Here is a 72,089-nt window from a genome sequence, read left to right on the forward strand (position 1 = left end):
TCTCGATTGTTTTAGGAATTCTCCAACATTTGTACCTCACTCTGCTACAGTGGGATCATATTAGAATATGTGAAAACAAATATCTAAACATTTTAATTCCTTTGAATAGTGAGAGTATCTAGCTTACCAATCTTCTTTGGCCCTGTTATGGCATAAAAAATATAAAATCTATTTTGGTTCATGGACCATCTTCAGCTTTTGATTGTGACCTATGTCATGTTATAGGGTATGTTTCCAAAATGGCATGTCCCTTTGTTGAAATTCCATTCCATATTAGTATTATTCTGTCTTATCTTTAGCTTTAATCTTGTGACATCTAATTTATTGCTTTTTGATAGTCATGGTTACTCTTCAGTTTTCTTTGAACCCAAGAAAGAACAGAGTAAAGTTTCTTATTCCTTTGAATAGTGATAGTAACTTTCTAGGAACTTTCTCAATAGTCACTGTAAGGGAGGAGGAATATAATTGCTTTTCATGCAAGTTCCTAGGTTGATGTGATAGCCTCCTTGCACAAAATTCCTTTGTGCAGTCCCATCATTGCTTTGAGTGGTATCAAACATTTCCAAAAACCATTTTATACAATTGGTTTATAAAGGCTTGCCTTTACAAAAATCTAGCAAACCTTCTTAGGCCTTTCGTCCCTCCACCATAGTCTGATCTGAGGTTCAGGTCTCTTTTAGGGCTTGACCCTTTTCGGACTGCAAGTTGGCCTTTTCAATTTTGTTTTAATCCCATCCACCTGGCTAAGCATTAAACTTCCTTTGTGCAGTGCCATCATTGCTCTGAGTGGTCTCAAACATTTCCAAAAACCATTTTATGCAAAAACTGTTTTATGACCCGGATGCGGGTGTTTTCAAAGAGAATTAATGGGCTCACTTAGAAACACCGGCGCAAGGACCAGCCAGGTGATGAATTGGGCCCGGATCCAGGCTCACTGCAGTTGAAATCTGACCAGCATGCAGATGGAAATAAATGGCCCATCAGGCCGAGATATGGATACAGTAGATATCAGAATGGTGCCTCCTGTTCCCATTGTTCGTCCCCCGATTCGTAGCTATTGTCCGCTGTAGGCAAAGCTCGCAGGTAGCAGAACAGCTACATGAAAACGTTGTTGGCACCTTAGTTGCATCGATTTTGGAAATGACCACCATTTCTCCCACTCCATGCTTTTGCCCTGTAAATCCTGCTCAGAGGCCCTGTTTCTGTAATCAATCCCCCTCCCCAACTGAATATCCCGTTGATCTGCTCTCAGTCCTCACCAGGATGGTAAGGCATCGAATGAGGAGTCGATTTGGAGGTTCTCGGGGAGGCAGCGCATAGTTCGGCTCCCTCTTCCCCTCCTCAGGGCCAGGAAGATGAGCCTCAACCCATACCTCAGCTCAGACACTAGTCCTACATGCGCAGTAGGCGGGGGCGTGGGATGGAGTCAAGGGATCCGCTCAGAGATTTTGGGCTCCATTCTGTTATTTCCCAGCAGAGTCCTGGCTCTGCCTCTCACACTACCCATTTCAGGCTCCATAGCCGTCTAAATAAACCTACTATCACTGCTAAGGTGACCGTTGTCTTCACTGAAGAAGAAATGCTGGACAGTGATCAAGTGACAAGCTCTAAGGATCATTCTCAGGGGATGAGAGCCCAGGATATGAGAGGAGTCAGGAGAAAAATTCAAAGGATGATAGCGGGGGAATCAGGCATAGCAGAATGCATGGTGACAATGAGCATGTAGACGACTTTCAACGGGCGGGTGGCTGCTCTGCAACCGTGGCTTTAACGGTGGGGTGTGTTGGCAGATCAAGAGGCACCCAACAGATGGAGGGACCTACAAGCGATGCTGAGAAGAGCGATGTGGAGAAAAAGGAAGACGATTGGGAACAGTATGTGTTTCCCGTGGTCGAGGAAACTCCGAAGGAGTAGCAAAACAATTGATGTCCTCTGGCAAATGCAGCCACCCATGAACCAAATCGGCCTCAGGCAGATCACGGTTTGGTCCACTCGCTTGATATTTTTGCGTATGTTTAGCAGTTCAGTAGTTTTGTTGGTTTGCTGTCATGGCCAGTGTTGCTGAGTTGCACCTTTTTTCTGTGTCACAAGGTCGTATTATGGTGTCTGTTGATGTCAGTTCAGGGTTATATGGTAACTATTTTGCAATTTCATGCTGGTTTCCCCAATCTGGGGCAGTATCAACTGTTTCGATGAAAGCTAGAAACAGAGTTTGAGGCGGGGCCTCGGTGTAATTATATTTTTTCCTTTTTTAATTGAATTAGTCTTACTTAGAAAAAAAAACTGTTTTATGCATCCTATTTACTTTTCCAGCTATTGTATGATTGTTGCTATGGTCCGAAATTAATTTCTACATTAATTAAATTCAATAATTGATTTGTTTGATTGAGATCATAAGGGAAAGAATCACTTAGGGCTAGAATTTTATACAATTGGAACAATGCACAATGGGTTCATTATTGAACAATTAGAAGCTAAAATGCCAGAAATTTCACAATGGATTCATGATTGAAACCATTAACTTAAAACAAACATGCTAGTTTTTAATCACCTTGTCAATTTCGAATAGTCACAACTATGGAGCAATTTTAAGGTAACCTTTCATGAGGTGAATGCTCAATTTGAAAGAAGTTTCAACTTAGAATATGGTTGGTTATGCCGATATTAGTCAACAGTGTCAATTTTATAAATTGAGAAAGAGCCAAAGTGGACATGCTATTGCCAAATCTCCTTGCTCATGTAGAAAGGGAGTGGCATTACATGTGACAACTCCTTAGTTACCTCAAATATCATTTCTCAACTTTTACCTACATTGTATTTTTAATTAGTAGCATGTCGGATAACCTTTGAAGGAAAAAATCAATTATAACTGAATTGTGGAATGGTAATATTCAAACCTTCAAGTGAGCAGCTGCTTTCTTTTTGTCGATGAAGACACCTGTGGGTTCAACCACATACTCATTAGTTGACACAAATATAAGTTCCAGGCCTGTACAACATACTAAGTACCAGGGTAAGCTGTTCAGAGCTTTTAGATGTTCCAGAATGGTGCCAAAGGTGAAGTTATTTGGCTTAAAAACACCTCATTTCACCAAAAACATTTAGGGCCTCATGGCATTATCCAACACAGGCCTTGACAATGGTGCCAAAGCTGAAGTTGTTTGGCTTAGAAACACTCTCCTCATTTGACCAAAAACATTTAGGGCCTCATGGCATTACCCATTCTGTGCATATCATCAAATTACGGAACCTGAAACAATTGCACAACATCTCTCCACCATTATGTACAACATCGTTTTCTCTGGAAACAACAATACTCATGCAAAACCCAAATTCCACAATATGAATTTTCGCAATACAAAACCCACAACATAGCTCTAGTGTTGCTACTGCCCAATGCCCTAAAAAATGTATACATTATTTGGCATTAACTGCATTTTGCAATTTAGTATTTAAACATTAGCCGATGATGATAGTAATTGTTGTTAATCTTGAATAAATCTCTGTTTATAGTTATGACAAACTTTATTGGTCAGTTGGTTTAACCTTGTATGTCTAGCTAAGCCAACTTCAACTCAGTTTGGTGATTCTACAACTAGACCTTAGTTGATATCAACTCCACTACACATTTTTACATCAACTCAACCAAAGCTAACATGAACTTGGCTCATTCAGTGGACTCAATCAACAAAGACTTCAAGTAACGGGAAACTCAATCATCATGGCTTATTTGATTGTTTCTAACATGTGTAGGTTTCTGAAATTGTTAATTTACGGTTTTAACTATGTTTCAAAAAGAATAATCATATAGAAGTTGTTGTAATAAATATCTTTTTTATTATGTTTACGAGCTTAGATAACCACTCATTTAGAAACAAATTGAACATGCTTCTTGCCCTTTCTCCACACCCATTTACTCTAACAATGGACATAGAGCATGTATATTTATACCTGTGCGTTGGAAATACCATTTTATACTTTAATGTTTATTATTTTTGTTTTATTATTATTACTTGAATTTCTTCTTAACAAGTGGTTGTGTTTCTTTTCCTTTTAGTGAAAGTATGGGCTCCAATGTTGGCTCTCTTATTATGGAGTATAATTCATCTTTTAGAATTTTTCAATTATTAAATTAGGTTAGTCAATTGCTTAAACTATTAAATTTATTTCAAAAAGTTTTTGTTACTTTATAGGTTACACACTGGCTTGAAATATTAAACTTATTTCAAAATGTTTTTGTTACTTTATAGATAAGGCGTAGATTTCTTGGCTCTGTGATGAAAATAATGAAGGGAAAATACATGTTAATCTGTTACTTGTGCTCTTTGATGGAAGTTTTGTAATGCATGACTGAAAAATACATGGTGAGAAGAAAATGCATATTATGCTAATTGAGTAATTTTTTTGGCTTGTCAAACTTACAATATTGAATTTAACACACTAACATTTACAACAATGAACTAACAATATTCATGATGAAAATAGCAATATGGAAGATTTATCTGCATAATTAAAAAGACAATATGGGAGATTCCAATCACGTTCCAAGGCATTTTTTAAAATGTGAATGTGACAAAAGGTTGTTGTGGAAGGTGCTGTTTGTATATGGGAAATTTCTTGATCATTGTGTATAATCCTAATGTTGATAGATATGTCTACTAACTGGTTTCAGTTAATGGGGCATTGATTTGAGTGTTCAATATATTTTTATTCTTTATCAAAGTATTCTTTTGTTGTATTTGTGTTCTTCAATTTATGCCTTACTGCGTTTCCTTTGCAACATCTGGTGCAAATGCTAGTATGTAGATAAATTATATAGTATGATGTGTAATATTAATCATAGTTTAGTGTATATTAGGTATTTAATTATATATTAAATATGAGTTATTGTAATCATAGCATATATAATAATAAATAGATTTGTTTATATATAATTAAATAAAGTATGATGTAATAAATTAAACGTTGTATAAATAAATGTTGTGGGCTGTGATAAATTATATACAGGAGCAGCCACGTTGAATGCCAGCCATGTGAAGTTGACCCGGTGCGCGAACTCCAACAGCCGGCCACAACGCCAGCAACCAATGGATAAGCCAGCTACGTAACTCCAACGGATGCCACAAACAGCAATTCCATATTTTCTATTCGGAGGAAGGATGGCACCCAGCTACGTTGAACCGGTTCGGATCTTCCAAACGCCTGAACGGCCACTGAAAAGAGAAGTTGCAGTTTCGATGATGATTCCCAAGCCTGTCTGTTCTCATCCATTTACTAATTTGAAGAGGAAGCCAGCAATCTCCAGATTGATTCAACTGCTTCTCATTTTATTTAGCATGAGTGATTTATCTTGTGGAGAGATCCGTGGGATCAGATCCTTACCAATTCTGTAATGGCTGTGTTATAAAGCCTTCATCCAGAGACAGAGGGGAGGGGAGGATATTTGTAATTGGAAATATGTACTGGCTGTGAAATTCAATCCAGGCTTGGCTCTGCTATTTTAATGAAAGAATTGCTCGGGTTGCTTTGAACAGTCACAGTCTGAAAGAGATGCGTTGATTAATACTGTGTAGATCTTAATTCTCTAGCTTCTGTAAGTTTTCCCCTCTTCCAGTAGTGGCAGGGCCCGTCACCACTGGGAGACTTAGCTAGATTAAATCACAGCGCTGTAGATCATTTCAATTCTATAGCTGTAGAGTATCTCAATTCCGTCAATTTACATTTCCAGCATTTCAATTCTGTCAATTTTGCAAAGCGTGTGTTAATTTCATTGCAGATTGTTTAATTACAGCATGAGTGTGAGTTATTTTTGCACAGGGCGTGGATCAGACGTGAATTAGAGCGTGGATTTTATTTCCTTTTGTTTGCAGCATATCATGTGTTAACGCCAGATGCAATTTCAATATGCAGCGCACGTCATTTTTTACTGATACGTTGAGTTTCCCTGAAGAATATCACATGCTTCGAATTATATTTTAAACGATGTGTTTTAAAACCTCTGATTGGAATACGTTTCCAATTCATGTCAACGTGGGTGAATTTTATAAGTGTGTGAGTCTTCTGTTTCAATGGCGTGAGTTTTTAACATGGCTCCATTTGTTTTAATACGGAGCTTTGAATTAGGTTTTACGTGCATTTCATTTAGGAATTTTAGAATAATAGTGTAATATAACATATTTGTATATAATAATTTGTTTTTAAGACCAAAGTTTGGTTCTAGTGGATATTAACCACCACCATCATAGTAAATCAGCTTGCATACATTTTATATTTTCATATTTAGGTTTTTTTATATAATTTAATTCAATAATTCAATAATTTATTAATATCTGATTTAATATATATATATATATCTATATATATTATTTAGGTTTTTTTATATAATTTAATTCAATAATTTATTAATATCTGATTTAATATATATATCTATATATATAGTTTAGTTTAGTGTTAATATAGTATAATGTATTTTAAAGTATTAGTATATATATTATTCATTTAGTTTAATAATTATATTTTTTATTTAGTTTAATAATCATATTGTTTAGTATATATATATAATTGATTTGGTTTCATATTAGTAGATACATTATTTAATATATATATTAGGAAATTTAGTGTTGTATATATATTTAATTTATTTTAATGATTTTTAAAATAGCATGAGGATTATGCATATTCATGTGTGAATATTTTTTTATGGTTTTTAACGTGGTTTGCATAACTGTGGATATTATTCTTAGTGTGATTTGTATAGTGTGAACATTATTCTTAGTGTGATTTGCATAATGCGATTTTTATGTGATTACTGTTAGTTTGCAAAGTGTTTAAGTGCAGAAGCCGCGTAACCTATGTACAATAGTTTAGGATCTGATTTTGGTTATTTAGATTAATTTCTCTTCCATTATATAGACGTTTGATTTCAAAAGAGTTGCATTCTCATTTCAGTTTGTCAGTTTCATTTGCCATTTAATTTCAGTCAATTGAGTGGATTGATTTCAATGCTTTTAATTTGCTTATGAGATAGATGCTTAAAGTAGTTGTTTTTGTACTTAACGACAAGAAAGAAAACTTATAAACTCTCATCATTAAACTAAGCCAAAAGCGCAGTGAAACTCGTGTTTACGAGCCTCGAGTTGACAATTAAATATTAGGAGGATTAATCCAAACAATTAAATTTCCCAACAGGCTGCCGAGGAGGTTTCCTCAATTTCTCGGAACAACAATTGACTGCTTCCTAGATTTGCGCAAATTTTAGGTTGAGTAGCCCTGTTGGGGAAAATTGCACAATTCGTGCTGGGAGTATTGACTAGCAAGATTGTGCAATTTTGGAGCCCAGTAGCGCAATTTTTGGAGGGAAGGCCGGTCTCCCTCCAGAAATGCGCAATTTTCTTGGGGAAGCTATTAAGCATGCAGCTGGATTAAGTTCGGGTGGACATCGTGTGAGGGGAATGGATCAAGCTGCAATCGAAGGCTGCCTTTGTGCAACAAAAACACTGAAGCTTGAGTACTTGATGAAGGAAGACAAGGTGCTATGAAAGGTCGAGAGTCTCCAAAACAAGGCTAAGGAAAATTTTTGGAGGGTGGTTGTAGCCGCTACAACACTCTGATAGATTTTGTGGCCCAAAAATTAGCATAAAACATCACTGCTATTTGAATTTTTAAACAACTGAGCTGAGAACCTGCACACCATTATCCTTCACCATTGGGCATGGAGTCAATAATATATGAACTTTTTAATCAACAGAATCTCCATGGGACTTTCCTCTTGAATCTAAAATGTAAAAAATAAAAAGCTCTAACTCGAAATTAAATGCTCAGCTAGTGAGCTTATTTATGTACAATCCTACTTATGCTCGGTGCTCAATTCACCTAAGTGAGTTCAACCCTCCAATGGAGCCAGGCCAACATTAGACTGTTGGGCCTTATGCCTTCACATTGCTGAAAAACAAAAATTAAAATGAGCATGCACCATGAAAAATTTTCAAACATGGAACCTAATACATGCTCTAGACATAACCTCTATTGTTGGCTTAAAAATATGCTCATATATTCAGCCACAAGGTCATGGAATAGACAAGGAGTGCTTGCAGTTGTCTCTTTTTCACAGACAATTTGCTAACCAATGTCCTCTTGGCCAGGGCAACCACAAACATCTTTCAGCTCCTCAGCCTTAGATTCTCCAAGAGAAGCTTGTTGCTAGGAGTTGTTTCCCCACTTGCTGGCAAACAACTCCTTTTGAACTTTTGTGACCATCTCTTCCTCCTTTGAATAATTTGAATCACAAATGGGAGGAGGGTCTTGGTCTTGTTCTCTAGGCGAAAGATGATCATTGCAAATTGGAGGCTCTTCACTGACTTCCTGATGGGCTTCCACTTCTTGTGCAACTTCCCCTGACTCGAAGCGTTGTGGCTCTGCATCACTTGACTCTCCAGCAGAGTTGTATTCATCAGAGGAAGGAGACACATCCAGTTTGGCCAAATCATACCCCTGAGGGTTTGTTGGCAACTCAATGATGTTTCCTTCCTCTCTTTCTTTCTCATTGGGTGATGCCTCTTGATGCGAGTAGATGTTTTCTTGGAGAGGAGCCCCACAAATGTCTTCAACAGGGTCTTCAACCTCAGGAATGTCTTCATCATTAAAATGTACATAGAAATCTTAAAATAGATCATTCAGTGGATATAGTCTTCTGCAGTAGTGGTTGAATGCTATATGAAAAATTTTTAGGGAAGATATGCTACCAGTAGGTATTGTTCCGTACCAAATTCTAGCATCCTCCTCTAAAAAATACATGAACAACTTCATTTGTACATATTCAAGGAACATATCTTGTTGTTTCATGCATTCATGAAACTCTTCAAGGTGCTGGTCAGGCCTTCTTTTTGTGCTACCACTAAATCTAGGCAAATATCTATCCCACCCATGAATTGAAGGTACATGATTGGGAGCACCAACAATGGAAGAAACATCCAGTGGGGTGAATTTGTTGACTAGGAATGTAGGAAGGGACATCTTGAAAACCTCCATATACGAGTGATTTTAGCTTCAAAATCAGGAGATTTTTGCTGCTTGAAAGCCAAGATGATCAAATATAGATATGGACAGTAGAGTCGCGAGGATGTTTACCCATAGAATTGACAATGGAGTCGCCAAGTTGAAAGATCTTCAACCCACACTTGCCTAGCTCACCTAGCTCACCTAACAGGGGAAATGTAAAACTTTGCCGTACCCAGGGAAAAATATTCTAATTCATTCCTCGGAAACAACAAAAAAAAGATGTTGTGGCTAAATCTTGCACCAACAGCACAAGTGCAGTAAGAGGCAAGGAAATCTCCCTAGAGATAGCCTATGGGTTGATTGTAGACTAGTGCCTAGGACATCTTAAATAGAGGAGTGCTTGTAAGGTTATATTTGAGGGGTTGCAGCACTTCAATTGTCAAGTAAGTAAAAGAAAATAAAAGGATGGGCTTGGTTCAATAAGTCTTAAATGAGGTAGATTTAGGCCAACTCATGGATCGAAATGTTGGGGGTGTATTGGGGAAATCTCAAAGACAAATGACTTCTCCTTCTGGTGGCCGACACACAACAATGGGACAGCTTAAAATTGAAGTTGTAGTGATGGTGGAGAGGAGGAAAGGAAGGAGGGAAATAGATGCATAGGGCTATAACAAACAGAATCCTAGGAAACAATGTTCCAGTAGAAAGTGGAATTCGATGGATAGGGTTGTAAGCAACACAGAATCCTAAACAATGGTTTTTCGATGAAATGATAGAAATATAGGAGTGAAAAAGAAGGTCTTGGGCTAAACATGACATGGGTATCATTCTCTGCCAACAACTAAAGTAAATATGAGCTACCCCAGGTACTGTTCTCTATTTAGCAGCTAAGATAAATCCACAAATCAACAAGAAACCAACAACCTCATTACACTATTTCAGGAATGGGAAAACACAAATGAAGTGAGATTTACCAAGAGGAAACGTGTTGCACATTAATCAAGCTTGGAGTCAATAGGGAAACACCATTTATCTCAAAGGGTCCAATCCACACATTCAACATGATATCAGTGAAGTCCCATGAAAAACAAATTGAACCCAAGTGGCATCTCAAAATCCACACCCAGTGGGTGGGAAATTTTGGAACCTCTGTTATAGATTTCATCCACCTATTTATAAGAAGAGGGGGAGAGTTTTGAGTTACAATCAAAATATCTAAGCCCGAGACCAAGGTGTCATGCTAGACTAGTTGTCTCATCTCTATAAGGCTCTGCTACCACCTACCTAAAGATTACAATAGGGATCAAATCCCTTTCTTGGAAAAAATTGCAGAAATAAATGCACAGAGAAAGAAAATTGAGAGAGGAAAGAGGAGGTGTCCCCTTGCTTCTTCAGTGGAGGCCTTGGATAGAGCCACATCCCTATTGTCATCAGGCTTCTTTTCAGCTGCTTGAGGTGGTTCACTGCTACTCGACAAACTTCTGCCAATTTTGCCTTAACTGCCTAAGTGACCTGTTCGGTGGAATAGGGAGAGGAGTTGGAAAGGCATGTGCCCAAGCGGTCCTTTTCTGTGTATAGGGAGTGGAGCACCATGCCGTGCCATTAATTCTTCCCGAGTCCTCCCTATATTGATCTGCTACAACGCCATGCTCCATTAAAGTCCTTAGCTGTCGACCAGTCCACCCATTTAAATCTCTATGACAACGCTCACTACACAACACGGTCACAAGATTTCAATTCATTTAAAATAGTCGAACAGGTGGACGTTTAATTAACTCTTAGGCCCCCTTTATTATAACCCCTTTTATGAATTTCCTCATGGGGCCATAGGCGGAGACCAGGGGCTTATCTTAAAAGCACTTAAGGCCTTGACTTGCTATGGGGGGGACTTCTCCTTTATAATATGAAATTCCTTTGATTGCCCCTTACACCACATTGGTCGATATCCTAGACACGAAATCCCTATGGACCCTGCCATAATATTTTATTGCATTCAGGGAGGAGTGCCTGCATATTGCAATTGCCTGCTTGGAGGAGAAGACTCCTTACCCTTTTCTTTGGAGTGAGCCGACAGTCCAGACGCGGGGTCCTTATAGACCCTGCCATAATAATATATCGCATCCGGAAGGGAAGTCCCTCATATCGCAATTTCTCTGCACCAATGTCTTTAGCTCTTTTCCCCTTAACTGCTGCGATCACCGATCTGCAGGGTGACATCATCACTTCCACGTGTCACCCTGTTAGTGGTGACATGTGGCACTTGAAAATGACCCCATTTCACCCCTAAAAACACTGAAATCAGGTGACACGTGTCCTATGCCATGTCATCAACTGTACGGTCACATCACTGTTGACATCAGTTACCCTATCAGCTCTGAAGACCAATCGCATGCCGCCACGTGGCCCCCTGGAGGAGAGAGAAAAAGGCCTGCCCGACCCTATTTTGCAAGCCATTCCTTTGTTAATGAATTTCGGCCTTCCTCGATGATACAACACTTTATCACAAATCGGCCCCCACACAGTCTTTGGAGTTTAGAACACCGCCAATCTGCCAATCGCCAAATGTCGATACCGCCGTACTGCCATGTGGAGGAGAGAGAAGGGGGGTGACCCGCTCCTATTTTGCTCCTCTTTCCTTTGTATTTGGTTTTCTCGACCCCCCAACGATGCACTAATTTATCACATGGTCAGCGGTCTTATAGATCTTTAAGTTAAAATCCCGCCGATACACCGATCACCAATATCGCGGGACGGCGATATCGGCCTTCCCCGCCAAGAACCCTCAATAATCCTTAATTGGGAGGCCTTGGACTCCGCCGATGGTCGATTGCAATATATACTCCTACCGGACCCTCTGAATGCCGATATGCGACATCGATGATCGATGGATCATTGTTCCTTGCTCCATTAGTGCTCCTTACCTGCCTGAACACCGATATGCAATATGTGATGAGCCTCCCGGGTCTCGATTGCGATTTTTCCCTCATACTTAGCCATTTTTTTATTTTCTGAGCTTTCCAAGATAATCTTAAAACTGCTTTAACTTCTACTCCAGGATTCCATTTTTGGACTTCCATATATTGTTGGAAAGGTCTTTCTGAGAACTAAGCAATGGAGAGGGACCGATTAAGCTTTGATAGTTCCGTGGCACAAAAACTAGCATAAAAAATCACTGCTATTTGACTTTTTAAGCAATTGAAGACTAATGAAGCAGTGAGTGACAACAAATGATTTGAGGAATGCGATCGAAGCTAAGATAAATGGTTTTTTCTATGGAATGGAAGCTAAGATTGATGGTATAGAAGAAAAATTGAAAGGAAACATGGAAGATTTGAAGAAAGACAGGGAAGGTTTGAAGGAAGGTTGGAGTTGCTACAAGAAAGGTATCCTAATGACGAAAAGGTAGTAGAGGAAACTCATAATGAGAACAAAAGAAATGTTAATCATTATTTCATAGAATCTAACGTCAGATTGAAGACCCACCATATTCCAAATATCGATATGAGGAATTTTGATGGCAAGGATCTCGTAACATGGATACTATAGATGGAACAATATTTTGATCTCCATAATGTACAAAACACACAAAAGGTATGTATTGCAACTTTATATTTAGAACCCAATCAGTTTGTATGGTACCGATGGATTTTCTCTCATAAAATAATTGTCACTTGGTCAATTTTCACGCAGGAAATGATATCACATTATGAGGATACAAAGAGAAACAACTTCTTTATGTTAATATAGGTTTTCATTGATGTCAATATGGCATTGTCGAGATGGCAAATATTCTTGTGATACATAACCATAACCCTAGACTATGTTACCCTAACCTTAGCTTTACTAAACCCTAGCCTTTGTTGAAAGCAAACCCTAACCCTAATTTGATGAAAAGGTCTTGATGAAAAATCCTACAAAAATATGCCTTGACCTTTGAGGGATGGCCCAAAATAAAACCAAAAAAAAAAAAATAGAAATCACTCGACATATATATATACATGTATTTATATCAAATATATATGTTATATTTATATGATATAAAAAAACTTTATATTAAACTTAATCTCACATAAATAAAATGGTCAACCATATCTTGGCATGTTGGCTGTTCCCACATCCAACATTTTTTATGGTCCCCACGCAACGCACGTCAGCGATCATCCACCCTTACGAATTACATATCGAATTCACTGAAAAAAACATATGTTGGCTCCAACACCTAGTCGGCTCATAAAATATAAATCACAATTTCTAGTGCATATATATAAGATTTGTTTTTGGTGGAAGGAATATATTAAAAATACATGGAGAAGATTACAACACATGTAGAAAATTAAAAGAGATAAGCGGAAGACCTGTTCACATCTCGTGAACGTTTAAAGGATAAATAAACGTGAAGAAAATACTCTCTCGGGCAGTTACAATCCTTACATGGCACAGATCACGGTTTCTGAAGTTGACACAGTTCCGCAGTTTTTCTGAAGTTGACACAGTTCCACAGCTTTTATGAAGATGATACAATTCCACAGTCCTTGAAATAGACGCAGTTCCGCAGTCATCTCTTGGCACTGTTTCACAGTCATCTCTTGGCACTATTCCGCAGTGATTTCTTGGCACTGTTTCACAGTCATTTATTGGCACAGTTCTGCAGTTTTTTACTTGGCATAGTTCCGCAGTCATTTCTTGGCACAGGTCTGCAGAGTCACAGTAGCACTAAGGGTAGCTCCTCGTTTTCATAGGTGGTTGCTCCCCACAATGTTTTCGGTCTCCACAAAGTGACACTATCTCGGACAGTTGCTAAGCTTCTTAGGTCTCTGCAGTGGGATAGATTCACCTTCACAAAGAACTCTGATACAATGAGTGATAATTTGGATAGAGGCAGTGAGAAATAAGTAGTAACATGGGATACTCAAGGAGCTGGTTCTTACAGCAGTAATGGACAAAGAAAACAAATGAAGTACAGTTGATCTTGAAACAAGTGAAGAGCCCCTTCACAATCAAGTAAGTATATTTTACATTCTCTATACTAAACAATAGCAGGATTGGTGTCCTTTGAGTGGGTGCTCCTAAAATGAAGGTTGGTGCCTTGGATAGATAGGGTCGAAGCCCCCTAGAATTCGAAGCCTCATCAATACTAAGTTGGAGCTTGGAACACATTTATATTGTATTTATTATTTTACTCAATAAAATTATACTTATACATTTTTATGTTTAAATTGTGAAGAATCTAACTGGTGATAATAACAATTGAAAGAAAACACTGATTCACCCCTCTCTCATTATTTCCAACAATTGGTATCAGAGCCAACTTCTTCATAATCAACCTAACAGCTGGAAGAAGGATTCTTAGTCATAATCCAAAATCAAGAATTGTCATGAAGGCTTTCTTTGTTCGATGGCACAAATTTTGGTTTTTGGAAAAAGAATGTTCTACTACTTAATGTCCCTTGGACCTGAAGTTTGGCATTCAGTTTTGAATGGGTACATTTCTCCTTCCACTCTTCCAACTGATCAAGATGAAAGGAAATCTTACATTGCAAATGCAAAAGCCTTAAATTCCATCACTAGTGGAATCATTGATTATGAATTTACAAAAGTCATGAATTGTGACTAGTCTAAAGAAGTATGGGATAAGCTTGTTAGCTTATACAATGGGGACTCCAAAGTTAAGAAGGAAAAGCTTCAAACTCATAGCAGGCAATTCGAAAGTATGAAATTGGATGATGAAGAAGATATTGCATCATATTTTCTGTGAGTAGCTAAAGTGGTCAACTCTCTTAAAAGATTGGGAGAAAAGGTTGAAGAAAGCATTGTTGTTCAAAAGGTCTTAAGATCTCTCCCTAATAGATTTGAATTCAAAGTAAGTGCTATAGAAGAAATGAAGGACCTAGATACCCTCAATATGGATGAACTTCATGGAATCCTCATTTTCTATGAGATGAAAAAAGGACTTCCAAATTCCAAAGATGCAACATTTAAGGCCTCAAAATCAAACAAGGGGAAAGGATGGAATACTAGCAGTGATGACCTCTGATGTTGAATCTGAATTGGTGCAATTTGTACGAAGACTAGAGAAAAGATCCAAGCTAAAAGTTAAGTACCCTCTTATTTGTTTCAAATGTGGAAGAATAGGTCATTATGCAGCAAAATGTCCTCATAAGCATGATAGTGATGATGAGGAGGATTCTAAAAGGATGGTATACAAAAAGAAAGGGTTCAATAAGAAGAATTTCTTCTCCAAGCAAGATGAGTATGATGAAGATGAATTTTTAGTCATCAAAAATAAATCAACAAATCATTTCCCTCATCGCAAAGGAGGTAATAATGAATCAGATGAGGAAAATGACTATGATGGAAGCCAATAAGTCTTATTCATGGAATTCACAAATGATGATGATTCAGATCTAGAAGGAAATGTATATGAATTGTTAATGAGTGCCATTGAAGAAAATGAGAAATTATGAAATAAATTCATTTCTCTTAAGGTAGAAAAAGAGGAATCAAAAGGAAGGGAAGACCTCTTGAAAAATAAGCTAAAAGAAAAGGAAGAAATATGTGAAAATTGTCAAGCAGAAATAGTATCTCTAAGGAAGAAATTGGAGCAAGTAAAAAGAAGTTGGGAAAGCTCTCGAATACTTGACATTATCCTAAATGCTCAAAAACCTCAACATGACAAATCTGGGATATGTTTTAAAGGAAAATCATCAAGTACTAAGGATAATGCGAAAAGCTATGCCGACATACTTTCCATCAACCCAAAAGAAGAAAGATCATTTCATCAAAGGCCCATCTCTAATCCAAAGAATGAAGAGAGAGTAACTCCAAGGAATAATGTTGATTCAAATCATGGCTATTACAACAGGTACAAAACTATCTTTTTTGGGCATTGTTATTATTGTAAAAAATTTGGTCATCAAGCTAAACATTGCATGTCTCGTAAGAATGAAACACCAAAATTGAAGTATCAAACAAAAAAACCATATGGTCTCAAAGGGCAAGGACAAATCAAGACCTACAACTCTTTTGATCCCTTATCCAAATTTGATACAATTTTCTCATTATGTAATGATAATGGACATAATGGACAAAATTGCCCCTTCAAAAGAAGAGAAGAAAAATATGAGAATCCCAACACAGATAAATGTGGCATAGATCTATGTGCTCACGGTGATGAAAATCATTGGTTTGTGGATAGTGGGTGCTCCAGACATATGACAGGTGACAAAAGAAAGTTTGTCTATACTAGAACTCCGATGATGACTATACTAGAATGATGTGGGTAAATTTCATAAAATGTAAATCCAAAGCATTTGAATGTTTTAAGAATCTTAAAGCTCTTGGGGAAAATGAAAAGGATTCTAAGATTAAATGTCTTAGAACAGATAGAGGGGGAGAATTCACATCAAAAGAATTTGATGAATTCTGTAAAATACATGGAATCGAAAGAGAACTCTCTGCTGCTAGAAAAACCAAGCAAAATGAGGTAGTTGAAAGAATAAATCGAACTGTTCAAGAAATGGCAAGAACAATGTTACTAGCAACTAACTTGCAGCCAAAATTTTGGAGAGAAGCAGTCAGGACAACAGTTTATACCCTGAATCGAACTCAACTAAGACCAGATAATGAGAAGACTCCTTATGAATTATGGAAAGGAAGACCGACTTCAGTAAAATACTTTAGGATTTTTGGAAGCAAATGCTTCATAAAAATCAATAATGACTAACCAGGAAAATTTGATTCTCGGGTTGATTCTTGTCATGCTTACAAGAACCTCCCACTCCAAAGCTTAACAAATAAATGATCTAGCTTATGTATGACATTTGCATAATTAAATACTTGAAATTATGTTGTTTGTTTTTAACTGTTTAAGTGATATTTGTTTATGCTGATATTAAACACATATAACAGTCATATAATGCAACAAATAAAAAACCACAAATAACAACAAATTTAATCTAGGAGTTCACCTGAATATCATGGGCTACGTCTCCTTGAGCTTTTGTCAACTTGACTTGGCTCTTTGGGATTATGGCAATAGTTTCTTTTACAAGTTCCACACTTAACTCTAAAGGTTACTGAACTGAACCAATGGGCTTAGAATACCATCTATATCCCTGTCATGGTTGTCATTACTCTGCAAACAGATCTAAGCTTCCTTAGACTTTATTCCTTCAATTAGTAATTTGAGCTACCCTGAGTTTCTTGATGGCACTAACTCCTTCAAAATTCCTCATCTGTCTTTGAAACTTCCTCTACTATCTGCGGCACATATCAGACATCAAAACAGACTGATCATTTGATCATTTGTTGCCTGAAAATTCCCTGTAGCATCTTAGCCTTTAGAAGTCTCCAAATTCTTCTGCAAATCTCTCCAATGGATTCAGAAGGTTCATTACAATCAGGAATGACTATTGGTTCACTGAGAACGAGTACTGCTAGCTCCTACAACTGCCTTCAACCTCTGGTGGCTCTGAGCTCCACAATCAATCTTCCTGGATGAAATTCTCCATGAAGATGACTTCCTCGGCTTCTCTGGACTATTCCATCGACTTCAGAAGGCTCTAATTAGCTTAGTGAGCCTCTTGTTCCACTCTCACCGCTTCTCTAAGTTTCACTGTCTCTCCTCTATTCTTCTCTGTTTCCTGTCAAAAACTACTCTTGGAGTGCTTTTATGAAAATATCCTCTAGGGATACTCCACCAAAATTGGTTAACTGCACTTATCTTCAGCTAAACTTAGCATATCCGCCTAAGTTTATCCAATCTTCCAGGATGACCCTTGGAGGTAACTATTACCGTATCTGTTGGGCGCGTACATGAGGGATAAGACCTTATTGCGCGTATATCTGGCGGTTGTGATCAATCCTTCAACCGCGGTATTGATAAGCGAAGAGAGGTATCTCGCGTGGGTGAAAGGCTATAATATGTATTTTACAAATTCACACGATTAGCCTTAACAGTCGACACGTAGCACACCAAAATAGCTTTTCTCGCGTGCTCTCGGAGTATTAACCATCATGCATGAATCTGTGCAAGATTGCACGAAAACCGTTAGGTTGAGCGGAATACATCAACAGTTGAGATCGTCCGATTAGTTTGGCGAGTGGATGACGCGATATACGTTGGATCTGGAGAGGTCATATCATCGATGCAGATTGAAGAACTTTATAAAACAAACCTCCATTTGATACAAAACAAATATGCATCGCATTCATAATATGTTAAGAAACAACGTTTGGCCGAGGTGGTAAAGCGTTGTCCTGTTTTGGCAGAGGTCATGGGTTTGAGTCCATTGTACCCCATCAAATTTTACATAACCATTCTAGGGCCATGTGGTGGCCTCTGAGCTTGCCACATGTCGGCACCTGATTGATCCTTAAGGTCCTGGATCAATATCTGATCACTCATCCCCATTGGGAATCTTTTGGACCCCAAAAGACTGATATACATATCTGTGCAGTATATGAGAGTACAACACCCTCTTCTTTCAGCCTCCATACAATGCCTGCATGGCTAGTGCCTTTGAACCAAAACTCGAAGGTATTCAACACTTTCCTTCCTGGATGTGCTTGTCCTCCTGTTAAGAACTGCCTTCCTTGAACTCATTCAGAATTTACAGAAAGTAGCTGAACATCACTTCCTTGATCATCGATCCAAGGTGGCTCAAACAAATGTGAGATTACATCATGAATTCTCAACTGAAATTTGCATTTGTACCAATGAAAGTATGTTTTACTGACATATTGTCAAAAAAACAACATAAACTCTTGCTCCATCAAAAGAAACAAATTTCACATCATGTCTTTACATCTTGTATACAAAATATCGACTAAACCACAGGCTGAAAAAAACATGCCTTTTTCAAACAACTGACTCTTCAAGTCAAGCATGCACAAAAAGAACTTGACAATTCTTTTTCAAAGTAGAAAGAATTCCACCTCTTTTGAAACACTTCATCATTATCTCCCTTTTTCAATCTTGGAGACAAATCAACTTTTCTAAGTCGAAATGACAATGCATGCATGTTTAAACAAAACAATCGACCATTAAGTCAATTACACATACATGTTCAAATACAAGGAAATAATCAACATCCCCGTGTTCATACATCCCATTCTCATGTATGTATTCTATTCTTCAACTTTCTCGCAAGCACAATCAATAGTACAAGATCCTTAATCATATGTACATGTACTTACAAGGCTGAAATGAATATAATTTTGCTGCAATAAAGCAAGTCTCATACTCAACTTTTTCATTCACCTTTTTGGTAAAAACCCTGCAATTTGCATTCCATTAGCAAAGAAATGCATCAAATCAAAAGACATGCAACCCTAATTGGATAAGAACTCTAACCATTTCTTACCAATCCATATGAAAGGCGCTTCCTTTAACTGCACATCGACATCAACATGTGGATCATCCTGAAACACATCAATTATGGAAACTTCCTTTCCATTCTTGCCATTCTCTTCTTCAAATTTCGTGGAAGCATTGTGGATTCAAATTCCAACACTTTTCAACAATATGTCCTTTCTTATGGCAATAAGTGCAACGCATGTGCATCATTTTTACAACATGATTTGCCTTGTCCAATGGACCTCTGGCTTCTTGCCTTCTTTTCTTCAAACATTTCCTGTGTGTGGCCATTTTCATCCAACATCTAGAAACACTATGGTTATCCAAACCACAAAAGTAACATGCAATTTTTTTCCAATTCTTATGTGGAAATTTACCGTGCTTTACATAATCAAAAGAAGTGTGATTGAAATCAGATTTATACCTTTCTCTTTCACCTATGTTACCTTCATGAGGAGGTGAATTGAATGAAGAAGTGGCTCCCTTTGGAACACCATCAATCTCTTCAATTCTTTTAGAGCTTTCACAACTCTCTTGTTCAAGTGCATGCTTATGAACACGTTCTTCTTGCGAAGTATGTTTCAAACTATTGCATTCGCCATGAATACAATCTTTACACACTTGAGGTAGAAAACCTGAAATGAAACTCCTTCTAGGAACCGTTTCAATTGCCTTCATGGCTGCTTTGGAACCTTCTCCATAAGATTGTCCATAGCCAAGAACCAAAGACTTAGGCCTTTCCTCAACCATTATTGGCTCAAAAATTCCCTGTGCATGTTTTCCCAATCCTTTTCCTTCATAGCCCATTTTTGACATCAACTTGGACCCTATGCCTCTTGTATGTTTTTCAAAAGAACCAACATAAACATTATTAGAGGAAATTGAAGACAAACTAGGATTGTTTACCTCTTATTCAAGCTGATACTTGACTAAGGCTTCTTTGGCAACAAGGAGTTGTGTCTCCAACTCATGCATCCTTTCTAGGTTCATATTTGTAATATGAAGTTGGCTCTCCATTTCTTGCAATTTGTCAGAAAACAACTTCTTCTCTTCCTTCATGGAATTCAACTACTCTCAAAATTTTGTGCTCTTCCTTTCATCCTCATACATTTTTTTCACCATATCCATCATGATGAACAAGTCTTGCTTCATGTCTTCATCGAAGAATCTTGTGAAGGAGGATGATTTTGAGAACTCAATTGTAGAAGTTGTCATTATAAAAATGAACAAAGGAACTTCAACCAAATTCACAAAGCTTATTCAAGAAGCCTTTTGCAAACAAACCTCTTGTGCTTCAAGGGTTGCCTTGAGGTCCTTTGGGTAAGGAGAATTCCTTCAGCCCTTCTTCCTTCTTTTCCTTCCTGGAATTAGCTATCAGTGGCTTTCCCTTCATCTTTGCAAACTCAAACAATAATCAGTTTACAAAGAATCAAACAGCCAAATTCTTTGTACTGTTTAAACACATTTCAAGTCAAACAAGCAATATATTACTCTGTTAATCAAGCAACTATGCTCTGTCAATCAAGCAGCTATGCTCTGTCAATCAAGCAACTAGCTCTAATACCACTTGATTTGAAATGGGGTTTTAACAACTTGTCATGCTTACAAGAACCTCCCACTCCAAAGCTTAACAAATAAATGATCTAGCTTATGTATGAAATTTGTGGAATTAAATACTTGAAGCAGGTGTATGTTGTTTGTTTTTAACTGTTTAAGTGCTATTTGTTTATGCTGATATTAAACATGTATAAAAGTCATATAATTCAACAAATAAAAACCACACATAACAACAAATTTAATCTAGGATTTCACCCAAATATCGTTGGCTACGTCTCCTTGAGCTTTTGTCAACTGGACTTGGCTCTTTGGGATTATGGCAATAGTTTCTTTTACATGTTCCACACTTAACTCCAAAGGTTACCGAACTGAACCAATGGGCTTAGAATACCATCTATATCCATGTCATGGATGTCATTACTCTGCAAATAGATCTAAGCTTCCTTATACTTGATTCCTTCAATCAGTACTCTGAGTTACCTTGAGCTTCTTGATGGCACTAAGTCCTTCAGAATTCTTCATCTGTCTTGGAAACTTCTTCTACTATTTGCAACATATCAAACATTAAAAACAAACTAATCATTTGATCATTTGCTACCTAAAACTTCCCTGTATCATCTCGGCCTTTAGAAGTCTCCAAATGATTCTACAAATCCTTGTAATGGATTTAGAAGGTTCATTATAGTCAGGAATGGCTGTTGGTTCACTGAGAACGAGTACTGGTAGCTCCCACAACTACCTCTAACCTCTGGTGGTTCTGAGCTCCACAATCAATCTTCCTAGATGAAATTATCCATGAAGATGACTTCCTCAACTTCTCTGGACTATTCCATCGGCTTCAGAAGGCCATAATTAGCCTAGCGAGCCTCTTTTATCACTCTCGCTACTTCTCTAAGCTTCACTATCTCTCCTCTGTTCTTCCCTGTTTCCTATCGAAAACTGCTCTTGGAGTGCTTTTATGCAAATATCCTCTATGGATACTCCACCAAAATTGGTTAACTACACTTATCTTCAGCTAAACTTAGCATATCCGCCTAAGTTTATCCGCTCCGCTAGGCTGACTGTCAGAGGTAACTATTACCGTAACTATTGGGCATATACATGAGGGATAAGACCTTATCACGCGTATATTTGGCGGTCGTGGTTGTCGTGGCGGAAAAAGTCATTTGGGCTGACACAACTGACCTCCCTAGGAGTTTAAACTCGCTAGCGACAAACAAGACAAAATGGAGTGATCTTTCTCTAAATCTACCTTTTACAACATGAAAAGTACAAGTGTTTAGGCTTACCTTATTCCAAAACGCTGTTGTTGTAGTCCGTCCCTGCCAATCCGGATGAGCTCTTCCTTCAAGTCAATTCCTGCAACCACAAACAATCAAACAATTACCGAGCACTTGTATTTCATATAATAAAACATAGATTCAACATGCAGACCAAGGAACACATGAAATAACTCATTAACACAAGCTATTGAGAAAAATAAACCAGTTTGTATTAATAACGAAACAAAGAAACTCTTACAACCTGGCCTTGGTGTTGTGCAAGTTCCTCCCAGGGTCCATCAAGTGTTTTCCTCTACTTTGACAAAGCTCACCCACTTCCAAGTAGAATCATGTAAAGACAATCTCTCCTCACAAAGGTTCTAATGGAAGACCTAAATCCTGCAGCATTTACCCAAAGAAAATGTATAGCTCCAACCTCTCCTCCTTCTGGCTCAATGCCTTTATTTATAGTGCTGTAAAGAGGTTATTCAGGTCCACTATCAATGGGATCATCCCCCTCTATGGGTGGGATAGCTCCCTTATTGATGGGATAAGCTCCCTCTTAATAGAGATACATGAACCAACTGGAGGCGCATCCATTTCATCAAACCGACCTCTAGAATGTTCTAGAAGTAACCACAAGTAACTTTTTCAAGATAAAACTTGCGCATTTTGCCTTTTACAGAAGGACGCACCTGTCCTTTAACATACAGAGCGTCCATGGACGCAGGTTTTGTGAACATGGCCCGCGTCCCTGCAGGTAAGGCTAGAGAGAACCTGCGACCCCAGAGATAAACATAGTTTTTACAAGACTTTCTCTCTTCTTTGAGTTTGAGATGGATAACAGAGGCATAAAGACTTGCCTAAGAGGGTAGCATGACTGTTGATTTGAGCCATACTAACTGTAAGTAGTCAAGGTGACATTTTTTAGTGTAACAGATTGCCCCCTAAAGTGCGAAGCCTGGAATAGATTGGTGTTTTGTAATTCTAGGAAGGGTGAAGCGCTTTATCATTTCAAGGATTGACTTGTGGATGACCTGGTTAGAACCTGCAATTTTCAACACAAAATACATGTATAAGATTATATCATCACTGAGGTAGGCATTCCCATACTCAGATTCAAAACTTTAACTAATGGACTAACTATTCTGATACAAGAATGATCTTGCAGTTCATCATTTTTATAGACTTTTGTAGACACAGTATGGACGCAGCCATCTGTTTATGATTAGTCTACATAGACAATGAATACAAAACTCCTCGCAGCCTGGATGGTAGAAACTAGATCCAGGGTCTTCACTTCTACTTCCCGAATTGGTACGATTCTAAGCATGTGATTAAATGATTTGATGTCGAACATGTTAGAAACCACTTGATTACCAGTCGATGATGTGAACTGTTAACAAGCGTGAGAGAGACCACCAGTAATGTCAATGGTTCTCAAAGTACCAAGCACAACCCGTGAAATGTGAATAGATGTTCTGATGTTGAACACTTCACGGAATCCTTTGATCGAAAGTCAATGATGTAAACTGTCGTCAAAGGCGAGAAACCTGCCATTGATGCATGCAGACTTCAAGGTACTGTCGATTCCTAAGTCATCTTTCTAGATAATGTGTTGATTTCGATAGAAAGCGACTCGTTGCAGGCAAGCCTGCCACACGAAATCATTGTTCAAGTTGAAGAAATGTTGCTGTAAGGACTGACTCAGGGATGGTCAAATGGATGATAAGTATTTTGCAGATGAAAGTTTTGCTTGCAGACCTCTTGAACACATAACGACACAACAGATGGTTTGGTGACGAATAACTCAAAGTTGATCCCTGAACCCGGTTAAAGATTTTCAAAGTGATTTGGTCAACTGTGAGGTAAAAGATTTCCCAACCCAGGTGAAATGCAAAAGTGTCGTGTTCAAGAGTGGTAATAAAGTTTCGTTTGAGACAAAAGGTGACAAATAGGTTCATTCTTCTCTCTTTTCCCCCACCATTTCTGGCAAGTACCTCTTTATTTTTAACAAGCTTGAGGAGGATAACATATGCTTGGTTATAAGCTCATCCTTCGGACGAGTCCAACCTAGTTTAAATTCGAACCCTAGGAAGGAGTGGTTCGTTCCTGTTTGTAATTGAACAGGTCCTTTACTGTAAAAGTTTAACGAGCCCAGTATAGGAACAACTCGGCGTTTTTCAATTTTAGAGAGTCTGAAAAACTTAAGGAAACTCCACGTTTGAACTTTTTCGTAACTTTGTGTCCCTCAAGCCCGAAAAAGTATAAAATAATACCTGGGGGAACCGCTTGATCTTGCGACCAAGGAGTACTTTCATGATAGTGTTGTTGACCTGAAAAGTAAAAAGCGATCAAAGACACGTCGTTTTATTTCCTTATCGAGTTTGAAACGACAAAAACCCGACAATCTTTTCCTGATTTTTCGGTCAGAAAAGAGCTAAAAGGGGACCGTCTTTTAATTCCGTTTTAACGAGTGTAAAAGAAACACTCGGCGATATTTTCATGTTTTAGGAGTCAGAAAAGGGCTTAAAAGATGACTCTGATATTTTTATTTGTGAAAATTACAATTTCCCTCGAAATCCCTTTGTCCTGCACAAAAGCGACACATTACTCATACCTGTTTAAAAATAGGCAAAAATATGTTGAAAAACATCTTTTCATGGTAAAAAATGAACTCATTCACCCAAAAAACCTATAAAAAGACCTTTTACCATGTCATTTTTACCGTTTGACTTTGGAGGTTGAAAAAGGAGCTTTTGACAAGAAACTTCCCGTGGTCGCTGCGGAAAATCTGACCGTCGGAATCAAACGCCGCTTCACCCAGGTATTTTACACATCCTACTCTGCATTTCTATCCGTTTAGAATTAAGTTTTAGGTCTCTGTTTCATTTTTTGGGGGGGTTTTGGGTTCAAAATGCGCCTCTCGGCGGACGCAGGTGCCCTTCGGGTGACCTGCGTCCCTCGACTTTTTCTCACACGGGAAAATGGTCGGGGGACGCAGCCCGCCTTCAGGCAAGCTGCGTCCGGACGCCCTGTGCTACAAAGCTGGGGTGCGTCCTCCGAGTAATGCGCATTTGAAAACCCCAACTCCCTCAAAAAACCACCAAATTTCTTCAAATCAATTTCTAATTGTCTTTTTTGATATGCAGGGCATTAATCATGTTAGACTGGAGAGAGAGAGAGCACGTAGAGGAAGATGAAGCTGCAATAAACCACCAGCCCTCTTTGGATGCCTTAAGAACATGCGGGTTGTATAAATATTGGACCATACCGGGCATGAGGGGCCAGGTAAGATTCTTGGAATGGCTGGTTGAGCGATGGAACGTTCAAGATCAATGCTTTTACATAGGAGGGCATCAGCTCGAGATAGAGCCCTCGGATGTATACTTTCTTACTGGCTTGCCAAACAGAGGTGAGCAACTCAATCTTGCGGGGACCAGGCCGGGTGGCCAATCCCTTGATGATCTCCGCGAGGAGTGGTGCAGACCCGGGACTCACCATAAAAAAGGCGTAGAGATAAAACACATCACTCTGCCGGAACTCAGAGTCATTGCGTTCACGGTTACCAGAATTTGCGGCGCGGCCGCTTTACACATTGCTTCCGGATCCCAAATGCGGATGGCAGTTGACTGTTACCAAGGCACCATCTTCAACTGGTGTGAAGCTGTGTCGGCTCATATGAAGAGCCAACTGACCAAGGCAAAGAACGGACGACTAAAGACTTTTGGATATGGGCCTATAGTCGTGAGCTTTGCCTTGGAGAGAGTTCCAATGCTGATCCCTCAGCAACTCACTGTTGATGATTTGGGTCCTCAGCAGCCAAAGCTGATTCGATGGGTTGCGGTGATGGCCCGGCATCCTGACGAGGGCGCGGCAGTGGTTCGATTCTCAGACAGATACTTTGACTGGTTAGAGGGCCAGCTTTTTTTGATACAAGACTTTCCATATGCCGGAATGGATTTCAGAGGTGATCCGGACATGGTTCTTCCACAGGGAGAACAATGGGACGACAGAGGTACTTTTATTTTCACAAGTTTTCTAGTTATGTATTTTTTATTTTTCATATATATCGTCTCAAACTAATAGTAAAATTTTCAAAATGCAGATGTTGGCCCACAACGTCCAGCCAATCTCCGGCCTTATGATAGACGACATCCAGCTGCACCGGCACCGGCCCCACAGGACGCGGCTGCAGACGTATTAGCTGAGTTGGAGCATGACCTAGATCGTCTCACGGTAGACATACCTGAGACTACTATGGACGACATTCCTATCAGGCTTCAACGTTTTGTAGTTGCAGTCCCTGGACCATTTAGGAGATTTCTACGTAAGGTAGCCCGCGCAGTGGTGTCGTACAGAGAGCACCACCAGTGATTGACTAGTCACTTTTTGTGGTCACATGTGACATTTTTGACTTTTTGTACTATCATTTTGCCGATCATAAGGTGTTTTCAACCTATGATCGAAGACGATGTATATATTTTTTGGACACACTTCTATCTATATATATCACTATTACCGGCTTATCTTGTTTAACATGTATGATGAAATGTCTTTAAATTTACTTGCATGATTATTATAAATGTCTGTCCAACACTCGAGAAGAAATTGCATCTGCTAATGTATTCAGGGACCTTGGAATATGTTGATATTCAATGTAATCAAATTCACGTTCCAAGAGACGCACTCTCAAAAACAACCTTAACAACACGGGATTTCTAATGGCATAAACTCTATTAAGCTGTAATACAACAAGTTCAGAATCTAACCTCACAATCAAACGTCGAATTCCAAATGAAATAGATTCGGATAATAATTCAACCACTGCACTGTATTCTGCAATGTTATTCGTTGTTTGACCGAGGCTTACCCCATGCATAGAAACTAACTCGTCAGAGGGTGAATAGATAACCCAAGCTGCGGAAGAGATATTCCGTGTACTACGACAAGCACCATCAGCGAATCCAATGTATGTTTGGAGAGGCGTCGACATCTACAATATCAAGAGTAAAACCAAAATAAGCCAGAATAATGACGAAAACCACACTCGCTAAACTAAGCACACTGACTAAACTAACACACTTGCTAGCTAGAAAGAAAATCTAACCTATCTAAAAACTTCTCCATACCCATCATTTTAAGCATAATACCTCTTTAGGTAAAGTCCATTTCTGGGTTTACCCAAAGAGTCCCCATCAAAATCAACTAACTCATAAGCCCCTTTTGCTAGCTTTCGCTTTACAATGTAGGGCCCATGCCACATGGGAACGAATTTTCCGGCACCTAGCTTATCGTTAGCTTGATCATATAATAGTACTAGGTCTCCTTCCGAAAAACTTCGAGGAGTTACATTTTTATCGTACTGGGCTTTCATTCGTTTTGCGTGAGTCTCGATAGCTAAAGTAGCGTCACGTCGAGTCTCTTCTAATTTAGCCAAGTATAACAACCGTTTCTCCTCTTCGGAAGTAGCTGGAAGTAATTCGACAGCCATTTGAAGTGATGGGATTTCGCATTCAATAGGTAACACAGCTTCTAAGCCATAAACTAGCTGGAAAGGGGTGAAACCTGTTGAATTTTTCACTGAAGTTCGATATGCCCATAGCGCCGAAAATAACATGTTATGCCAATTCGTTCGATGGATACCAATGATCCGTCGAATCATGATGACTAGAACTTTGTTGATTGACTCAACCAAACCGTTGGCTTGCGGATAATAAGGTGTAGAGCTATCGTGGCGCAAACCAAGCTGGCTTGTAAGCTCAGTCATCATGACATTTCGAAAATGGCTCCCATGGTCAGTAATGATTGCTTGTGGGACACCAAACCTAGTTATGATATGATTGAATACGAAAACTGCAGCTGTCTTGCCGCTTGCGTCGAATGTAGGCATCGCCTCGGCCCACTTAGTAAAATAATCAACCGCAAGGATGATATACGCATGCCCCCCGGCCGAGTGAGGGTTACAAGTAATAAAGTCAATACCCCATTTGGCGAATGGACCAGCGGCAATTATAGGGTGGAGAGGAGCAGGTGGAGCGCGCATCTTTCGATCAAAAAATTGATAGTTGTGGCATTTTCTGACGGCAAGGATACAATCTTTAAACATAGACGGCCAGAAATAGCCAGCGCGCAACACCTTCTGAGCTGTGGCATACCCAGACATATGACCGCCACATGCTCCAGAGTGACAATCATTCAAAACTCTCTCAGCCTCATCATGAGTTAAACAACGTCGAAAAACTAAGTCTGCCCCCAGGCGATAAAGTGTATCTCCAATAATTCTGTATTGCTGGGATTGAAACCGAATTTTTCAACGGTCTTCCTTGGAAGCTTCAGGCCGAAAGGTTTGGGTTTGGAGATAGATGATTATATCCCCATACCACGGATCTACAGTGCTAATAAGAAACAAAGATTCGTCCGCAATGGACTCCTCTGCCACAGTCTCTGTGTCAGCACTCGGGAAATCACACATCAATTCCGCGAAGACTAAAGATTTCTTAGACTTGGACTTCTCAAACTCCAAGTCGAACTCTTGCAGGATGACGATCCATTTAGAGTACTTGCCCCCTAGCAGTTGTTTTGTCAAGATATAAATCATAGGGTTGCAATCCGAAATAACAGTAGTTTTGCGGAGAAGAATGTAGTGACGGAAACGCTGGACAGCTTGAACGGCTGCCAGGGCCAATTTCTCCACATGTGAATATTTTAACTCAGTTGGATTTAAGGTTATGCTAAGGTAATATATCACATGCTCTACCTTGAATTCATCTTCTTGAACTAACACCATTCCAATGGTGGAATGCGAAGCTGCGAGGTATAAGAAGTAGTCCTGGTTGTAGTTGGGAGGATGCAATAACGGTGCATGGGTCAACGCGTGTTTTAATGCATCAAAAGATTGTTGGGCAATCTCGTCCCAAAAGAATTGTACGTTCTGTTTCAACAACCGTGTAAAACCTTTAGTGACCTCGGCGTAGTTAGGGATGAATCGGCGTAAAAAGTTCGCTTTCCCTTGCAAACTTTGGAGTTGGCGCAAACTCGAAGGAGGAGGCAATTGGATGATAGCCTCGACTTTCGAGGGATCGACGCGAATGCCGGCTTTGGAAACAACAAATCCCAGCAATCGACCTGTTTCTATACAGAAAACACACTTGTGGGGATTCAACCGAATTCGATAATGCCTACACCTCATAAAGATTGCTCGTAAATGGACAAGGTGATCAGCTCGATGTAAAGAATGAGTAGGCAAATCATCGAGATAGGGTTGCACAATGTGCTTGATGTCATGAAATGCATAAGACATGGCCTGTTGAAAAGTAGCGCCGGCATTCTTAAGCCCAAAAGGTAATTTGCAATAAGCAAATGTCCCCCATGGACAAATGAATGCCGTTTTTGGTTGGTCGGCAGGTAGAATATTGATTTGATTATAGCCTGAGAAACCATCCATGAAGGAAAACATCTCACTTCCGGCACAATCATCAATTATTTGATCGATATAAGGCGTAGGATAGTTGTCTTTTGGACAAGCTCGATTGATATCCCTATAGTCGATACAGATTCTTATTGTTCCTTGTTTTTTATTGACGGGAACAATATTCGATACCCAATCCGTTAACGGGATCGGATAAATGAAACCTGCTTTCAACAGTTTTTCGACTTCTGTTTTAATTGCAGCTGCTTTTCGAGGGTGAATCTGACGCAACCGTTGCCGAATGGGTTTAGCATCCGGGTAGGTTTTGATTTCATGAACAACAATGGCAGGATCGATTCCTGGCATTTCCTCGTAGGACCAGGCAAACACGTCGCGGAATTCTTGGAATAGGGCCTTGTAAGTTTCGATTTCTTCTTCAGTACATGCGGCACCTATATGAATGTTCTCCTTAATTCCGGGCTTCACTGATATATCAATGGGAACAGTACGAGAAATATTCCCTAAATTCAGCTCCGAATCAGAATGTTTCGTTGGATCCTGAGCGTCTTTGACATATTCAGCGGTAAAGATAGATGAAAAATCATTTTCAAATGCATCGCCCTTAGGTAAAAACGAAGATCTGTGATGGAGATCTTCCCATGGTAGATCATCTACACTTAGGATTTCGCGAAGTCGTTCGTCAGATGACACGTCTTCGGGAAACGTTATCCGTTCTAAAGGTGAGGTGAAAAGTGACTCTTCACTGACCACATTCATTTGGTCGGTTTCGGTTGAATGAAAATCAGTAAAAGACATAAGAGCTTCATAAGCAATTTCATACGGACTCAACGGCATAACATCACCGAGTGAATCTAGCTCAGAGTCAGAGGGAACATACCAAGGATCATCATGAATAATGTTTTCTGACGTGATCATATGAATTGTTGCAAATGAAGGATCTACATTGAGTGAAGGGAGAGGAAAAGTTCCCAGTAAACCGGAATCCTTAACTAAACCTACACCAATGTCCTTGTAAGGGAGTGTCGTTTTACCAACATGCTGGATAGTTTCTGAAGAGGATGGGTCGGATGAAAAGTATGTCAGCTGATCAATAGTCACGATCTTACCGTTATGTGGAAACTTAATGACTCTGAAGACCGATGAAACGACCGCTGTCATAGCATATGACCAACTTCGACCCAACAGAAGGTTGTAGTCTAGAGGGGCATCAACCACTTCCACATCCAGACTAACGGTTTTACCTTCGACCCCTATAGGTAATTCTTGTAGAATACCAAACGGACGGAACCCACGGCCATCAAAGGCCTTAAGGATGGTGGGGGATTGGTTCAACGAAGGAGAACCAAGTGATCTCCAACATTGAATCGACATAATACACGTGGAAGCTCCCTCATCGATCACAGTCCGATGAATAGGCCTGTTTTTTACTATCACTGGGATTTGGAAAGCCATTTGATGGGGGAGACGTGGTGTACTATTTTCTAGATCAAAGATCATTAGGTTCGGGTCCTAAACATCGACAGCTCCAATAGCCGACAAAAGCAATTTTCGTTGCGCTGGACATGATTGCAGCACTTCGAGTGCCGACATTGCTGAAGGTGAAACAGCTAAGTCTTCAATAATGTTGTAATTCTGGGCTGCTCTCGCATGTGGGTTGAAAACAGACCTTCGAAGTACACCCTTGGCGGGCGGCTTAATCACTAAGTCTGGGTTAGATTTTTCGATCTGTAGTGGATCGGAACCAGGAGTTGAGGTTGATGGGTTAGAGTGAGAAGATTCTGCTTCTTTACCATCAACAGGAGCCTTACTACCATAATCTTGCGATCGAGTCGCAATCCTGACATGAGACATCATCAAAATGGGTTCTTGACTGGCATTCGAAGAAGAACCTATCATCTTATTCTCCTGCTCTGGAAATGGATTCTTTAACACAGCAGGAGTGGGAGAACCTTTAACTATTTTCACTACCTCGGCCCGATGAGGGCAGTCTCTCGTAAAATGATCTTCTTCACAAATGAGACAAGGATAACGAGGTTTGCACTTTTCGTCATTGGTTTCCGCTTTTTCTATTTTCTCCTTTGGAGCCTTATCTGCTTTGGCCTTCTTCTTTCCTTTCTTCTTTCCACCGTTTTTTGGTTTGGCCGTAGATGACTCTACGGCGTGAATGTCGGCGGTGAGTTCAGGAGAAGACTCTCCTGTCAGAGAATCAGGCAAAGTGATAATTGGAGTAGTTGAAGCCTTAGAAGACTTCTTCTTGCTCTTCGTAGTCATGATACCAATCATACCATCAGCGGCATGAGATCCCGAAGGAGCAGCAGCGATTTGGTTTGACTTGGGAAGATCCGGAATTTTCTCGTGTAACGTACCCGACTGAGTATAAACTAAGTCAAGGTACTGTGCTTGAGCAATGACTTGCTCCTCAGTAACTACTCTGGCCTTAGCTACATCTTCAGTAATTCGTGGTAATAATGATTTGACAAACCATTCAGCTAAGATTTGGTCCGGGATAAAAACTTTCACTAATCTCCTTCGACGTCTCCACTCATGGATGTGATCAGAAATGTACGTGGATGTCGATTGTTTTAGCGAAGTTAATAATTCTGTACCATTATCGTATCTGACTGGTAACTGAAAATGAGTTAAGAACGAGGTAGCTAACTGGCTAAAGTTGTAAAAAGAGGCCCGTGGCAACTCAATGTACCACTTGGCCGCGAGACCAATGAGTGTACGCTGGAAAAGACGTAAGCGGATGGAATCATCTGAGATGGAATTTGATGCACACCAGAGGTGGTAAGTCATCATGTGATTGGATGGATCCTCTCCAGACTTACCTTCGAACTTGGGTATATCGCTGGGCAACTTATTTGGCATTGGCGGCCAGAACTGTTGATATTGAATTGGATCGTTCGTTAGGCGCGTCAAGTTAGGTAAATCTAAAGTTGCAATAAACGGTAACTGCCGAATAGGATCTCTAAAATTCTGAGTCACAATACCAGCCCCAGGAGGAGGATATCCAGGATAACTAGGAACAGGAATCGCATTGGGGATATTATATCCTCCTGGAAAACCAGGATTAACCGGACCGTACTGGGGTTGCTGAGGTTGTTGATAAGTGTACCCAGGATACGGTTGATACTGGTAAACCGGAGCTGCCGATACTCTAGAAGTAAGCATGGTAGATGAAGCGGTAGTTGCTGCAGCCGTGTGAGGTGGAGTACCAGGTGCAATTGACGGCTGAGTAACTACCGAAGTTACAGGAGTCTGAACACTTGACTGGACAGGTTGCGGTTGCTGGGGTGGACCAGGAACTACAGGTTGTCCTGCTTGAGGTGCCGACTGTATACTTGGCTGCAACATCTGTTGACCCTGTGACGGATCCCATGTTAACAATCCAGGGTACTGACTCGTAACAGGTTGAGGATACTGAGATCCATAGCCGTATTGAGGATAGGGTTGATAACTGTAAGGTGCAGTCCCATATGATTGCCCTTGAGGTGGTTGATAACTTTGACCAGGGTATTGACCTGTAGGTTGATAACCTTGAGGTAAATACGAGTACTGGGGTTGACCTTGACCTTGAGGTTGGTATCCTTGAGGTTGATACCCTTGCGGTTGATACCCTTGAGGTTGCCATCCTTGAGGTTGCCATCCTTGAGGTTGATATTGATACTGAGGTTGACTTTGGGGTACATATTGAGGCTGGGGTTGATACCCTTGGGGTTGATACCCTTGAGGTTGCCCCCCAGACACGAATGAAGTACCTTGAGGTTGCCCCCTAGGCATTAACGAAGGTTGCCCCCCAGGCGGTAATTGGCCACCTTGAGGTTGGTTAACGGGAGTTGAACCTGACATCATATAAACATCACCTATACTCAATGGTACATTACCACTATTTCCAACTAATAACCCAAGATCAACGGGTTGAGGAGATGCTCCCGCAAAGGTACCAGAAAGTGATTGATACCCAGTAGGAACAGAAGGACCACCATGTAAAAATGATTCAGGACTTTGTGTAAACACAGATGACTGACCAGACATATTTACAGGAGTATGAATTCCTCCGGGTGGAAAAGGAGTACGAGGTGTAGAAAAACCTACTGAGTTGTCTAAGAAATTGGTTAATGCAAGGTACCAAGGTTCACTCCTAGGAGGACTGTAAAAGATGGATTCACGCTCCCTTAGATCAAGGGTAATTATATCTTCAGAATCAGAAACGCCTATTTCTTCCTCTGGAACAAGTTCTTCTATAGCAATTAATCCAACAGGAAGATTTTCGGTGATAATCCTTTCTATTCTTGGTGAATCAGGAACACTAGGAGTTGGAGTAACAAGTTCGGAAATTTCAGGTTCTTCACCTGTTTCACTGGCAGATGAAAAACTACCAGCAAGCTCGGAAACTGTAACAGCTTCGGGATTGTAACCTGTTTCTAAACTTTGGTAATCTGGATGGACTACCAAGGAAGATTCTCCTTCTTCAGGTGAACCTACTCTACTGCCACTAGGAGGAGTTACAAGGACCTTTAGACCCTCTAAATTACCCGGAATGTCTTCAGGAGATTCACCCCGCGATTGACGGAGTTTTCTTAATAAATCTAATCCGGTGACAATTTCAGGAGACTGGCCCCCAATTCGACGGGACCGTCTCGGTAATTCCGCCACAATTAATGATTTTTAACTACAACACACAAAAACAAAGTAAAAAATTTCAAATCAAACCACCTAAGTCTTCTAAAGAACCAAACAAATTTGAAGCACACGCCTAAATAATCTAGAGTGTCAAAGCACGCACAAACAGTATCTTCCGGACCAAAAGCGCTAGTTGGTGATTAGGTCCAACCTCGCAGGATTCAGTACAGAAATGGCGGGTGGAACAGTTACGCCGACAACCTGCTTAATGAATAGACTGGACCAAGTACCTCCACTTTAACCGTCTCGAAGTGAAGCGTACCCCCCAGAAAATCCAAGTGAGTATAGCCGACGTCTGCTCCAGGTACAGTGGGACCTTCCCTCCACCGTCACCTTGGATAGAATCCTAGATATTATGGCCACTAAGGTTACCAATCACAACAATTACACCTGGGGGAACAGTCTAAACTCCGACAGCACGCAAGGGCAAAGTAACAAGCTCAATCCCCTTACCGGCTCCTTGACAGTAATCCAAGGTTTACCGATAAGTGACCCCTGGCTCCTCGACAATGGTTAATCTGAGGTTTACCGTTTTTAATACGTACTGTCTGGCGTCGTTCCCAACGAGGGAGGAATGATCCCCTCACTGGTTCGGACACGAGCTCGTGCTTCTCCTTTAAGAGGAGCTTTCCCAGAATGCAACTGAAACAATTGGATTTATTCTACTCAAGATAGACTAACTGTTTGGTTTTATAGTCTTGGAGAGTTAAGTACTCACCTACTCCAAGACTCTAGCCTAAGCTATGTTGGTGCTTCAGAACCCTAGAAAATAAAAGTTACTAGTTCAATTTTAATTTAAGCGTTACTTTTAAGGTTGTTTCTTAAGTCAAAAGGTGATGGAAGTGAAACTAGTGGTGTGTTGACTCGACTCAAAAACCACTACAAAATGCACCTAGGATGATTTATCCACTACTTTGCTTTTTCGATGAATTGTTTTAGCTAAAAAGTTGAGAGAATGCAATCTTTATAAAAGCAACTTCTTAATTGAAGACAATCAAAGAAACAATTCGATTTTCTTTTCCAAGCATAAAAACATAACTTCTCTTTACATGCACGAAAAACTCTTTTCTTCTTTGAAAAACAAAAAGCTACTTGAAACAAGACTTTTTAAAGAAGATGTTTTTGTATTTTTCTTTTAATAAAGCAAATAAAACTAATATAACCAAAAGCCATCTTTAACAACTATCAAAATCTATGAAAATCCACTCATAAGCAAACTAAAGGCAAATTTATTCTAATCAATTCTAACAAGGCCAAAACTAACAATGATTATTCTAAGGTGTTTTACTTGATCACAATCAAATCAAGGACTAGCTTATTGCAGAACCAAAAACTAGTCAAAACAAAATTCTAATCTTTTTGTTCTTTTTGTAAAATGGAAATCAATACTTTATAAACAAGCAATTCGAAATTTGACCCAAAACAACTTAAATGGCAAGCTGCTCAAAGAAGGAGACTTTACGACAGGCCCGACTTCTAAGAAGGTTGACTAACCAGAGAGATCTAAGGCTGGACAACTTTCTACGCTCAAAGTCACTACAGAACCTATCCAAAAATCAAACCCTAGGTCTAAACTTCGTTGAAATCCACTAAAACACTCAAAGCTCACAAAACCAGTTCAGGTGAGAATTCTTGACAGGGTACTAAAGGATCTGGGCAGAAAACACTAAGTAAAATCAAAATCTAAAAGCAATTTAAAGCAAAAATGGAATTTTCTTAACTTTTACAGGAAGACGCAGGCCACCCGTTGTCACAGGTGCGGGCCCGCTCTGTGCAGACGGCAACAGCGCGTACAAGGACGCACTGTGCAGTACTCAGAGGGTGCGTCCTTCTGGAAAAAGAAAGAAAAACCAAAGCTAACTAAATCTAAAGCTAAGCCACCCAAATACTAATTCTCACAGTCAAAAACCAGAAAATAAAAATGATTTTCTCAAAGCAAAGTTCATATAAAGGAAAAGACTCTCCCATTAATGGATTCCCCAGTGGAGTTGCCAATTTGTCGTGGCGGAAAAAGTCATTTGGGCTGACACAACTGACCTCCCTAGGAGTTTAAACTCGCTAGTGACAAACAAGACAAAATGGAGTGATCTTTCTCTAAATCTACCTTTTACAACATGAAAAGTACAAGTGTTTAGGCTTACCTTATTCCAAAACGCTGTTGTTGTAGTCCGTCCCTGCCAATCCGAATGAGCTCTTCCTTCAAGTCAATTCCTGCAACCACAAACAATCAAACAATTACCGAGCACTTGTATTTCATATAATAAAACATAGATTCAACATGCAGACCAAGGAACACATGAAATAACTCATTAACACAAGCTATTGAGAAAAATAAACCAGTTTGTATTAATAACGAAACAAAGAAACTCTTACAACCTGGCCTTGGTGTTGTGCAAGTTCCTCCCAGGGTCCATCAAGTGTTTTCCTCTACTTTGACAAAGCTCACCCACTTCCAAGTAGAATCATGTAAAGACAATCTCTCCTCACAAAGGTTCTAATGGAAGACCTAAATCCTGCAGCATTTACCCAAAGAAAATGTATAGCTCCAACCTCTCCTCCTTCTGGCTCAATGCCTTTATTTATAGTGCTGTAAAGAGGTTATTCAGGTCCACTATCAATGGGATCATCCCCCTCTATGGGTGGGATAGCTCCCTTATTGATGGGATAAGCTCCCTCTTAATAGAGATACATGAACCAACTGGAGGCGCATCCATTTCATCAAACCGACCTCTAGAATGTTCTAGAAGTAACCACAAGTAACTTTTTCAAGATAAAACTTGCGCATTTTGCCTTTTACAGAAGGACGCACCTGTCCTTTAACATACAGAGCGTCCATGGACGCAGGTTTTGTGAACATGGCCTGCGTCCCCGCAGGTAAGGCTAGAGAGAACCTGCGACCCCAGAGATAAACATAGTTTTTACAAGACTTTCTCTCTTCTTTGAGTTTGAGATGGATAACAGAGGCATAAAGACTTGCCTAAGAGGGTAGCATGACTGTTGATTTGAGCCATACTAACTGTAAGTAGTCAAGGTGACATTTTTTAGTGTAACAGTGGTCAATCCTTCAACCGCGATATTGATAAGCGAAGAGTGGTATCTTGCGCGGATGAAAGGCTGTAAGATGTATTTTACAAATTCACACGATTAGCCTTAACAGTCGACACGTAGCATGCCAAAACAACTTTTCTCGTGTGCTCTCTGAGTATTAACCATCGTGCATGAATTTGTGTGAGATTGCACAACAATCGTTAGATTGAGCGGAATACATCAACGGTTGAGATCGTCCAGTTAGTTTGGTGAGAAGACAACACGATATCCATTGGATCTAGAGAGGTCAGATCAACGGCGTGGATTGAATCGCTTTATAAAACAAACCTCCATCTGATATAAAATAAATATGAACCGCATTCATTGCATGTTAAGAAACAATGTTTGGCGAAGGTGGTAGAGCGTTGTCTTGTCTTGCTGGAGGTCACGGGTTCGATTCTGTCAGACCCCAACAAATTTTACATAACCATTCCAGGGCCACATGGCGGCCTTCGATCTTGTCATGTGTCGGCAGCGGATTGGTGCTTAAGGTCCTGGATCAATATATGATCAGTTGACGAAGGAATATTCCTTGGATATTCTACTAGGAGCAAAGCTTACAAGTGCTACAATAATTGACTACGGAAAATAGTGGAAAGCATTGATGTGAAGATTGATGAAGACCTTCCAGAAAAGGAAATTGAAGATCATGAAGTTGACCCTCTTGTTGAAGAAAACGAAGAAGAACCTGAAAAACAGGAAAAGGAACCATCTCAAACCCCTTCAAAGGTGAAATTCCTCCAAAAACATCATCTAGAAGAGCAGATTATTGGCAATGTAGATGAGGGGATACAAACCCGAAGAAGGATGACAAGTACACCAAGGAAAAATGATGTTGCTCTCCTATCTATTATAGAACCATAAACTTTTACTCAAGCATGTAAGGATCCTTATTGGGTGGAAGCCATGGAAGAAGAAATGTCTCAAATCGAGAAGAATGAGACATGGGAGCTGATACCTCGTCCAAAGGATAAAAATATAATTGGAACCAAGTGAGTGTTCAAAAACAAAATGAATGAAGATGGACAAATCATCATAAATAAGGCAAGGCTTGTTTGTAAAGGTTATTCACAAATTGAAGAAATTGATTTTACTTGGCGCAATTCCGCAGTCATTTCTTGGTACAGGTCTACAGAGTCACAACAACACTAAGGGCAGCTCCTCATTGTCATAGCTCCTTGGTCCCCACAGTGTTTTCGGTCTCCACAAAGTGACACTATCTCAGACAGTTGCTAAGCTTCTCAGGTCTCTGCAGTGGGATAGATTCACCTTCACAAAGAACTCTGATACAGTGAGTGATAATTTGGACAGAGGCAGTGAGAAATAAGTAGTAACATGGGATACTCAAGGAGCTGGTTCTTACAACAGTAATGGACAAAGAAAACAAATGAAGTATAGTTGATCTTGAAACAAGTGAAGAGCCCCTTGACAATCAAGTAAGTATATTTTACATTCTCTATACTAAACAACAACAGGATTGGTGTCCTTGGAGTTGGTGCTCCTAAACTCAAGGTTGGTGCCTTGGATAGATAGGGTCGAAGCCCTAGAGGTCGGAGCCTCATCAAAACCAAGTTGGAGCTTGGAACACATTTATATTGTATTTATTCTTTTACTCAATAAAATTATACTTATACATTTCTCTGTTTAAATTGTGAAGAATCTAACTAGTAATAATAACAATTGAAAGAAAATACTGATTCACTCCCCTCTCAATATTTCCAACACTTTAGACAATTGATAAATTTGAAACACAATAGGGTTCAATGGAAAAGGACATTGAGGATTTTAAAAAATTGAATATAAGGGTAAATAATATTCCAAATAAGCATAGGATTGAAGTCTTCATAGGGACTTTAAAGGATAACATTTAACATGAGGTTCACCTTTGGGAACCTGATTCATAGGAGAATGCATTCATGTTGATAAGAAAAATTGAAAGAAAAATTATGGCAACAAGGAATCCTACCACTCATAACTATAAAGATGGAAGTGTTGTTGCTCCTAGTCTTTCACAACCTACAAGGTTGACACCACAGCAATTGGAAGAGAAAAGAGAAAAATGGCCTTTTTAAAGTTGTGATAGCAAATACACTAAATTTCATAAATGTGCTGAGAAGAAATTAATTTACATAGATTGGGAAGAGGAGGAAGAAAAGGAACAAGAAACATCAAAAGAAAGTGATATACACCAAGAACCAACCCCGAAGAAAGAAGAAATGGATTTGATCATATTTTGTAATCCATTAATAAGAATTACCATTCCTCAAACTTTCAATATAAAAGGATATATCAAGAAGAAAAATTTAATAGTGTTGATTGATTCAGGTAGTACCCATAATTGTATTCATTGTAAGATAGCCAAGGAATTGAATTTCTTCCTATATCCAACACCAGAGTGTCAAGTGATGGTTGCAAATGGAGAAACCATAAATTTCTTTGGAAAGTGCCATAATACAAGCCATCCATGGGAGAAAATGTACTGAATAGTCCAATGATTTACATTCTAGTGGGTGGTGCTGAAGTTGTATTAGGAGTCCAATGGTTACAATATTTGGGTACAATAGATTTTAATTTTTAAGAACTTTTCTTGAAATTTTTTGGGAAGGAGAGGAAGTTGAATTAAGGCATATATCAAGGAAAACAAGAAATATAATCATCTTTAATGACACGACAACTTCTAAATAAAGAAAAATGAGGCATAATATTTTCACTAGAGGTTCAAACATCAAAATCATTTATTTCTCCAGATCTCCAAAAAGTCTTCGACAATCATTCTAAGGTTCATGCAGTGGAAGATCGCATCAAGCGTCAATGACAAGTTCTCCAACTCTTAAAGGATAACCTCACTTTGGCGCATAATCGAATGAAATAACAGGTAGATCAACATCACAATGAAAGAATTTTTGATGTAGGAGACTATGTATTTTTACAGCTACAACCATACAAACAAATGTCCCTTAAGAAATCTAAGAAGGATAATAAATTATCACCAAAGTATTATTGTCCTTACAAGGTATTGTAAAAGATTGGTGCTATGGCATACAAATTGAAGCTTCTTGCATCTTCCTAAGTGCACCTAGTTTTCCATGTTTCATGCTTAAAGAAGGTTATAGGTGAGACACCCACATTTCAAACAATATTGTCGGAACTTGAGGAGGAAGGAAAAATCATATTGGAACCTGAAGCGGTCACAAAAATAAGAACCCAACAACTACGAAATCGATCAATTTAAGAGTATATCATCAAGTGGAAGAACTTAACTGCTGAAAATTTTGCATGGGAGGATGATAATTTTATGCAGAAGCATCCAGAACTGCTCAAGTGTTGAGGAAAACATTTTTTTAAAGGAGAGGAGCATGTTAGGTCCATATACTACTAGTGTAGCCCCTTATTGTTATTAGTGAAACCCCCTTATTGTATTTTTGTGCCCATGTAGTCCCCATATTGTTATTATTCTGCCCCATAGAAGGCCACTATTGTTATTTTTGTGCCCTTACAATATTATTGTTATGTAGGCTCTGACTATATTGTGACCCATTAGACTCGTATATATAGAAAGGAAGTATTTTCATTTGTAACATCCAAGAATTGTTCATTTATGTAATGTAAAGTAGGTTCCCCCATGAAGCAGATAATTTTCAAGTTGTTAATATATCTATTTGTGAGACTGTTGCATAACATTGATCTAATCATCTAAATGATGAGAAGATGAATAAGAAGAAGAATGTTTACTGGATTGTGGAGATGGAGCATCGTCCTGTTCTCTTTCTTTTTCCCATTCCTCTCTTTCTATCTTCTCCTCATACTTTGCATACAACATGTACACCATGCTTGACATCCTGAGGAGGTCCTCGTAGAGATCTCTATTGTTCTCCATTTCCATTCTTGTTGCATATTCAGTCATTCACACTCACAATCCACATCAGTGAGAAGACCGCTCTAATACCAAACTTGATCTGGATCTCTTTAGTTACTAGAATTAACCGAGATATTTTACTTGTGTGGTGTCAGCATAATTGTATATGAAAGAGTATAGAACAACCACATGTGCATGTTGTAAATAAGATGAAACATAATGACAACAATCAAATAGAAGCACACACACACATTGAGAATGGATTTCACACAGTGTGGGTTATTTCTCTGGGCCCTAATGTGAAGAATGGGGAGGACGCTTCATTAATGTTGCAAATGTTGGTGATGAGTACATGGTATGTTCTTTGTCATTACAAGGATACATACCTTCAATCAGAGTGGCATGTCTCTCCATCAGACGTTCTCAGGAACTCTCACTCATATGGGTAAATTCTCTCAACAAAAGTGGTATACCTCTCCATGAGACATCCTATATGAACTTCTCACTCAAATAGGTCCTCCTTTAGCATGACAAGCTAATAAATTCTCACATGATGTGGCATATAAGTATCCCTCAACATAATGATAATCATGGATCTCAACAACAAAAACATCATCTCAACAAATCAAAAGAAAAGCATGACATAATTGCATCATTTACCTCCACTTTCAAGGATGGATGAAAAATTCAAAGATCAGATACTGAAATGGACTGCACCACTAAACTCGTGGCCCAAAATCATGTCAAACGACTATAAACTTTTTTGTTTTCTGACACTGTCAAATTCTAGACCCTCAGGAATCTTGAAGATTCCCCCAAATATTCCTTCCTAAAGATGGCCAAAAAATTCATTGTTCGGATGAAGATTCTGAGCATGCCACTATGCTCCCTGCAAATTTTTGTGAAAATTGACTATAAAGTTGGCATCATTTTGCCTCTGTCAAAAAATCAGCCTCTAAGGGAATATTTTAGATTCCCACAAGATTCTGCAAAGATTCCTTATTGTTGGATGCCTAAATTTTTGTTGTTCAGATGGGGAAAAACACTGCATGGTTGGACTCCTGGCAAGAAAATTTGCGAAAATGATTATAAGCTTGACAAATTTTGAAACTAACACTTATGGCCCTCTAAGAAAATATTTTTAGCATCTTGGCATATTCCCCCAAGCTCATGGTTTCGCTACATTTGCAGCTCATGGTTCCTCTATGCTATCCACTTCCACCCCCATCGACTAAGTGAAGAGATTTTAAATAAAATTTGGTTGGCGACTATATATAATACACAAGCGACAGTAATACATGTGGTCCACTTGGGTTATAATACGTGGTTTGTTTTGGTTGGTGGGGTGGGTCTACTGGCAGGTGGCCCTCCCACCACGTATTATATGTTAATACAATGACCGTGGGGTGGGCAAGTCTGGGCCTGCCCCTTTTTTAATTATATTTTTTTGTTTTTTGACAAACAACTAGCCATTTTTTTGGACTAGTTTTGAAGGGATATTAGATCAATTAAGTAGGAAAAAAATTCGCCCACTTTGGTGGCTAGATTTCATGCGGTGGATCACTGCCAAATTGTTTCCTCATTAAGATTTCCACTTGGCCAAGTTTGACTAGAACTTTGACCAACTATAACTTGAGCATACAAAATTTTATTTGAGTGTCGTTTCCATCATTGGAATCAGGATGACGAGCACTACGATATGGTCTTAGTTTCACTTCAATCCGACGACTTTGATTTTTGAGCTATTCTAAAACCACCTCTGAATCTGAGTGTGTCTGGAGCCACCTAGATCAATTATACAACTATCAGATTTGTTATTAAGATTGAGTAGATATGAGTTGTTTAGCAGCTAGGGCTTGATGTCCAGATTAGGAAAAAACATAATCATTTATGACAGGTTATATTGACAACTAGGGTTTGATGGGAAGATTGATTTGATCGATAGATATTGCTTTGCAGATTCATATTTTACATTTCCTATTGATATCAATACTAGGTGGATCGAGTCTAAAAATTATGAAATGTGGTCCGCCGTCTATTCAGGGTGGTAGGGAGGTGCAAGGTAGGAGAGTTGAGTCGCCTTCAGGTTGGAGCCTAATAAAACTTAAGGGTAGGAAGGTGGTGATAGGGAACATTGGAGCTTGCACATTGTATAGGAGCATCCATCCAATTGTAGCTGGTACATAGGGTGGTGGAGCACCTTTGGGTTGGAGGTTGTAAAATAAGGAATTTGGGCATCCTCCCAATTGCAATTGGAAAATAATGCATTGGCATTTCCTACAGGTTGGAGCCTGTAAACCATGGGGTTAGATTCTCCTTCAATTGGAGCTGAAAACTTGATGTAAATATTTTGAAGACAAATATTAAGAAGCGTTTGGTGGTTTTTGTCCCCAAGGGGTTTCCACCTAAAAATATGTGTCTACATTATCTATTTGTTACGCATTGTTGAATGATGTTGATGATGTTTATTTTTATCTGGTGTTAATAACAATTAATGCCTTGTGGAATTAAAAATATACTATTTGATAAAAAATATTGATTCACCTCCCTCTCAGTATTTCCAACAATTGGTATCAGAGAGGGTTCATTCAGTAGCCGTTTAATAATTGGAAGGTGGATCTTAGAGTGCAAAGATAGGAAAATAAAAAAGGAATTCCATCAAGCATTCAAAAGAATCAAAGTTCTAGGTTAAGATGAAGTGAAACTGGCTAGTCTGATTCCTATGTTCAATGAATTTGGTCTTGAATTTTGGAAAGGAAGAATGGGAGCTTACTTGAAGGCTCATAGATATGAGGTATGGGACTCTATTGTCTCTGGAAACATATCGACCGATGAATCTAGAAGGTACAATACATAAGTTATGAATGTAATTCTTAGTACTTTGCTAGGCACCATAAATGCAAAAGTTGGCCAATGCTCAACAACAAAACATATTTGGGAGAAACTTCAAGATCTCTATGAAGGTCAAAAGCATAAAGGTCAAGATAAAGATGTTGATAATTGTCTAGATCCTGATATCAAATAATCGAACAACAATGATGAAGAAGATGGAGAAGAGGATAGGGAAAATGAATTAATTAGTATCTTCAAAGAATGGAAGAAAATTGAAAAGGAAAATCGCACACTCAAAGAAGAAGTTTCTCTTTTAAACTCCAAATGTAGGAAGTAGAAAGAAAAGAGAAAGACCCGACAAGACAATTAATAGAATCTAGTCAAAGGCATGTAATTGAAAAGAAAAAGAAATTGGATACAACTGTTGTAAAAATTGATAGCCTCTGGAAAGAAATGAAATACAAAAGGATAAAATACAAGTTATTAAAAAAGAAAAATAAAAGGCCACTTTTCTAAAGCTACAAGTAGAAGAAGAAGAATAAAGAAGAAAAGTCTTAAAAGGAAGATTTCAGGAAAGCCTTGCTCAAAAGTAAGGAGAACTTGACCCAACCCTTACTGAAATCAACAAGCTCAAGGAACTACAAGAGGAACACTTGTAGGCTATTGAAAAGAAAGATCGAGAATTGGCTCAATTCAAGATGAAGGTAAAAGAAGAAGGTAAACCCCCATGTGATGAAGGTACAAGCTCCAAGTCCCCACAAAGTAAGATTTATAAGAAGACTGACAACATGATCCCTCAAAGGAAAAATCAAATAAAGGAAAAAAGAAGATTAAAAATGTTGCAAATCCAATAAATAATGTTGAAGCAATCAATAACAAATATCAACAAAGGATTGTACCACCTCCAAGGAAGAATGAATACAGAAGATCATGCAAGAAAGATAACGCATCCAGGTACGCTAATTTGTTTAATGGTTATTGTTTTCCATGTAATATATTTGGACATATGGCTAGGGATTTTAAAGCTTATGACAGGTACAATTATTAAGGGAATCATCAAAACCATAGAAGTAAGGTTGTAGGAATGCAAGACATGATTCATGATGACTTTAATGGTAGAAATTATAGGTCATTTTTCCAATCATTTAGGCCCCAAATTGAATGTTACAAATTCTATAACTATGGGAACATAGACCATGATTGTAGGTACAAGATGGAACCTTCCATGAATGATAACCCTAACATAAGGTACATGATGATCTGGAGAAGAAATCAGATGCAAGAAGGCCAAGCAAATGAGAAAGTCCTAGCAGTGATGCTTTCAGGCTTCATTAAGGAAAAGAGGCATAATGAATCTCTAATGGAAAATGTTGAAGTTCAGGATGATTTGGCCGAAGAGTTGGTTCACATACTATTCTGAAGATTCAACATGTTAACTCCCTATCTTATGAACATTGGGATGTGGGAGACTATGCATCAATAGTTTCACGGTTGAAGATCGATCATTGACAGGTTGACAATCAACAAATATGAAAAAGTGTAACGGGAATTTTTAGTGGAATAGTAGTTTTGGCAGACAAAGTTGATCCATATTGTCAAGTACAATTAGTAGTGACAATCAGTATGAAGCTAGCATGAAAAGGGGAGATAGGTTATTTATTGCAACAAGAATTGATCAAGGCATCTTGAAGAAAGAAAAAAGGATGCCTCTCGTCAAGGGGGAGCAAAGGAAGGTTACAAGTCGACAAGAAGTAGGTAGATTGTTAGGGAGAGTCACCCTTTTCCATTGATGTCAAAGGGGGAGATAAATCAAGAGAATAAGATTGACGCATGAAGTCAGGGGGAGAAGAGATCACAAGGGGAGTAGGCATGTTTCCATCAATGAAAAAGGGGGAATTGTTGAATCGTGTTTTCATTGATGCCAACATCCATTAATGAACGCTCTTAATATTTGTCTGGATTTCATTAAGTTGGAACTCCAATGGAAGGTTGATTAGAAAACCTAGCACTAGGGTTTGGATTCCCTGGGCGATGAAAATTGATGGGTGTTGAAAATTTCTTATTTTTTCCCTTACCCACCTCTGTTTTACCCAATTTTGGCCTAAACCTATAAGTTCTTATCCTCTATTTTGATGTGGTTTTTGAAGAAAAGTATTACAAATACAATATTTTATAAATCTAGGTAGGCATATTTATGTTTAATGTCAGAATTACTTGATTTCTGTGTTTTTATAAAAACTTTGTGATTAATATAAACCACTAACCCTAATCTATGTAGTTCCCATACCTAGGTGGCTTCTTGTACCACAGATTCATAGTCAAATTTTCAGAATGTGAGCTGGCAGTCGGATTGCTCAACGAGATCAGGAAAAATATTTTCTTTCCCTCCATCGATGTAACAACCTGAGAAAGTAGGGACGAAGACTAAATGGTTTAATTTTTCAGGCAGATCTAGTTTCAAGTGTCCAAGTCTAGGGCATTTGGTTTCATGTTAGATCTAAACTAGATCTTATATCCAACTGTTTCTAAATGGGAGTTAGCCTTAGTGTCTCTTTGTTATTCATTATGATGTATAAATTGTATAACTGGGCATGCGAGAAAAACTAGTGAGAATAGGGAGATGATGTTGAAGTTCTCGCTCCTCAAACTGGATGAACTCGTGATGTGAAGATTGTTTAATCAATATAACCTCTATGCTAAGTGTTTATTTATATATGTGAGTTATGTTGTGTTACATGATTAATTCCTTGTTTCTGTAAGTCATTTATTTAATCTGGGTGTGGAAGCTGGTCTGGTAAGGACCCACCAATGCAGCTCCACAACCCTTTGTATATTGTCTGTAGATTAAGTGTGTGTGCATGTTGTGGATTAAAGCATTCTTGTAGAATTTTGATTTTAAACATCGTAATTATTTCTTGGTATTGTATTACCCTTATATTGAAGATTATTGTTTCATGCTTGCACCAGTCTCTTCAAATATATGAGTTGGAATTGAATTTTTATTTACTCAATGAAACACACTTTTGCATATTTATTTTGTTGATGAAATGCATAGTCATTGTTCTAAAAATGATGCATGGGTTTTGGATCTAGTTGCTTGAGGGTTTCAATATTGATTTGAGGCTATTGAGGGTTTCGATATCGCTTTGAGACTATTAAGGGTTTTTATAGTTTTGATTCATTATTTTTCCGCATGGGACTATCTATTACTATCGATGGTTCAAATCCTCTTTTGCATTGACTAATAAATATTTAGAAAAGGGTGAGTCTTGGGATAATGACTGATCATTTCTTGTGATAACCTTTTTATTGTTAGTCGGGGTAACCAGTTAGTTGATGAAATAGGCCTAACTTATCATATTTTTGTAAGTCTTAGTTACTGGTTCATAAGTGGACTTTGTCCTAAGCTTTGCTCCAAACCCTTTACTATTTCATCCCATGTATTCTCTTGTAACCCAATCTAACACAACCCTAGGTTCTTGTATTAATGGATCGAACAACCAATTGTTCCTTTGTCTAGGTAAGCAAAGGAAATTTCATTCTTTTCGTCTTTGATCTAGGTTGAGTCCAGGGTTACGGTTATTTATTAAATTACATGTAGTACATGGGGTACACATAGTATATTAAGTACATGCATTTGAATATAGCAAAGTATTATTTTCAATTACTTTGTTTGTATTTGATGTTGTTTGTTGCATTTTATTTATTGGAAGTTGTGAGAGAATTGTTGTGAGTATGAATCATTTCATGAAGGGTGTGATGAAAGTTTGATTGATTGGTATTTTATTAAGATTCAACACAACAACGTGATTTTATTTATTAGGCCTTACACACATATACTTGCAGACATAATGTATGTATGGTTTCAATATTGAAGGAATGTATTTACAGTGAGATATTTCGTTAATAGATGTGATACATTGGATCATAGAATCACTTAATTTATTTTTCTTGGTTGGTGAGGTTGTGATTTTAAAAGTTTTGTCCAGATTTGAATATTGATGGTAGTTTAGTTTTTTTAATAAGCTGCCCTCTTTTTCTATAGACGAAGATTGATTAAAGGAGTAAAACTTCAAGTAGAGATCTTGTTTTAAGTTTGTAGGGTGGAAGAATTGTTTATGATTTGATTTGATTTGATTTAAGTGAAATTAGATAGGGTACATAGTATTTGAGGTACATACAGTATTGTGCCTTGAAGTTAACGATTTCGGATTGAAAAAAATAAATGTTGAGTCAACTATAAACCAATACTGCAACTAAAAAACATACCTTGCACTTGTTGGAGCTTTTTCAAGTAGCATATCAGATAATTTGCCTTTGATATTCTTTCCATTGGTTTATCCTCATCAAGTTGATTCCATTGGTATGTTGCATGACATGAGAAGCCTCACAGTTTGAGAGATATTCTTGTTTGAATTTGAGCGACCCAACTTATAGGAATAAAACCCCCAATGATGATGATGTGGTAGCTCTTCTTTGATCAAATTAAACGGTCAAGTGATAAGGCTCCTCTCCAAAATTAAAATAATGTATCTTGTGATAAAAGGTTTAATTGTGTGTGAATGTAAAAGTTTTGTTTTAAAATACAAATCAAAATTAAAATTTTAATAAAACCCTCAAAGTGTTTTTTTTCCCTCCAACACATTTGAATTTCAAAAGAAGTCTTCTCAAAAATAGGAATTTAAGGCCTAATTGAAGCCCCTCAAATATCTATAAAAGGAGGCATCAATCTCCCTCCTAAGGAATGTATGCAATGCATATCTTCTAACAATTGATCTCTAAAATCAAACTTGGTATTGTGGAGGATTGTTACATTAGACAAGTGGCTAGGGTTTTGTCTCTTTATTGGTTTTGGGATAAGTCTAGGCTAAGGTTTATTACAGGTGGAAGATCAAAATGATGGGTCATTGAAGACTCAAGTAGCACACCTACTCAGCGCTCTAGGGCATTCATATTTGAGTCGTTATTACAGGACAATGAAAGTTTTTTTTGTTGTTCCATATCTCTTGGCTAAGATCTGAATTAATCTACATGCTATTTTTTGAAGCTCAACCTCAAGGTTTCAAATCAGTGAAGGAAAAAGGATCTTTTAGTACTATAATATCTGAGCTTTTTTGCTAGGATCAACACATCACACTTATAGTTTCTTCATTTTGTAAAGAAGTCTCTACGATGGTCATGATTTCTTATCTCCCTTTGAGCACCAAAGGTTTATTTACACAAGTCAACAATGTCAACTTGAAGCAAACTCGTCACTATTTCATTTTGCACTTTCGACATCACATTTTCAAGGCATACATTAACCTGAGCAGTCCATATTATGATTCAAAATTAGAAGCAATGAAGGTGAAAAAAGAATCCCTTATTCACAGTTCACATAACTTATTATCTCAGGTTCTTTCTCTACGGTTTTGGTGCAAGACATCAAAGGTTATTGACCATTATATATCAATCACATTACAGATGCACGTGTCAATGATCTCATATCGGGTGCGAGTATGGACTTCGTTTAAGGTTGCACTGCTACAATTCGAACTTAAGTATCAACCTATTTTTTGCATCCTTAACATTCGAATCTAGAATTTAATTTGAGGACGAGTTCCACACAATAGATATGTGAGGTCTTGTTTGTTAAAATAATTTGAATATTTAGGCAGTATTATCATTACAATTCAACCAAAACACATGATCTTGGAAAAAGCATGCAATATTGACTACTAGTGTTTCTCTTGGTACTTGACAATGTTCTTAGAGCCCTACAAGCCATGCACTTAACTATATCAACAACACATGTTCTTCTGCAATTGTATTTTCTCATTATTCAGAAGGAATTTGGGCTGGTGACTATAAAACGACACCTAATACTCAAGCAAATGATCCAATTATCTGACTACATTGTGTGAACATGTCACACTTAGCTATCCTTACATTAGTTAATTGATGGTCACATTATATCGACACATTGTAATGAGATTAACACAAAGTTTTATATGGTTATGGTATGACAAAAGTCACCCGACCAGATCCCTATGTGTTAAGCTCACATTGACAGCAAGACAGATATGAAAGATAAATCAGTGAGTACATTTTTTTATTAACAGAAGATGTACATTTATAATACAATTTTGTGACTCTTGGGTTTCAGATCCCAAGGTCTCTAGGACTGCTTAGTCTTTTCGGCTTCCACACTAACCCTTTAGGATTAGGTGCCAACATTCCCCCCCTTAATCCGAAGGGTTATCTATGAGTCCAAGAAGAGAGCTGTAATACAAAATGTGCAAAAATGCATGGCAGCACTAGGCTGAATGTGCTCTATGAAATGTTGGTATAAAGGGCGGTGGTTTAAGGATGACCACCAACACTGGAACGCTTAGTGCAGTTCCCGGAACTCTTCCAAAGCTGGTAAGAAGCTAGAGTCTTCTGCTAGAGGAAGTGTTCTTAATCTGTGATGGTTTAAGGATGACCAACAACTCTGGAATGCTTAATGCAATTCCTGGAACTCTTCCAAAACTGGCAAGAAACTGAAGTTTTATGCTAGAGGAAGTGTTCTCAATCTGTGATGGTTTAAGGATGACCAACAACTCTGGAATGCTTAATGCAATTCCTGGAACTCTTCCAAAACTGGCAAGAAACTGAATTTTTCTGCTAGAGGAAGTGTTCTCAATCTGTGATGGTTTAAGAATGACCAACAACTCTGCGATTCCTGGAACTCTTCCAAAACTGGCAAGAAGCTGGAGTCTTCTGCTAGAGGAAGTGTCCCAGATTGCCAACTAAAGGCATGTTCAGGCATCTTTGTCTCTAGCTACAACTCTGAAAATGGTGTGGCAGGTTGTGGCTCAGGCTCGCTTGATGTGACTTCGAAGCTTGTAGATGACCATCATTTCCCCCCTGTCAGATACAAGGTGAGAAGACGGAGAAAACTCAACTGCAAGACTGTTCAATACTCTGGAACAAGTTCTGATATGTGTTTGGAATATCTTCTTGGCTGTTGATGCCCATTGCCAAGAAGCGATCCATCCAAGATGAATCTTTGTTCTTGCATGACGTTTGTTTCTGAAGCATCTGTGTGAAGAATGGCTGGTTTTATGGCAGTGCTTACATGGATGAAGATCAAAACAGTGATCTTTCAGATGGCCAACTCGATCACAGTGTTGGCATTTCACGATCTGTTGTTGTTGTTGTTGAAGAGGGGCAGATTCTGGAACAGCTGAAGTTGAACTGTCATGAGAAGCAGGTGAACTGTCATCAATGAATCCAACACTCTGAAACTGAATGGGCTTGGCATAGTCTGGAATATGAAAGGACAAGTCCTTGTCATATCCAAGACCAGTTCTGTGCTTGTTGTGGACAAGCTGTTCCCAAGGTCTGATGATGGGCTTGGGAAGTGCAGACTGAGCTTCTGCATCTGCATATACAACTGCTGCTTTATTTGAATGAACTGTAACATTATTAACATGCTGCTGATGGGTGGTTGTCTCAATGTTATGAACAGAAACAAGTTCAGAATGGTGTCTATTTTGATGTAGCTCTTCTTGCTATAGCTGTGATTCAAGCTGCAAAAAATCGATCTTTTCTTGTACATTTTGCAAACAACTATGAATGTCGGTGAGAAAATCCTTGCTGATTTTGACTGTATTATTCATACTAGAGAGTATTATATTGTCCACTAACTCTAATATTGCACCGATTGGAGCCATTTCTAACCTCAAAAGATAGTAAAACAATGAGGAAAAGATGGACACCAAATAAACTTATGGCAACACTTTAAATCAATCAGTTTGCAATACTGTGTACATGAATACTCTCCAGCACGGTACCTTACCAACATACATATGAATAAGACTTAACTCTTTGACCACATACAAAATTCCAACTCTACTATATTCTTGTTGACAACACAAGCATCATACATTATTCCCACTCAGCACCTAATACATGACTCGGGTTTGTACATGCTATAAGGCTCACAATCATTGTACAAATTTCTTCAAATCATTTGAGAACAGGAATGATAAGAATTTCGAAGACAGAATTAGAAGGAAGAATATGCAGGAACCTGGGACTGCTTCTCTATTGACTTCCTCTGCAACAATATTTAACTCCGAAAATGAAGGTAGCCTACCAACAACACGGTTTCTTCAATAAGCTGCCATAGGACCTTGGTCTGATCTGAACATGAAATAATTTGTGACTGAGAGATGAATGTTGAAGCTATACTGTAACGTACCCAGCCAATCTGGAATTTTCAATCACCAAAGATGAACCTGTTTCTGCTGAAAGTTGACCCAAAGTTTTGATTCCAGTTCCAAAAACTCAATGCACTTATCCAAAATTCAACATAATATGGCAAGGAATTTAATATGGCATTCAACGTTATTTACCAACGCATATAATGGCTTCAACACAAAAACCAACTTACAAAACAAATATACGTATGCAGAGTCATGCAACGCACAGTCTTCTTATATATGAGCCAATATACCATCCTCCAGCACACCGTTAACAGAGAGGCATATGGTCTTCAACAGTCAACATAACATTGAAGGTTTCCCTCTTTCAAATTTCAACCCATGAAAACTCAGTTACAACCTGACAATAAAAGTGACCAGATGTTCGGTAGACAGGGGCTCTATCACAAACGATTTTAATTTCCAAGTGAAGCAACTGCCCGTCAATCATCTACCCAGAGATGAAAGACACAAACGTGGGCCTTAGAAAGCGAAGGAAAGTGAGATAGTTCTACCATTCATCGAGTCCACAAGTCTCAACCATCATTCTTGCGCGGGTTCAAAACCCCGCAGGTAAACGCTGCCTACCAGTCTGCAAGGCGAGGGGCAGTTACACAACAAGAAGTTATAAACGATCAGATCCGGAGTTAAACATTTTTTACTCTCAGAAAAACAATATATTACATAGTGCAGCGCTTCTGAATAAAGTACATTTGCTTTTGATCCAAACTGTGAAAAGAAGAACTGTGTGTTTGTTACAGCTGACAGTCAAAAAGGCCATGCAGAGATTTCTGTATGTTGCTGAAAATATATCATTTCAAACCATCAAAAGAAGGTGGATACTGCAGCTCCGTATGTGGGAAAAACTTGTGCCATTTCATAACATATGTGGAGGAAAAGAATGAAACCATATGTGGTCGCGAGTTCGTTCCTCGCTGGGAGCTCCAAAATTCTTATCACGTGACCATAGGCAGTAATGGTTGATGGATGAATGGCCACTCCTCAGAGTTCAAAACTTCGAGGTCGAAGTTCATCCGCCGTCTCCTCCAGCGACTCGCGCAGAAAAAGATATGGGTGAAGAAGAGCCAAAGGCAATTGCCGTGGTGCCAGAATCAGTGCTCCAAAGTTCTTATCACGCTATGCATGGGGTTGCTGCCCTCTCAACTCTGCCACATGCTGTGACGATCACTACAGTTGCTGCCCTAACGATCATCCGGTTTGCGATCTCGATGCACAGACATGCCTCAAGAGTCGCAAGGATCCATTTGGAACGAAGATGCTGAAGCGTACCCCGGCCAAACCTTACTGGGCTCTCTCTGGTCAGAAAGCGGTCACTGAAAGGACCCAGTATAGCTGATTTCTCCCTTCAATCCCAACCCTCTAAACTCAACAACAGGCTGGTCCGAATGGGGGAAGAAATTAAATTTTAATGCATGAAAAAATCTCAAACATATTTATCGATAAATATTCCTGCACATATGGCTTCTCCTCCAAATCGGCCGAGACAGACCACACAACACGCACTCCTCAGCACGCCGAGACAATCACGCATTTAAACACATTCAAGTGCATCATGGTGTACTCTGGGGCAATATACAGTCACAGAGAGTAGGATTTGGGCTACGTTCATAAGTCGATATACAGTTGGGCAGTTTGTTTCAATACAAACATAACTGGTGGATATACGTTATAACCAGACCCTCCTCCTACGCACTTTCAACCGACATATAGTATGGACCAGCCCAACGACGCACTAGTTCTATCCTGCTCTGAACGCTGACAGCACTGTAGGAGGAGGCATTCGATGGGAATACCAAGCGTTACCCATTATCACACAGAGCGCAGATTATTATGCCTGAGCAGATTCAGAATGGCAGAGACAGCAACGTTTATTTCCAGGAAGATTGAACGCAGGGAAAATAATGTTGTTAAGAGATTAGGTGCATGCCAATGGAACGTTAGGTATTAGAATCAATGAGACTGTCGTGTCAGGAATAATTTATTACAGCGATTCAGAATGTTTTCAGAGCTAAAGCATGGCAGAAATGGAGCAGAAATAATTATGGTAGACAGAGTGGCGCAGCATTAATAATAGCAGAAAACGGTTATAGAGAGAGTGCACAGAGCATATCTTGGACAACGCTGATCAAGAAGACAGAACTCAGATAAAGGAATATGGAGTGGCTGGCAGTGCAACGTGTGCCTCAGATTTGGGCGCATTGATTTCCCAAGATTTCTGTACGCATAATTGCAGGGAACGTTTTATGCAAATCAATTAACACAGATATGAAAAACATATTTGAACCAATGAACCAGCACTTACGCCATACTACACACTTCAATCTCAATGAGCAATATGAATTTATCCTAACAAATAATCACAGACCCACAAGCTTCATTAAGACATAGAAGCGTTGGTTTACACAGGCCACAAAAAAAAGTGGCTTACACAATATTGCGAAAGTTATGAATGTGCCAGCTCCGATACCATGTTAAGCTCACATGGACAGCAAGACAGATATGAAAGATAAATCAGTGAGTACATTTTTTTATTAACAGAAGATGTACATTTATAATACAATGTCGTGACTCTTGGGTTTCAGATCCCAAGGTCTCTAGGACTACTTAGTCTTTTCGACTTCCACACTAACCCTTTAGGATTAGGTGTACAACACTATGCACTCCATTCAAAGTCAACATATGTGTCATTAGTCAGGTCCCATCTTTTCTATCAATATTTAAGAAAAACCGGTATGCCAATGTGAGGTGAAGATTCAATCCACATTTGGTTTGAAGTATAAACTTAACCTTTAAACCTTAAGGTTTCATTTGTAAAAGCATTAAATTGTGCAATTCATACAACATATTGTCAAAAAGTGGCAATATGTATAATTTTCCTTGGTAGCGATAATTATCTAAAAATTAATTTCATATTATGTTTTTAGGTTTCTAGGCTTAATTTTGAGCAAAATTGAAAATCAGGAAGAAGCGTTGGGATTACTGTGGCATTAATAATTTGGAGATAAAATGCCAGTATTTGTTTGGCTAAATGAGGCTACTAGATTGATTATGTTTAAGTGGTGATATTTGTAAACAAAGGGGCTTTGATATGCAAAAGCAAAATTGTTTGTTGACAATTATATAACTGTTAGAATTGTTATTAAGAGTAAGCATAGATGATTTTTTCAACAACTAGGGCTTCATGTGTAGATTGGGAAAAAGCATAATCATTTATGATAGTTGGTATTAACACCTAGGGTTTGATGTGAAGATTGATTTGATTGTCAAAGATTGGTTTGAGGATTCTTTTTTTTTAGTTTCCTATTGATATCGAGCACAGGTGGATCCATTCTGAAAATTATGAAATGTAGTTTGTTGTTTATTTAAGGTGGAAGGGTGGTGCAAGGCAGGAGAGTGGAGTCTCCTTCAAGTTGAAGCCTGAGAACACTTCAGGGTGGTAGGGTAGCACTAGGGTAGGTTGGGGCCTGCACAGGAAGTTGGAGCATCCATCCCGATGAAGTTGGTACACAGGGTCTTGGAGCACCTTCAGGTTGGATCCATTAAACTAGGGTGTTGGGGTGTCCTCTCAGTTGTAGTTGGTAAAGAAGACATTTCCTATCCTACAAGTTGGAGTCTATAAATTAGTGTATTGGAGCCTCCTTCAGTTGGAGCTGAAAACTTGATGCAAATATTTTGAAGATAAATATCAAGAAGTGTTCGGTGGTTTTTGTCTTGAAGGGATTTCCACCTAAAAATATATATTTCTATTGTCTCTACCTATTATGCATTGTTGAATGGTGTTAATGATTTTTATGTTTATCTGATGCTAATAACATTAATGCTCCATTGAATTAAAAATATAATAATTGATAAAAAAAATATTGATTCAACCCCTACTAAGTATTTCCAACAAAAGAAGCATTTGTAATTCCACATGGAGTAACCAAAAATTCATAATGCCCTTCATGTTTTATAAAGGATGCTTTGGAGATCTCTTCTTGCCTCATTATGGTTCGATATATCCATAACAAAGACCCAACTTAGTAAAGACTTTTTCTGTTGAAATTTGGTACCGGAGGACAGGTGGTTCCCTTAGGCTTTGATCTTTGGCCTAGGGAAAAGTGTCCAAAAGAATTTAATTTTTCTCCTAAAGTGACTTTATAATTTCATAAAGTTAAATCTAATTTAAAAGTGACTTTAAGTGATAAAGTTATTAAGTCTAATTTTAAAGTGACTTTTATAAAGTCAATGAAAAATTAGAAAGGAAAAGTGACTTTGGAAATAAATGACTAAGTGGGTGTTTACTAAAGTGGGGTGAATTAAAAAATAGAAAGTGAGATTTAAATGAGCATTTAATCTCAACCATTGATCTAAATCTATTTCAGCCATTGGATTTAGAAATCACCCAAAAGTCACTTGGAGTTATATGAAAGGAGGAAAAGGAGGAAAAGGTCATTCATTCTTTCATGAGCAGATTGGGAGAAGGAGAGCAAGAGAGCAAGAGAGATTTCTGAGCAGGAAGGAGAAGGAGACAGCAGCTTGGCACACATTCCAAGGCAGCAGTTAAGCAGATTTGTACAGCTGATTCAGCACATAGTGAAAGGCAGATTTTTGCACAAACATCGAGGAGCAGTTTGCTGATTTTTCTGCACACCAAACGGAGGTCGTACAACATTTATTGCTGTCCTGTTTGCTATAATTTCCAGATTGCTGTGAGGCACGGGAAAGGAGATAAGTTCTAAATTTGCTTGCTGATTTTTTTTCTGAATAATTCTCACTGTAAAAAGGCAATTTTCAGAAATAAAGAAGAGCTCTCAAACTGGTTTTCCCCAAGAGTTGTAGGGGGTTTTTCCAGGGTCAAGTTGACCAAAAATATCAGTGTTTTAATGTGTTTTAATGGCTGTTTTTAATTGCTGATTTTTATTTCTGCAATTTCCAGCATTCTGAAAAGTTTCCAGAATTTGTGTTTTCAGCCATATTTATTTTTTTCAGTCTGTTAAATGTATGGTTATGGGAATGGGCATTTAACTACATGGGAGAAATAAGGTGAAACTGAAAACCGGGGTGGGAAAACTGAAATTTTTACATGGTATCAGAGCTTGAGTACTGAAGGGCAGTTTGGGACAACAAAAGGAAAAATTACAGTTGCTGATTTTTCACTCAGAAAATTCCAGCAAGCTGATTTTTTCATAAACAACAGTTTTATCTTTACTACAGCAGTGCTATTTTTCAGTTTTAGGACAGCAGGATGTCATTGGGATTGAGGGTGGAGGATAGGCTGGATGGGCATATAAATTACAACGTTTGGAAGGAGAGAATGCAGAGTATATTTGAGGAGGCAGAAGTCTGGGATATCATGGTGCATACCGCACAGAACCATGTTGTTGTGCCCACTGATGTTACTCAGTTGGTTGAGTATAAAAAGAAGAACAATAAGGGTAAGAGGCTGATTCTAGACGGAATCAAAGACCATTGCATTCTTCATGTGAGAGGAAAGAGCAATGCCCATGAGATGTGGACAGCATTGTCCAATCTCTACCAGAGTACCAATGAGAACCGGAAGATGGTCCTGAAGGAGAAGCTGAAGAACATTAAGATAGGGAATGATAGTGCAGCTGGATATCTCACAAAGATTACCAATGTGAGAGATGAGTTGGCAGCAATTGGAGAGGCCATTCCATCCACTGAGTTGGTGTGTATTGCAGTGAATGGCCTCCCCCGTTCATGGTTGAACTTTGTTGATGGGGTTTGTGCACGTGAGACCCTTCCCACATGGGAGAGGTTTTGGGATGATTGTATTCAGACAGAGATCAGGAAAGGACAGCTTGGGGCAGCCAAGCCAGTTGAGCAGGATGAGGACGTAGCACTGGTGGCAGGAGGCAAGAAAGGCAAAGGGAAGAAGCAGGCTTCCACAAGCGGTGGTGGGGGCAAAGGCAAAGGTAAAGGTAAACAGGGGAACACACAGAAGGACTATTCCAAGGTGAAGTGTTGGAATTGTCAAAAGATGGGACACTATGCAGTTATGTGTCCGGAGAAGAAGAAGAAGAAGGGGAAGAACCAGGACGTGGCAGCTTCAGTTGAGATTGAGGACTTTGCAGGTCGTTTTAACCGAGAGTTTGCGTTCACTACGTGTGAGTCCTCTAGTACAGGATAACCTGCCACACAGGTTCAGAGGGAGCATGCTTTTCCCTCGATTAGCGGAGCATCTACAGGTATTTGGTATGTGGACAGTGGGGCTTCACGTCACATGACAGGAGTCCGTGAGTACTTCTCAGAGCTTTCAGAGAGTGGCACTGATATTGAGGTAGTACTCGGTGATGACAGAGTTGTTAGAGCAGTCGGGGTGGGGACAATGACATTTCAGAGGGAGTCCAAACCTCCCTTGAAGGTGTCAGAGGTTCTTTATGTGCCAGGGATGAGGAAGAACCTCATATCCGTCTCAGCTTTGGAGGACAGAGGATATGATGTACTGTTCAGGGGAGGACAGGTGTTGATGTATCCCAGGGACACTCCAGCTGATTCAGCTAGAGTGATAGGTGTACGCCATGCAAAGGTGTACAAGTTTGCATTCCAGCCCCTTTTGGCATTGAGCAGTAGTACCGACAGCAGAGCTAGCAGTTCTGAGCTGTGTGAGATTTGGCACCGCAGGATGGGACATATGTATCATGGAGCCTTGAGGACATTGCGGGAGATCACTACAGGTGTTCCAAATTTCAGTACTGATCACTTTGATACTTGCAGAGGTTATGCGATGGGCAAATTTGCCAAATCCCCTTTTCCCAGCAGTGACAGCAGAGCGACGGGGATACTTGATTTGATTCATTCCGATGTGAGCGGTCGGATGTCTCATGTTTCCTTGAGTGGATATGAGTACTATGTTTTATTCATTGATGATCACTCCAGGAGGACCTGGATTTATTTTTTGAAGACCAAGAGTGAGGTCTTCAAGCGGTTTCAGGAGTTCAGAGCTCTTGTGGAGACTCAGACAGGTCGAAAGATCAAGTCCTTGAGGTCGGACAATGGAGGAGAGTACACCCTTGGAGAGTTTGTTGACTATTGTGCGGAGGTAGGCATTAGGAGGGAGTTCACTGTTCCTTACAACCCCCAGCAGAATGGGGTTGCGGAGAGGAAGAACAGATCCATCATAGAGGCTGCCAAAGCTATGTTACATGATCAGGGGTTGCCATTGTTCTTGTGGGCGGAGGCCTGCAACACAGCTGTTTACTTGCAGAACAGGAGTCCGCATCGTGCCTTGGGGCACATGACTCCGGAGGAGTCTTTCTCTGGGAAGAAGCCTGATCTTGGTCATCTTGATATCTTTGGATGCATTACATACTCCTATATACCCAAGGAGAAGAGGACCAAACTAGAGTCCACCGCAGAGAAGGGTATCTTTGTGGGCTACAGTGAGACCTCAAAGGCCTTTCGGATTTACATTCCTGCACAGAGGAGAGTTGTTGTCAGACGGGATGTGAAGTTCGAGGAGGACAGGGCCTTTAGGAGGTCACGAGAGTTAGAGTATCTGGATCAGCCAGACCCTCAGCAGCAGTTGAGTCAGTCGCAGGGATCCAGTGGGCAGGGATCAGGAGGATCCAGAGGTACATATATGAGGATGTCAGGTCCGTCAGTGAGCAATGGTTCATCGAGCCAGAGGGGTGGTGCTCCGGGCAGCATGCAGAGCAGTTCACAGAGCAGTTCACTAGGGAGTCCACTGATGGACAGTTCACATGGTACCTCAGCTTCTACAGGTTCAGGTGCAGGCAGGAGGACAGCAGACAGATAGTCAGGAGTTCAGGCTACTGATGATGATGAGGAGGAGGAGTTTCATTCTCCGGTGGGAGAAGTGCGCTCAGGGAAGAGGAAGCCCAAGTGGCTTTAGGACACCTTGAGAGATGCCACATCTGTTGCTGAGCCGAAGAGGCCGGTCAGAGAGAGTAGACCACCTGAGAGGTTCTGTAGCTATATGGCGATGGTTACCAGCATCCTTGACTCTGAGCCTTCTAGCTATGAGGAGGCAGCTAGCCAGCAGGTCTGGAGAGAGGCCATGCAGGAGGAGTATTCTTCTATCATGAAGAATGATGTTTGGGAGGTGGTGCCGAGGCCTGAGGGCAAATCCGTGGTTACTTCCAGATGGCTTTACAAGGTAAAGCATGCTGCAGATGGCAGCATTGAGAAATTCAAAGCGAGGTTTGTGGCTAGAGGGTTCTCCCAGGTAGAGGGAGTTGATTATGAGGAGACCGTCGCTCCCGTGGCTCGATATACTTCGATCCGCTCCATTATATCGATTGCAGCAGAGATGGGTTGGAAGATCCACCAGATGGATGTGAAGACTGCATTTCTCAATGGCTTCATACAGGAGGAGGTGTACATTGAGCAGCCACAGGGCTTTGAGGTGCATGGGAAGGAGTCCCATGTGTGCAGATTGAAGAAGGCCCTTTATGGCCTGAAGCAAGCTCCCAGAGCTTGGTACTCCAGGATAGATGCATACTTGCAGGGGATGGGTTTCACAAAGAGTGAGGCAGATCCAAACCTTTACTTTATTGTGATTGGTGAGGAGCCTCTCATTCTGGTGCTGTATGTGGATGACTTGATCATTACAGGTGCAGAGAGACTCATAGAGCACTGCAAGAGAGATCTTGCGGCGGAGTTTGAGATGAAGGACATCGGCTTGATGCATTACTTTTTGGGTTTGGAGGTGTGGTAGGAGGAGGGGCATTTCTTCCTGGGGCAGGGGAAGTATATTGTGGACATCCTTAGCAGATTCCACATGGAGGATTGTAGACCCATGTCGACACCGATGATCACCAACTGGAAGAAGCTTCATGCTTCGGATTCCGAGTTGGTGGATCCCACATTGTACAGGCAGCTGATTGGTTCCTTGATGTATCTGGTCAACACTAGACCAGATATCTGTTTTGCAGTCAACACGATGAGTCAGTTTATGTGTGAGCCTAGGAAGGTTCACTGGGTGGCTGCAAAACACATTTTGCGGTACTTGCAGGGGACAGTGGATTATGGTCTGGACTACAGGCAGGGAGATGGAGTGAGATTGGCAGGATACACTGATTCTGATTGGGCAGGTTGTGCTTCTGATAGGAAGAGCACTTCAGGGTGTTGTTTTGGGTTGGGTTCAGCAGTAGTGTCATGGTTCAGCCGGAAGCAGCAGTCAGTAACACTGAGTTCAGCGGAAGCAGAGTATATGGCAGCCAGTCTAGCTAGTTGTGAGGCTATCTAGCTTTGCAAGATGTTGTTTGGCTTATTTGGTCAGCCGTTGAGACCTTCAGTGATTTACTGTGATAATCAGAGTTGCATTAAACTCACGGAGAATCCAGTATTTCATGACAGGTCAAAGCATATCGGGATCAGATATCATTTCATCAGAGACTATGTTCAGAAAGGAGCTGTGAAGCTTGAGTATATTTCCACTGATGAACAGGTTGCAGATATCCTTACCAAAGCCTTACCACGGGGCAAGCATGTCTACTTCAGAGACAAGATGGGTGTGGTGAGGAACACCTTCCTCGGTAAGAGGGAGTGTTGAAATTTGGTACCGGAGGACAGGTGGTTCCCTTAGGCTTTGATCTTTGGCCTAGGGAAAAGTGTCCAAAAGAATTTAATTTTTCTCCTAAAGTGACTTTATAATTTCATAAAGTTAAATCTAATTTAAAAGTGACTTTAAGTGATAAAGTTATTAAGTCTAATTTTAAAGTGACTTTTATAAAGTCAATGAAAAATTAGAAAGGAAAAGTGACTTTGGAAATAAATGACTAAGTGGGTGTTTATTAAAGTGGGGTGAATTAAAAAATAGAAAGTGAGATTTAAATGAGCATTTAATCTCAACCATTGATCTAAATCTATTTCAGCCATTGGATTTAGAGATCACCCAAAAGTCACTTGGATCACCCAAAAGTCACTTGGAGTTATATTAAAGGAGGAAAAGGAGGAAAAGGTCATTCATTCTTTCATGAGCAGATTGGGAGAAGGAGGACAAGAGAGCAAGAGAGATTTCTGAGCAGGAAGGAGAAGGAGACAGCAGCTTGGCACACATTCCAAGGCAGCAGTTGAGCAGATTTGTACAGCTGATTCAGTACATAGTGAAAGGCAGATTTTTTCACAAACATCGAGGAGCAGTTTGCTGATTTTTCTGCACACAAAACGGAGGTCGTACAACATTTATTGATGTCCTGTTTGCTATAATTTCCAGATTGCTGTGAGGCACGGGAAAGGAGATAAGTTGTAAATTTGCTTGCTGATTTTTTGCTTAATAATTCTCACTGTAAAAAGGCAATTTTCAGAAATAAAGAAGATCTCTCAAACTGGTTTTCCCCAAGAGTTGTAGGGGGTTTTTCCAGGGTCAAGTTGACCAAAAATATCAGTGTTTTAATGTGTTTTAATGGCTGTTTTTAATTGCTGATTTTTATTTCTGCAATTTCCAGCATTCTGAAAAATTTCCAGAATTTGTGTTTTCAGCCATATTTATTTTTTTCAGTCTGTTAAATGTATGGTTATGGGAATGGGCATTTAACTACATAGGAGAAATAAGGTGAAACTGAAAACCGGGGTGGGAAAACTGAAATTTTTACATTTTCTAGGCAATTCATCTAAAATTCATCAATGACAAGAATAGAAAACTTATCATTAATTTCATTATGTTGAGTTGTTTGTAATATGGACACATATGCCATGAACCATCCTTTTTTATAGTCATCACCACTTGTGAAGAGAAAGTTCTTTGGCTAGGTTGAACGATGTCAATATTTAACATTTCTTAAACCATACGATCAATCTCACTCTTTTGTGTATGTGGATACTTGTAAGGCTTAATGTTAGGTGGTACACCTCCAAGTTGAAAATGAATGTCATTGTCATGATCTTGGGTAGGTGGAATACCATTAGGCATCTCTTCAAATACCTTATAATAATTTTTAGTAAAATTTTGGAGATCTAATGGAGCAAAGTATATAGATGTTTGAAGATCTAAAGAACACAATTATGCAATTACACCTTGGTGCCATTGTTTTAGCATTTTTTTTATGCTATTAGGGTTATGACTTTACGAGGTTTCCCATAGACACCTCTAAGCTCAATTTATTTTCCTTTTATGAAAAATATTATGAAAATATATTTAAAATTAAGAGCCATTGTTTCTAATCATTATAAATATTGGACCCCTGATACAACATCAACATCACCCATTTGGATTGCAATCATGGTTTTAACCAAAAAATACTCCCCCATATTCAGCTTAATACTATGAAATTTCCCTGAATAATTTATGTTACCTCCATCGACAATCATTAATTGAAATGATGATTCTAGATATACAAAGAAATTAAAAGGTATTCACAATTTTTAATTGATCAAGTAATGGGTACTATCTAAAAAAACCAATATTGTTACCTTTTTCTTTTTATATATACTTTTGTCTTGAGGGTTCGTTTAGTAATTATTCCAACCAATTCATGGCAAGATATTGTTCGAGTAGTCTCTTTTGGCTTAGATCTTGTGAAGTTTCCACTGTGGAGCTGTAACAAGGGTCTTTTTCACCTCTAGTTATCTCACATTACAAGTCAATCCGGGAGCGTTTTGTTATTGTGAAGGACATCTGAATTTGAGGCTATTTGTCAGGATAATGCTTTGAAGTATAGATCTAAAGAATACAAGAGTAAACGGATGCTAATGCTAAATTACTTTTGCATAAAGAAACCACACACGCAGCAACTTCGTCGGTCGAGGGTATGGAATTAGTAACCTATCCCCCTAGAAACTGATGAAGGAGTATGGATCATGATCTGGGAGCATTATAGCGTCTGCTGTATCTCACAACAGTCTTGAACCTCCTCTCATGCCACTTCAATAAACGCAAGCGAAAGGAACAACAATAAAACAGAATGAAACAACAACTTCAGAAATGGAACAGCAATAAAAGGAACGGCAGTAAATGGAACGGCAGTAAATAAACTAAGTCTCGCGAGGTTAACACTCCCAATCCTTACATACAAAAGGAAAGCAATCATTTATACAAGTTTGCAGCTTAATCAAATGGAACAGCAAGCTATTAAAGACAGGAAACGTCAATCATATGTATATCAAATGGAACAGCAAATCATCAAAGACAGGAAACGTCAATCATATGTACACGATCTGCAATAGTCACCAACAATCCATTAACCCCAATCACCTGTAGCTGAAATATTCTACTTATGAATTCTGTAATTTGATGCAAACAATCTGGATCAACAATATGCGAAGAATCCTGAGAGTATAATATAAGCTTGTTACAGAGATTTATAACAGGAAAGCTACAGATGAATAAATATGAAACAACATGCAACCATAACAGATTATGAGAAACAAACCACACAAAGCAGAATTGTAATGGTACAATCAGCCAGTGTCCGTTGGAGCCGGGCCCAAAGCTTCCAATGGCGCACTGCCGTAAACTACTTCAGACGCACGGAGAAATTAACACCAAGGCATTATATTAACGCATCAATGAGAGTACAAAACTAAGTCTAAGAGAGACTCAATAGTCTGAGTTCAACTAATAAAATTCATGAACAGAAAGTAAAGATACCAAAGTCCCCCTAGTTTCCAATGCTACCCCCCTTTTATACAATTAACAGCGGAGTTCATCGGTCGACAAAACGATTGATCGTAGCGATCCCTCAGGATCGAAGATCCTGAGGGATCCGCTAAACTGTTAACGCTTTCCTTTACTCGGCCTGTATTTCCGAACTGGCAGTCCTTCATCTCGTTCCGGACTGATCTTCCTTGATTTACTCGACCTGGTCTGAACCTTATTTAGAATTGGAGGGACAACCGTTATCTTCTCATCAAATCCTCGTTTTGCATTGCGCCTTCCTGCTTTTACCTTTTCCTGCGTAGAGAAGACAACTGTTAGCGATTGGATCGTTTTAGACTCGTTCTCGTTGCATTTTCCCTACTTTATAATAAATAAAAGATTACGACTATTGCTTAAAACATCACTAAATTATTTATTAAAACATACCTTCCCAATGCTCTACACACCCCCCGACTTACTCTGTTTCATGGCCTCATGAAACCGTTATAATTAACATGGAGAGCAGTGAGAGAATAGGCTGGAGAGGGTACTTCATGAGGGGGTCTGCAACCATGATAGGCAACCAGATTATCAAAGAAGTAATGCAACTGATCTGCAGGCATATCATACAAGGCCTGGTACCCCGGTGCAGGGTGCCAGATAATTGGGCTACGGAACCGATATCCTAACCATGATGGTCCAGCTTGCAGAATGCACTGGCCATAAAAAGGCAATCGTTCAGCAGCCAGCTCAAAGTTCTCATATCTGAAGGGCTCCCTGAGCTGGATGCTTGAGGTGGAAATCTGATAACGGAATTTGGCAGCCTCCAAGGCGGAATCTTTAATAACCAGGAAGTATTCTAAGCTATTTCGGATCAACTCCTCATGCATGGGTCCTAGTAGTTTTATAACTCCAGGGTTTCTCATAAGGCTTTTGTGTGATTGCCAAAGGCGAACTGGATCTTGAGGCTCAGCCCTGACCCATAGATCTAGGCTGTGCTCCTGCCTCTGAAAGGCATTGTAAGCCCTGAGCCATTTTAACTGGTTGACCCCGAATGAAACAAAGGCTTGCAGCTGTATATCCCCCACAAAGGGACTAGGGTTTAGATCAGTTTCCTGCTCAAGCACCATATTGTGCAAATAAAATTCGCATAATAATCGTTGGACCTTAACCCCATAATGTTTGCAACAATCAATAAAATCATTAACAGTGTTAATCTGAATGGGGGCACCTGCCCTGACAGCTTTGATTTTTAATCTTAAGTATCTTTCAAGGAGGAATAAAGCATAATTCTTCGCGGGGGCCCTGCAAGTCAAAACATCATCATACAACGAACATACAGTGTCCAATTGTTTAATAACAGCATCTAGTCGACGTGTTACCTTAGCAACCTTTTCCTGTTCCTTCTGCCATCCTTCAAAAGCCCGACTCTCTGATTCACTCATGTTTCTCAGCTGTTGTTGCAGTTCTTCATGTTTTTCCAGAGGGATCCTTTGTTCCTCTAACTACTCAGCCCTCTGCTGCAATTCTTCGTATTTTTCTCGAGGAATCCTCTGCTCAACTTCCTGCTGCAGCTCCTCATATTTCTCTCGAGGGATCATTTGTTCAACCTCTTGTTGCAGCTCCTCATATTTCTCTCGAGGGATCATTTGTTCCCGTAGTTGTTCAGCCTCTTGTTGGGCCTGTGTTATCTCGCGGCGCAAGGCCTTGGTTTTTGGATCCCTTTCCCATGATCCCCTGGAGGCAGGAAGTTTCGCCTGAACCTTTACATTTCGTCGCTTAATTTTCCCTGAAGGTGGTGTCTCAGTGTGAACTACTCTATTTTCCCCTTCCTTCTTGACAAATATAAAGGGGTACGGTGGTTCCTCTGTAACTGGGATGTCGTCTTGTGGCTTAGTTTTAATTGGAACGGTAGTTGGTTCTAATGGGCTGTTTGGAATATCAGCCTGCTCCTCTATGTCAATAGGAACGGCATTCTGGTGCTCTGTTCCAGATGGAACAACATTTTGTTCCTCAGTATTAATTGGAACAGCTGCAGGTTTGCTAGCAGAGTATCGACCTACTGGATGTCTATAGGTGCTCTGTCTTCCTCTCTGAGAGGACCCAGCTGTATTTGTCCTTCTTTTTCTTCTTACAGTCTTCTTTATTCTCAAACTGGCTTTCAGACTCCGAATTTTCTGCCGAAGCTGGGCTATAATGTTCAGCAATTTCTGCTGTTTTCTTCTCAACTTCTTAATTTCTTTTGCCTCGGCTGTGGGCACATGGGCGGCCCTCAGTTCTGCTCCTCTTTCATCGAGGGTTTCTTCTATCATTCGGGGAACGTCCTGTTCCCGACAAACATTTTCATCCTCCCCGCCATCAGCGGGTGGATTTCCTTCTGGTGTTTTAGGAACAGCTTGTTCCTGATTGATATTCACATTTTCTTTGTCGATGACAGGGGGGTTTTCTTCCCCTGCCATTCCATCATGCAATTTGTCACGCGTCTCTTCCTCAAATGGTCCTTCGGGAGGCTCTGCCGGACTAGAGGGTGAAGGATAACCTCTAAGGCTGGCCAAGATGGTAGCCAGCTCTTCTTCCTCCACAGGGTTTTGTGGATGGCTACCCCCCAATTGTTCCATCTCCTTCTCCCGAATTGGCTGCTCAGTAGCTGCCTCTGGATAGCTGGTCTCGGCCACAGAGTCGTCATCCCTATCTCCTTCTTCAACTCCTTCTTCATTCTCTGTTTGTTCCAGGTTTTCCCCAGGTATTTGTTCTGGCGCTGGAGGGTCCTCTATTATTTCAATCGGCTGGCCTATGTTTGGCTGGATTTTTTCCAGCCTGCCTCTTATCTTTGCCAACCGAACTGACTTTCTAGGCCTCCCGGGCTGTTCGGGTGTGCTGACCACCTGTTCCTCCGCCTCCACCTTTCTGCGTTTTTCAACCTGTTCTTCTGTGCCAGAAGAATGCCTTCGCTTTAAGGTAGCAGGTCTTTCTGCGGCCAATTCCTTACGGTTTTCTGCATGTCTAGTTGCTTCAGGGGTGCATTTCTATTTCCCTAGCTTTATGCGTTTCTTCGCCTACTCGGTTGTGCCCGAGGGTTGCTTAGGTTTTGGCGATTCTCTGGGTTTTTTAGGTGTTTCGGAGGTGCTAGCGGGGTGCTTCGTCTTTGGGGATGGTGATGCTACTTCCCCTTCAATTGCCGTAAGAAGTTCCCGCCAGCTAGTCTGCTGCCGAGCGAGACTGTATGTCACTATCAGGCGGATCAGCCCGTGGTGGCTAACCACTGCGTCTTCATGGTGTGCCTTTTTCAGGCTCCGATAGGTATCATGCAACAATGAATTTAACAATGCAGGGAGATTCACAGCACATTTTCCTTTTAACACAGCTAAGAGCTTAAGGTGACGCGGCCTTACCACATCTTTTCGTCCTTCGCAGGTGATGTAGCTCTGTACTACCTTTGCCAGTTCGCTCCAAGGTTCTCCCAGTGTTGCCGGCAGCACTCCTTTTCCCTTCACTGTCAGCTCCTGCCCTTCATCTAGGAAGAGTTCTACGATCTTTTGCAGTCTTTCTTTCTTTGTCGTCCATATTGGACCTAAGTCTGGTAATCCGGTTACTTCCGCGATTATTTCCTTCATGACTGCTATCTGCTTCCCACCTACCACTGAGTATTCTTCCTGCAAATTCTGCAGGAATTCCATGGCCACTATTTCGTTTGATTTGCGCAGGCGGCCAAAATAAGTTAACCACCCTGCTTTTTCTAAGATCTTCCGAGCGGCTTCGGAGACTATGAGCTCGCTCGGCTTGCTTCTGATAGACTTTCCCCCCATGGTTCTGTTTCAGGGTCTAGATGGAACAGCAATGCGAAGAACGTAATTGCGGCAAAAAGAAAAGATACAGAGCATGCATGAATAATTGATCATAAATAACAACTTTTTCAAAAAATAGCATTGTCATGCCGTTAATGCATATCGTACCTTCGTATCATATCATTTCCGAATGATGTGTTAACACGTGGCCGGCGGAGTAATGAAGTCACCTCCCCCCCCCCCCGCGCGAAATGATAGGCTGCCTCAGCCGTCAAATAGAAGAAGGCGGTCATCCCATCAGCGAGTCATAATGGAACAGCTTTTAAAATTTTGCCATGTTTCAGATGAGACAAAGAAATACCGAGATCGATGCGACAGATAGATCGCGTTTAACATAAGCCTTCGTGATGCGATGCAGAACATAAGGATAGGACGTCTAGCACTCATGGAAAGTCTGAGATTGTCATAGTCAATGCCTTTGCCATAATTGGTAATGATAAATGTTCATGTGACGTATCCATTAAGGTGTAAGATATAATTATTACAAGGATAGAAAGAAATATTGAATAAAATCCAAATTGGTGTATATGTTTTGACTCTAATACCATTAACAGAGCTCCGTTGCCGACCGGTGTTTATAACCGTGGCAGAGTTGTTTATTTCACCCCGGAACCATAGTCCTTTGTGTAGTTTTGAAGAGCAATTCTTGTCAACATGCAGGCCATCATGCTGGCTTGGTAACCAGATAACCATGACGCCATTCACCAGAGAGGTGCGAAACGTGGGCAGGCTGGCTCGTGATGAGACCCCCTGTTCCAAGGTTTGTTTATATAATGAACCTGTTGGACCATATCCCTGGTGTGGTGGCCATGATGGGAATGCCACTTCGCTTCCAATCTGATGATCATAGTAGGCTGGTTCTTTAATGAAACCCCCTATCCTGCATTTGACAAATAATTTCTTTTGGTTCTGCTGTTGCTTTTTTCTTTTGAGATGGACTTTTGCTCTTGTATAGTTACACATAAGGGTGGTTCAGCCCTCCTTAAGAGTGGGAATGGCAGAAGGAGTCTTGTTATCCCAATAGGAAAATATAAATTTTCTATTCTTATTTCCAAGTAATAATAAAGAAAATTGTAGGAACGTAACATGATGAAGTTTTCCAACAGGGCAGAGGAGGTAAGACTTATGGCTGAAAGAATGATGAGTGTATGGTTCCCTCCTTTGTTGCATCAATACTAGGGCTGTTATAGATAGCGATTTATAATGTGCTGATCTTGATATATCCCGCCTTTTATATTTGTTGCATAAATATATAGCTGCTACTTATGGCCTCGGGACAATGTTTTCTTCTTATAGAAAGGACGAGGGCATACTATTTCTTTCTTACAAGGGAGGGTGGGAGGGTTCTTTTTGATGCAATGTCCTAAGATAACAAAAGCACTCAAATGCTGCTTGCTAAAAAAAGAATTGAAAAAAAACACACAAATGTTGCTCCTTCTAAAAAAAAGGGATAAAAAAATTCAAAAATGCTGTTCCTTTTGAAAAGGAACAGCAAAAATTCAAAAGTGTTGTTCCTTTTGGAAAGGAGTAGCAAAAATTCAAAAAGTGTTGTTCCTTTTGGAAAGGAACAGCAAAACTCAAGGGTGCCGTTCCTTTTGAAAAGGAACAGCAAAAATTCAAAAGTGCTGTTCCTTTTGAAAAGGAACAGCAAAACACAAGTGTTGTTCCTTTTGAAAAGGAACAGCAAAACACGCAAGTGCTGTTCCTTTTGAAAAGGAACAACAAAACACACAAGTGCTGTTTCTTTTGAAAAGGAACAGCAAAACACACAAGTGATGTTCCTTTTGAAAAGGAACAACAAAACACGCAAGTGTTGTTCCTTTTGAAAAGGAACAACAAAACACGCAAGTGCTGTTCCTTTTGAAAAGGAACAGCAAAACACACAAGTGTTGTTCCTTTTGAAAAGGAACAGCAAAACACACAAGTGTTGTTCCTTTTCAAAAGGAACAACAAAACACACAAGTGTTGTTCCTTTTGAAAAGGAACAGCAAAACACGCAAGTGCTGTTCCTTTTGAAAAGGAACAGCAAAACACACACTTGAAACATATATACAAAATTTACAATCTTATATACAAAATGTGGTAATAAAGAATGAATTTCTTACCAATCTATAGGGGAGGAAGTTTTTGCTTCCTCTCCCATAATCTTGATGTTAGTATCTTGGCGTAACTGCTGGCAAAATGATTCCCGAGTGAGCGGTTTGCGATACAGACGAACTCGGTGGCCGCTTACCTTAAATGTATATCCAGATCCATCGATTGTAATCAAAGTAAGGGTCCCATTGTCATGGAATTTTTGAATCTCGTATGGTCCCAACCATCGAGTCTGAAGCTTCCCCGGGAAATCGTGAAATCTAGAATCATATAACAGAGCCCAGTCTCCTTCGTGAAATATCTTGTTTTTGATTAGCGCATCATGCCATTTGGCTCGCTGCTGCTGGATGAGTGTTGTATTCTGTAATGCAGCGAGCCTTGTTTCGTCCAACTCATTAATTTGTTGTAATCGATTTTTCTGTGCTTCACTTAAATCTAATCCGACTTCTTGGGCAGTTCGCAGGGTTTGGATCTCAAATTCTATAGGAAAAATGGGTTGCTTTCCAAACACTAAGTGATATGGTGAATAGCCAGTGGTGCTTCTCCATGTGGTTCGATAAGCCCACAGTGCCTCCGGTAGTCGGGCGGCCCAATCGCGGCGGTGTGAGGCAACAGTTTGTGTCAAAATGGACTCTATTATCTTATTACTGTTTTCGACTTGCCCATTTGCCTGCGGATGGTATGGGGTAGTAATTTTGTGATGGATGTGATGGTTATTGAGTGTTGCAGCTAATTTATGTCCCACAAATTGTGGTCCTCCATCTGTAACCACTTCCCTTGGAAGACCATAACGTACAAACAAATGGAACAAGAACTGAATTACCGACTCCTCTGTAGCTCTGGGTAATGCCTCTGCCTCAACCCATTTGGTAACATACTCAGTTGCCACCAAAATGTAGGTTTTTTGGTTTGATGGGGGGTTGATGGGTCCGACAAAGTCCAGAGCCCAGCATTCGAAAGGTTCGATCACTAATTGAGGCCGCAAAGGAATTTCGTCTGCTGGGCCAGGTCGTCCTACACGTTGACAACTATCACAGGCCTGGACAAATTTTTTGGCATCTTTGAAGATTGTAGGCCAGTAATATCCCGTTTGTAATACTTTTTGTGCTGTCCTTCGTTCAGCGAAATGTCCTCCACATGGCCCGTCATGGCAGGCTTTCAAGATATCAAAGATTTCGTCTTCTCGAATACATCTTCTGATTTCCATATCTGCGCCTGCGTGAAACAGATAGCCCCCAACCCATGAAAATCGATTGCTTTTCGCAACGATTTGTTTCCGCTCATTGGGAGT

This window comes from Pinus tabuliformis, chromosome 2_1, assembly GCF_031772625.1.
Source record: "Pinus tabuliformis cultivar Carrire ecotype Pingquan chromosome 2_1, CPIR1, whole genome shotgun sequence".
NCBI lineage: Eukaryota > Viridiplantae > Streptophyta > Pinopsida > Pinales > Pinaceae > Pinus > Pinus tabuliformis.